The following is a 72,089-nucleotide window of genomic DNA, read 5'->3' as shown; positions in this document are numbered from 1 at the left end:
ATGGAACTTTTTACTCGTGATGTGCACGCCAAATGTTCGACCAAATGACGGCATGTGAGTTAGGAAATTTTCTTTTCTTTGTTGGTGCGTTTGCATTTGGCAGTTCAATAGCGTGTTGCCTAAAGCGACTGGTACTAACGGCCAATTTGGTTGACCCATTCCAACCAAGAATCAATTATATTCAATCCAATGGTTCATATTTGGTTGACGGCACACAAAAATTGTGTACTTTTCCTCAAGGGTTAGTATATATCTTTTTTCTTTTGTTTTTCTCTAAAGAGTAAAGCTCATGCTTTATATTGTTTAACCCCTTACAAATTTAAGGCTATTTAAGTTAGTTGTAAAAAGAAATTCACTAACAAAAGTTAGATTGATTCAATTAAAGTGTTAATGAATTTGTACCCGTATAATTTGATATTACCACTCAGTTTTATTTGAAACCAAACTCTAATTCAAGTATAAGTCAAACGCGAGTGTTAATTGGTGATAGAAAGGTCCTATTTATACAATAATATCAGTATAACAAACATATGATAAAACATGTTAAGACTAATGAGAAAGATACGTGAATAGTTCTTCTCACTGCAAAGAGGTCAATTAGATCGTTTCACCAGATAGTTCAGGTCTCGATAGACACTAAGTTGTGTTTGTTTTCAGCGATGAAAATAGAACAAACATGAATTCGCAATGAAAGTTGAAATTTCAATGCAGAAAAACAGATAAATCGAGACATTTTTTTTTTTTAACTTTCTTTGCACTTGTGCGATCGAAGAAACAGGGTAAACGTAATGAAATATATACAATATATTTTTATAATAAAATAATATAACATAATAGAAATGATAAAATATAAATTATTATTAATTGTGATAAATAATAATAATAATAACAATATAATAATTATTATTATTCAATTTTATCATTTAAAACATTTTTTTAATTTATTAAACTCATCACATCACCCACTAGTTTTAATAAACTTTCATGTCAAACTTCTTTATTTTTCACCAATTTTTTCCTTACTCTATGTTTCCTTCTGTAAAGTATTATTCATGAAGATTGATCTGCAGTTGTGGAGCGTGATTGTTTCTAAAAAAATGATGGATTGCAATCGGAGAAATATGATCCCTTCTATCACATGCAAAAGTGTGAAGAACATAAGTGAAAGACACCTTATACGGATGTTTTTACGTATATGTCCCTAAAAATTTTAGAAATCCCTCATTGATTTTTTTTTTCAGTTTGTTTTCTGGACGAGAGCTTCATTCAGTGACTAAGCTCAATGATTTTATACTGTGCTTTTATGCATAACATTTTTCAATTTTAAATAAAAACTTAAAATTTATATTAACATAATTTCCGCTAATTATTTTTAAAATTATAATACAATTTCTAGGGAGGATAATCTGTAAACATATAATATTATTCATTATAACATTTTTTTTAATATATCATACTCATTGCATTATACATAAATTTTTGCAAACTTTTATCTCAAATCTACTCAAATCAAAACATTTTTTCCTAATCCAAACAACTTTCTTTTCCTTTCAAATTCAATCAAATCCACTCTTCCAAATCCATCTTCTAATCCGAACACACCTTTAGTTTTTGTTTGTTTTTCAAAATGGGTTTGGAAGAGTGAATTTGAGGAGAAATATAATTGAAAGTGTAGTTGTTTTGATGTGAAATGAAGATATCTAAGATGAAAGTTATCGAGTGATATGACGAGTATAATAAATTAAAAAAATTATTTTAATTGATAAAATTACATGATTACCATCTTATCATTGCTCATAAAAATAATTTAAAATAAAATATAACTAGTATAAATTATGTGTAATCGAGTTTTGGATCATGAGGGGAAGGTCTACACACAAAACTCTCTAACTCGTAAGTTAACAATATATGATAAGTAGATATATGAGAGTAATGTAATTATCAAATTATCATACTTATTATGATAACATATATTTATAGGTTTCCTAGACCATAAGTAACTAGTATTTCAAACAAGATATATTAGAATATTATACATTACTTAAAGATAATCGTGTATTATATCTTAAAAATATTATATAATCGATTATTATATCATAATATTCTAAAAATATTAGATAATAAATTATTATTATAATATTTTAAAGATATTATAAAATATAATAATGGGTTATTATATTGTAAGATATTAATCATAAAAATCTGGAAGATATTTCATAATATCTTTAAAGTATAACCTAATATATTTATATGTTGTCATACCATAAGATATTAACTATAAATATCTAATATTTTAAAGATATTTCATAATATTTTGGAAATACATACGACCTTCGCGAATCAGAAAAATAAATAACACTAGCAAACCATTTTAAGTTTGGATCTTGTTCCTTGAGTAATGGAACTATCCTGGTCGAAATAAATTTATCATTTTCTTTTTTCAGAAAAAAAAAATACTAGACCTACCTTTTGAGATAGACATATTGAAACGAAGTAATTTAATATGTAATTTCAAGATATAGTACCATATTTAGTTTATATAATTTTAAGAAGGAAAAAAATGTGTGTTTTAATACTCAAAAGGTTTTAAAACACTGTATATAAATTGGATGGATTAAATTTGTAGGAAAAATTAAATTGTTATGTGACCCCTGCCCAAAAAAGGAAGTTTAGGTGAGAAAAATATGAAAATGTTTAACTGAAAAGGATAATGTTGAAGAACATGAGGAAGAGAGGGGAACAAAAAGACAGTGATTGGTAGGAAACAAAGGAAAGAAAGTGGCCCAATAGGAAAGGTCAATGCAATTCACAGAACACAGTCTCTTAATAAGGGCCACATATCCTCTTGCCAATTCAAAAAGAAAAAAATCTTTTTGATATCAAATAATCACTTTATAATTTCTTATCACAATTTGTTTTTAAAGTTATCATGGTAACTAAAAAACAAAAATATTTAAAAAGAAGAAAATAATAAAATAGGAAAATGTCAATTAATTGTATAAATTTATTACAATACTGTACCTATCATCAATATTCCGAGTTTCTAGTGATTATTAAATAAAAAGAAATAAAAATAATATACAAAATTAAAATAAAATGAAAAGTTAAAGAAAGAACTACCTTTTTAGACCCCATTTTTGATCATAGGATAAAAATCAATGTGTGTTAGAATATTTATAGGGTTCATTATTTTATTTTGATGGATGGGTGAAACTGAGGGAACACTACATGTACTACATTAACATGTCTTATCGTTGAAAACAAAATAAAACGATGAAATAGTTGTCTTTACAAAATCACTGTCAAATTATATTACATGATCTAACTTCTTAGAGGCTTCGCACCACTTAGAAATATGAAATATCCACATTATGGAACAAAAATATTGGATCAAAGGAGACATGTAACATCTACATTTTATCATGTCATTAGAGGACAAAATTTTAAATATTACTTTCAAATAATTCTCTTCGCAAAACGCCATAAAATAAGATAAAATTTTGAATATTAGTCATATATTAAAGCATATAGTCATTGGTTGAAACTAAGATATACATTTCTTGATATTACTTTCGTTAAAAAAATAAGTTAATTATTTAATTTATTGTTTGTATGAATTATTCTAAAAGAAATTGTGCTTATTTTTTAAAATAAGATTTATATCTACTTATTATAAATTGTTTTTATCTTTATTCTTTTAGAAAGTCTTCCCGGCAAATGTCCCAGGTAAGGGTTCTAGGTAAAGCGTGTCCCGTCAAGAATAACGGCGGTACAGAAAAGGGCAGAAAATTAGTACTCGTGGTTGGGCAGCTTTCGCTGGAGGGGGAGTGTACCAATGTGGTTGAAGGGACTCACCTTTGAGGGGGAGATTGTTAGGAATCCAAGTGTGAGTCTAAGTCCTACATTGACCAAAATTGAGAAAGTAGGCCACTATATAAGAATCAAGACCCATAAACCCATTGCTTTAAGGTTTTGGGTTAAGAGTGGTGTCAGTGTCTTATGTGGTTAGGCTCAGATCTCATTGGTGTTGTTCTCCCCAGTGAAATTCCCTCTGTAAAACCTGACATATATATATATATATATATATATATATGGGGTAATTTTAAAGGATGGAGACGAATTATATCTTCTAAATTTTCACTGGGATTTGAAAGTTGTATTAATAAATAATTATATTGAGCATAGCCTTTAAATTAATAACCACTTTTGGTCTTCAAAAGTTTTGCTTTTTCATAAAGTTTTCAGAATGGGTTATTCTATTCATCGACTCAAAAGCTTCATAAAAAGGATTAAATTAACTAAAAAATTATGGGTTAATTTCAACCACCAAAGTTTTTGTCTGATTTCTTTAGATTGTCTTAAATGGACTTAAGTTGGTTTGGTTCATAAACTCAGGAGTCAATTAATTTAAATAATAATAATAATAATAGTTAAATTTAAATAAAATAAAAGTAAGGTTATTTAGCAAAACATAAACTATACTTTATTTATTAAATAATTATATTTAAAATTAAAATTAACTTTATTTACATAACTCAAATTCAGAATATTATTATATTTTTTTAATTTTATTTATACTCATCAAAATATTCTATTAATCTAACTAAAAAATTTATCACCTGTTTTAGGGACAGGATAATAAATTTCTTAGGTGACCCATACACTCTTGTTCTGTGTTACTTTACCATTACATGTGCACACATCATGAATGAATAACTTTAAAATAATTTCAGAAAAAGTAGCACAACACTTTTTTTTTTTTTGAGATCATATTTTAAACCGACAATGTAAACAAGAAAATAACATAAAATTCCATATATTTGTTATTTGATTTGATTGTCGGCAAATGCAATGAGTAACACATGCGTGGTCGACAAGTACCTCTCGGCATCAACCTGAACACTAAAAAATAAAACACTCTTTACTAAGAAATTATGCATTTTGGAAGATTGGAATGGATTTTTCGAACAATTCAGTCAAACTTACATAAAAAATGGTTAGAAATTAATATAAAAATAAGAAAGTTAATCAAGTAAATAAATAAAAAAAAAACTTATAAATTCAACGTCTCAAATTTTTTTAATTAAAGATATTATTAATTTTTTGGATTAAATATGTTTTTGGTTCCTCAAATTTTAGTGAAATTTGGAATTGGTTCCTCTTCAAAAATTTTAATCAATTTAGTCATTCATCATTAGAAATGTATGAATTTAGTCTTTTTAACCAGATTTTGTTAAGTTTATTTAACATTTCAAACGCATTTCATGATAGTATTTGAATTGTTTATATTATTTGACCCATTTTTGTTTAAATGCTAACTCAAATATTATCATAAAACACGTTAGAAACTTCAAATAAACTTAACAAAATTTGATAAAAAGGATTAAATCCGCGTATTTCTGCAAATGAAAGATTAAATTGATCAAAAGTTTCAATGAAAGACTAATTTCAAATTTCACTAAAATTTGAGAGGGAAAAACATATTTAACCCCTAATCTTTCCTATGTAGGTACATGTAATCATTCTCAAAAGATGCATTAAAAAATTATATTATTTTTTAAAAAATTTGAAACTTTTTTCATGTATTATTTATTTTATTTTTACTTTTATTTAATGTTAAACTTAAATTTACATTTAGATTAACCTTTTTTCTGTGGAAGAGTTTGGACTCAGCATTTGACTGATTCTCGTTTTTGTTAATTGATTACAACTATATCACTACACATGGAGTCTTATCTTTTAATGGTGAATGCAAACTGTTTTCAGATAATAAATTTAGGTATTTTGACTAAAACAGTGCATGCACAGTGAATAATAGTACTTGCTTTCTTATGAAATAGTTTTTGGATAAACACTATTGTTTGCATAGGAAATTGAGTTTATTTTCTTCTTATTTAGTATCATGATTTGTATAAAATATCAATTGATTTTAAGGTTACAACTTAACAAATCTCTATCGAAAACTTTAATCACTTTAATGATATATCTTTTATTATTTTTATTTATAAAACTTCAATTTGAGAGCTTCACTCAAATCAATTGTTATTTGTTTAAGTTTACATGTTAAAATATTACTTCAAGTAAAATACACTTGAGACAGAATTTTTTTTTATAAGTTTAATATAAAAAATATTGATATATTTTGTTTTTAATTTAATAAAAAACAAGTCATAATACACAAATTTTAATTTTTTCAATAGTTAAAATATTAAATCCATGTCTAATTTTTAGTAATTATCATGTGTGTTTACCAACATTAATATACAATTATCTTTAAAATAGTCTTTTTTTTTTATAAATTTAAAATATTTAATGATTTTCTCATAGATGATTATATATTAATATTAATGTATTCTTTAATAAACATAGACAATTATTAAACATTAAATATTTATTTAATTATTTTAGTTATTAAAATAAATTCAAATGAAATTAAGATTTTTGTACTAAAAGTGATTTTTATTTTATTTTATTGCTAAACACTATATATATATATATATATATATATATATATATATATATATATTAATAGTTATTGAATGAACTATTTACATTTAATTTCAATATTGAGTTAACTCAATTTTTAAGATAGATATTTGTCGTAACACCCCATTTAATTAATGACGGAATTAAAGGAAGTGTCACACTAGAATAATATCGTAGTGCAGTCACGAAATTTAAAAGTAATTCCATACAATAATTCAAAACGCGTAACGATGTCAAACTGAACCAGATACAAATATTCAACAGTAATAAAATTGGGAATTTAAAGGACAGCTAATGCATGGGTTGTGGCCCTAAAAGAAAATCCATTAAGCGGGATCCAGCCCAGGCGGGCTAAGCATCGGAGTCACCATTCCCCTGTTGACCGCGAGAACCTCTCGCATCTGCTCACATCAATAAATTGATGATCATCGCAAAAGGAGAAGAACCACACACAAGACAATCAAACAAGCAAATAGGGTAAGCTAGAGTAGAAACATTTCATCAAGTAGTCACATGCCATTACACATTCCATCAGTATATGTCATCCAAACATGTTATGACTTCTCAAACAATACACTAGACTCTGACTCGACTCATCCGGATACATATAATCTAGTCGGATTCAGCGGATGCTTGCACTTGTGGTGGATTACCCTACTCACCCCCGAGCTGCTCACCCCCGAGCTAAGTGTTACAAGTGTTACCAATGTTTCAATCCCCCACACACAAGGTTAGCCCTTAATGAGTTTTAGGCCTCCTACTACTCTCACCACAAGAGTCAGTCCACTCTAAGTGAGACTAACTGACTCCTTAGAGTGTCAGGATGCAACCTTACCTTGAATCCTTACTAGACTATATAGATGGGGCACCACATGGACTCCCACTAACAGGACCATGGAATTACGTCCTGACCACTGAAGCACGACCCTGAAATCTCACCTAGAGATTTCAAGGAATTACATACTGACCACATACTAATCATATTCAATCAATCACGTAATATTCATCACACATATCAATTTCATATCAACCTTTGTAACCATCCCTCATTCATATTCCATGTTGAATCAATAACAACTCATCCTTCCCAAATCCACGAATATAGAATTGTACCTCATGCCAATACCATGTCAAGGGTCATCATTTCTTATCCATGAATCCCTCCATATTTCATATCAACTCCATAACCAACTCATCCTATTAAATCCATGAACCAATCCCATACATACACATTATGCATCTCATGTTTTAAACAGACCAATTTACCCAAAAATATAATAATTATACAAGAACAACAGAGAAAACAAAATCTGGTGCATTCCCGCCCATCCCCTCGCTCAGGTAGAAGAGTCTCGCTCAGGCGAGCTCCCTTCGCCTAGGCGAGGGCTCGAAAAGAGGAACAGTGGTGTTGTCGCGCACTCTCGCTTAAGTGAGACCTCCTCGCTTGAGCGAGACGTACTCTCGCTCAAAGCTAGAGTTCATCACCTGAGCGACAGCTCGCGCAGGCAGAAAAGGGTGAGTACTGCTAATGTCGCTTAGGCGAGACAAGTTGCTTGGGCGAGACAAACAGAACCCTCCACTGTTCACGCACGCACAGATCAATCATTTAATCGCACCAAACACATAGTCCATAATCATAGCATCATAACTTCAATCATGCATACAAGATCACGAGATGGCCACAGAACTCATCAAATATAGCTTAAAAACGCAAACCCTAACTTCCCTTACCTGGAAAAGGGTTAGCAAAGGACCTTGACGACACAACAGCGAGCACAACAGCTCTAGGGACAGTTTAGGGAGGGGCTGAATATATCGAGTGAGGTAGAACTAGTTTGAGCAGACTTGACAGCAGCGAAGAGTAAACCCTAACAGAGCTCTGAAAAGAAGAAAGGTAGCGTTTGAGGAACTGTTTGTATGTGTGAGGGTTGAAAGACCCTAACAGCTTTAGGGACCTTAGCACCCTATGGGCCAGCCTTTAGGCCCAACAGATTAAGGCCAACCCTACAAACATTAGGGCAGAAAAACTGAGCCTTACATTTGTTTTAATGATTTTTGTTGGAGTTATTCTAAGCGTTCAGGAAGATTGGATCTACAAATTTTTAGCGTAATCATTGTAAAAAAGTGGACGAGAATGGTTATATCAGCAAACTAAAGTATATAGTAAAAAATAACCTTTTTCCTTTATTACGTTTGATAAGTTAAATTAGAACCAAATGCAACATGATTAGATTGCTTTTTGACATGAATATAAGTGCTAGACCATTAGTTTTTACCATGTCCAATCATAATTCAAGTGAAAATATAATTTTCTATTTGGCCAAGTTTCAAAAGATCACTTGTTTTTGATGATTAATCACATTAAAATAGAATTAAAAGTAAATATTCATGAAAATTAGGCGTCATAAATGTAACTATACAGTCATAATTCGGCCCATAATAAATATAATTTCTTTATTCTAAATCATAGTTTACCTTTGAAGCAACCAATAATTCGATATGAAATAAACCTCATAAAAAAACAACTAAAAATAGATTAAAAACCTAAATAACACAGTTGGCACTAAAAAACAATTAAAAATAAAATAAGATCTTTTGAATAATGTAGGAAACAATCATTCTCATATAGTTTAAATGGTAATATTTAAATTATATATAAATGTCATATGTATCTCGTATACTAATACATTTTTTTTGTTCATATTTGTCAATTGTCAAAAATATTTTGTACAACTGTCATTTCAAAAATCGATAAATATCAAAGGACCGCACCAATAAAATTATGAATAGATTAAAATTTGAAGTTCATATGACGAATATGCTCCACACCGGTGGACAACCGCTCCTCACTAGTTGTTAGTCGTTGTCAAAGTTAATTAATCTCCTATGAATCAACTTACTAACTAGAACATGCTTATGTCTATTTTAAGTAACTTTCAATACAATCACCATGAGAATCGACATATCCAACCCCTTACACTCATCCCTTATATATTCCACCAGTAGCCTCTAACCAATAGGTTCTTTAGTCTCTCATCCTCAACAAGGTCCGACAAATGAATTGTGAGACACCAAAAAAAGTTTTGATAATGCTTGAGAAATCTACTTTTAAAATCTTTTTGTTGAACTAAAACCTTTTTGCTATAAAATAGTAAATAAGTTATGTGTAAAATTATAATCAACTTGAAAGAAACTAACATGTGTTTGCTTTGAGCTATCATTGATGAAATTCACAATACTCTTTCACATATGTGTCTGATGAAAGACTTCATCAATATGGATCGAGCAACCAAGCTCCCTTGTCTACAAAAATATATATAAAGTAAACAATTACAGTTGTGTCATAAATGAATATAAAAATATTTGAAAGAAGTCACACCAAACAAATAACATGTTCATACATGTTGATGGATCCCTAGGTATGCAACCCCCAACCTTTTCTAGATGCACATTTTTTCTTAGCTACATTGCATTTTTTTCGATAAATAGGCATGCTCCATTTTTCCATTAGACTTTCCAAACATCATTTCCAATCTTATTATACTTACAGTTTTTCGAGCTTCTTTAAACATATCTAAGAGCCTATGAGATGTCTTCAAGTTAAAAAAATTCTTAATTATGTCCTCATTATAAACCTTTCATGACATATTTCTTTGTAAAGCATAATGATTAGGTCACTATCACTCTTAATCTACACAAATGTTGTCCAAATAGACTAATTATATTCCAAAAGTACAAATAACTAAAATAAAAATAATGTTGATAGCTCAATTATCATTATCCATATTACCATAATAATAACATAAACATAATTAGACAATAAAAAAATAATTTAAATGTTTGTTTAAAATATTTTTAGTTGTGGAAAGGTAATATCTTCATGCGAAAACATGGATAGAATATTGTGCACCTTATGATTGTGCAATTCAATGACAAAAAAGAGGTCATTAAAACATCAATGGAGCAAAATTAGTAAAAAGCCTATAGATTATACACATAATGACAAAAGAACAACAACATAACAAAGATATATTACCACAATGCTCATAATGTTGTAATCATGCTTAAAGATGTCAAAATGACTTTTAATTAATCCACGAGTCAACTAAGCTCACCGCATATTTGATTCGGGTTGAATTGGAAAGAATTTAGTTCTCTTAAATATGAATCAAGTTGAACCCAACTAACTTAACCCGCGAGTTAAATAACTTCGAACTGTTGGTATCGCGCAGCGGAATGTTTGAGCGTGCAGACAAAACCAAGAGGGGGGTGAATTGGTTTTTAAGAAATAAAATTAATATTTTAAATTTTTCCAAAATTTATCAATTGGATCAATAAATAACTTCTTTAAACACAATAATAGATGAAATAAAGAGATAGAGAAGAAGATTGAACACAAGTATTTATACTGGTTCAGATCAAAAGACCCTACGTCCAGTTGTTAATCTCTCAACAACGAGATTAACTAAATCACTAACAAGTAACAGATTTACAATCAGATATTAAGAGTGTAAGGAAAGAAAACACCTCTCTTGAATCACACAAGAGATGAACACCTTTCTCTGAATCACACAGAGAACCTTGACCTTAGCTTTCCTAGCAACAACAACAACACTCAATCTCCTAGAACACCTCTTAGGAAAAGTTATCGCTCTACCCACACTCGGTTTTTCAAAGCTTCTATTAAGAACACTCAGAGAACTCTCTTGCAATCACAGCACTAGCACTCTAGCTTCTCAAAAAGGTGAGTGAGAAGTAACTCTGAGGTTCCTTAAATAGGGGTTCCAGAAATTAGGTCAAAAAGCTGAACAGTCGCGCCCAACTGACCAGGATAATCGATTATCACCAGTGTGGTTTATGAAAAACAAATTTTTGAGCAGATAATCGATTATCAGAGGTGATAATCGATTATTCCAGTGCTTTCTTGAAAAAATTGGTTCAGCTCAGGATAATCGATTATTCTAAGTGATAATCGATTATCACTTTGATTTTTCGAGAAATACCAAAATTTTCTTGTACAATACTGATTCTAACTAATCTAATTACATTTTACAAAATAGCTTTAAACATAACAATGCATGGTCTTCATATTGACTTCCAAATGGCTTTCAAGCTTCTTTTATCATCATCAAAATCTTGTTTCAGCATTTAGACTTGTATTACTTGTATTGTTTTTGCCAACAATCTCCCCCTTTTTGATGATGATCAAAACAATATGTTTAAAGTATCTGCAATCAAAATATCTTACAAGTAAATTTGTTAGTAGCACTGTTTAGTTTAAACTTTTAAACTTTTTCTCCCCCTATTTTGATCATATGAAAAAAAAAGGTTTCAATAAAGAAGCTCCCCCTCAATTAGGCAATGATAAAGAATAACAAGACAAATATACTTTTATTGAAAAGAGATACTAAAACTAGAAAACACATTACAATTGCACAACAAATAGACGATGATGTAGACTTTTAAAAGTCTTGACTCATGTCATCATCTTCCTCATATTTATCAAATTTATGTTCTAAGTTAGATATCCTAGAATCTAATCCTCTAATTAAGCCGGTGACTTCTTCATGTCTGTGAGTGGAGAGAAGAAAGAATTCTTCAACTCTCTGGTTGAGATTTAAAATGTGATCCTCTAAAGAAGAGGATGAGCCACCAACACCACTGGATGATCCAATATGTGTGTCAATAGGAGGAATAGGAGCAGTGGGAGGATTCTCTTCTTCTTCATTGTCCGAGGAAGGCATATCATCCTTGTGAATGTAGGTATTCCCAAAAGGAATAAATTTCATCTGCTTCAAGGATTTTTCTACAATTTTGTTTGCCATAGTGGTCTTATGAGATTTTTCATCAGAGACATTCACCCTTTTATACTCACAAATACGAGAGATGAGTAAGGAATACAGGAGAGGATATTGAGGCAATCTCTTGGCTTTGAGCATGGTGTCAAGAATGATGCTTGGCCAATAGATAGGAATGTGGTTGAACATGGCATAAATGATCATGAGATCTGCTTCACTGCACTGTGCATGGTTTGTACCACGTGGACATAGAATCCAAACAATGAGATAGTGAAGTAGACGCTCATCGATTTTGAGAGGTCCGGCTAGCAATTGACGACCAATTTCTTGATTTGGGCATCGCATAAAGGATCTATATGCAAAAATTATGTTGAACCCTTCAATGCCAGCCGTGAGGATTGGGGATGTGCCATCATGAATGGGAAATTGTGCAACATTTTCCCAAATATCATCATCTAGAATAATGTCGACACCTTTCACCTTTGTGAACCCAACTCCATCTCTGAATTTGTAATTGAAGTAGAAGGCTCGTACCAAATTAGGGTAGTAGATGCCTTGCATCTCTGTGAAGAATTTCACACCTTGTTCAGCCAGAAAATTTTGAATTGTGAAATGGCAATTTACAAACCATTGAGACTGGATGAATTTTGGAGTGATGAGGGGTTTATCTTTCCATAGTGTGATGAATTCAGACCGCCTTTCTTCATCCGAAATCCATCCTTCAATGGAAGCTGTTCGAGGTGCAGTTGAGGGTTGAGAGGCACGAGATGCAGTCCTTCTGCGTGTGGGAATCTTTCTACGAGAGGATTCAGCCATGGTTGAAGTAAAGGAGAGGGAAGCTTTTGTGAGTTTTTGAGAAAATGAGAAAATGAGAAAACTTTGAGTGTTGATGGAGAGAAAAAAGTGTTTTGGTGACAAAAAATGGCTCATATTTATAGAGAAGAGTCTCCAACGGCCATATACACGCGATTTGATGCAAATCTAGCCGTTACAAGGCTAATTTTTAAAATTATTTGGTCCAACGACGTGTAATAATCGATTATCCTAAGATGATAATCGATTATTGGTTCATGTTCTGGGCAAAATATGAGTCCTGACGAGCTGATAATCGATTATTCTAAGTGATAATCGATTATTCCAGTGAGTTTTTGATTTTTGGCTCAAAATTAAGGATAATCGATTATTGCCCCAAATAATCGATTATTATAGAACATTTTTGAATTTTAAGGCTGAGAAGTTTAAGGATAATCGATTATGTCCCCAAATAATCGATTATTCTAGAATGCTTTGGAAATTTTTAAGAGTGTCTGATAATCGATTATTGACTCTTATAATCGATTATTGACGCTATTTTTCGGATTTTTAAGGATTTTGAGTTTTTGGCAATTTTAAGAGATCTCTAATATGCCTAAGTCTCTTCTTAGTTCATAAAATCTATCTTTAGCTAAAGATTTGGTAAAGATATCAGCTAGTTGATGCTTTGTATCTACGTATTCTATCTCACAATTTCCTTTATTAATGTGATCTCTTAGGAAATGATGCCTTATTTCAATGTGCTTTGTCCTAGAGTGCATTATGGGATTTTTGGTTAAATTAATAGCACTGGTATTATCACATTTCAGAGGTATGTGATTTAGAAAGATATTATAGTCTTCTATTTGTTGTTTCATCCAAAGAATTTGAGCACAACAGTTTCCAACTGCTATGTATTCAGCCTCTGTAATTGACAAAGCCACACAAGCTTGTTTCTTCGAGTGCCAAGAGACTAATGAACTACCTAGGAGGTGACAGGTACCACTGGTACTTTTTCTATCTATTTTACAGCCACCATAATCAGCATCTGAATAGCCTATCAAATTAGGAGATGCTCTTGAAGGATACCAAAGTCCAAAACATGCAGTTCCTTTTAAGTATTTTAAAATTCTTTTTACTGCAGTAAGATGTGATTCTTTTGGATTGGCTTGAAAATGAGCACACACACATACAAATTGCATAATATCAGGCCTACTTGCAGTAAGATACAACAAAGAACCTATCATGCCTCTAAACATAGTTTGATTTACCTCTATTCCTGATTCATCTTTGTCTAAGTAGCAGGAGGTTCCCATAGGAGTACTTGCTTCCTTAGCAGTATCCATTCCAAATTTCTTAAGTATTTCTTTACAGTACTTAGATTGAGAAATGAAAGTTCCATTTTCCTTTTGCTTAATTTGAAGACCCAAAAAGAATGTCAATTCTCCCATCATTGACATTTTAAACTCTCCCTGCATTATGCTTGCAAAGCCTTTACATAGTGAACTATCAGTAGACCCAAATATTATGTCATCTATATAAATCTGAACTAGCAAAATATGCTCATTTACTCTTTTAATAAACAGAGTTAAATCAATTTTACCTCTTTCAAAATCATTTTCTAGCAAAAATGTACTTAATCGTTCATACCAAGATCTAGGTGCTTGTTTTAATCCATACAATGCTTTCTTTAATTTATAAATGTGATTAGGAAACTTATAGTCTTCAAAGCCAGGTGGTTGTTCAACATGCACATTTTCTTTTATAAATCCATTTAAAAAAGCACTTTTGACATCCATCTGATATAGTTTGAATTTCATGAGAGAAGCATAGGCAAGAAGTAAACGTATAGCTTCTAACCTGGCAACTGGAGCATAAGTCTCATCATAGTCTATACCTTCTTCTTGTCTGTATCCTTTTGCTACAAGTCTGGCTTTGTTTTTAGTGATGTTTCCATCCTCATGCAGCTTGTTTCTGAACACCCATTTTGTTCCTATGACTTGGTGTGAATCATCCCTAGGAATGAGTTCCCAAACTTCTTTCCTTTCAAATTGATTCAGCTCTTCTTGCATTGCTATGCACCATTGATCATCTTGAATAGCTTCATCTACACTTTTGGGTTCTATCTGTGAAACAAAGGCAATAGTCATACAGAAATTTGACATATTTCTAGTAACAACTCCCTTTAATATATCTCCAATGACATTTTCTAGAGATAATCCTCTAGGTGATTTCTAGCTTTTGGCAAGATCTTCAGGTTCAGTTAGTGGATTTTCATTTAGATACATCTCATCAAGGGCTTCTTTGAAATATTCTTCATCACCTGCATTTGTTTTATTTGACTCAAGAGGGTTCTCCTTAAGGTCCACAATTTCATCAAAAACAACATGCACAAATTCTTCCATATTCAAGGTTCTTCTATTAAATATCCTATAGGCTTTACTAGTTAATGAATATCCTTAGAAAATAGCTTCATCAGCTTTAGAATCAAAATTACCCAAATTTTCTTTTCCGTTATTTAGAACAAAGCATTTGCATCCAAATATTTTTAAATGTGCTACATTAGGCTTTCTTCCTTTAAACAATTCATAGGGGGTAACTTTTAAAATTGGTCTAATGAGCATTCTATTTAATACATAACAAGCAGTGCTCACAGCATAGGCCCAAAAATATTTAGGCACATCATATTCGTTCAACATTGTGCGAGCTAATTCTTCTAAAGATCTATTTTTCCTTTCTACAACTCCATTTTGTTGAGGAGTTCTAGGTGCAGAAAAATTATGCATAATTTCGTTTTCTTCACAAAAGTTTTCAAATAATTCATTTTGAAATTCTCCACCATGATCACTTCTTAAAACTTTAATTTTCAAATCTTTTTCATTTTAAACTGCTTTTGCAAATTTTTTAAAAGCTTTAAATGTCTCACTTTTTAGTGTGAGAAAGAAAGTCCATGTATATCGTGAGTAATCATCAACAATAACAAGAGCATAATAATTTCCTCTAAAGCTTTTTGTCCTTGAAGGACCAAACAAATCCATATGCAAAAGTTCTAAAGGTTTTGATGTAGAAATTACATTTTTTGAATGAAATGAAGATTTTACTTGTTTTCCTTTTTGACATGCATCACATAGTTTATCTTTTTCAAACTTTATTTTAGGCAATCCAATTACTAATTCTTTAGAAATCAGTTTGTTTAATTGTTGCATGTTAATATGAGCAGCTCGTTTATGCCATAACTAGGGATTTTCTTCTTTAACAACCAAACAAGATATATCACTAGATGATGCATTATCAAGATCAATCAAGTAAATATTATTGTGTCTCATACCTTTTAAGGCTATTTCTTTGGAGTCCTTTTGATGAATAGTGTAGTAATCACTCTCAAATATTACTTTGAGTCCTTTATCACATAATTGGTTATATTGAGAAGATTGTGTTTTAGTCCTTCCACATATAGTACATCCTTGATCTCCAAAGTATTTCCTCCTCCTACATCACTTGTTCCAAGTATTTTTCCTTTGTTGTTATCCCCATAAGTGACAAATCCTTGTTCCTTCTTTTTAAAGTTCTTAAACTTCTTTTTATCTCCAGTCATGTGTCTTGAACAACCACTGTCAAGATACCACATTGATCTTCTGGATTTAGAAGTCATCTGCAAAATAAGGAAACAATTCATTTAGGTCCCCAACCACTTGTTTGGGTCCTTGGGGTTAGAAAAAAAAATCTAGTTATGAACAGGAACCCAATGATATTTCTTATTAGGAACACCAAAATGTTTGATATTGCATTTGTTTGAAGTATGACCCTTTTTCATGCAATAAAAACATGTAGCAGTACATGCATATGTATTCATAGAATGATATGTTCCTTTTTCTACCCAAACTCTATGAGTTCTTTTAGTTTTATTTTTAAAATTATGATTATGAGCATGTTTGGTCTTATTTAGGCTCTTCTTGATTTTAAACTTTTCACAGTTTTTATTTTCTAAAGCATCTTCAAGATGTTTTTCCAAAATACATATATCAAACATGTAACTTTTACATGAAGCACATTCAACAGTTTCTTTATTTTCTAAATTTGAAATTTTATTTTTCAAAATTTCTTTTTCTTTAAGAGATTTTTCAAATTTACTTTGCAAATCTTTAAAATCAGATTTTAACTTTTTATGAGCAGTATCCAATTTACTAGATTTAATAAGTAATTGTTGAAAAGCATCATACAAATCATCATAGTCATTTTCATGGTAAGTAGAATTTACCTCACTGTTAGAATCATCACGATTAGCCATCAAACATAGATTTGCTTCTTCAGTTTTAGAATCACTAGAATTTGATGAGCTTGAGGCATTGTCTTCCCAAGCTATGTATGCTTTCTTTTTGAAAAATTTTCTACCCTTCTTTTCTTCACTTTTCTTTGAATTTGGGCAATCAGCTTTGACGTGTCCAGATTCTCAACATCCGTAGCATTTGAAATTTGAGGATGATCCTTGATTATCCTTCTTGTTGCTCTTGAATTGATTTTTGCCTTTGGCCTTCATGAATTTTGTAAATTTCTTAATCATAAGACTAAGATTTTCATCATCATCCGAATCTTCTTCTTCCTTTTGCTTTTTGCCTTTAATCACTTCGGTTTTAAAGGCTATGTTCTTCTTTCTTCCAATATCTTCTTCATCATTTAATCTGCCTAGTTCAAGCTCATGTTCTCTTAGCTTTCCAAACAGAGCCGCCATCGTCATTGTCGCAAGGTTTTGTGACTCTGTGATGGCTGTCACCTTCGGCTGCCAAGTCCTGTTCAAGGATTTAAGAACTTTTATATTTAATTCATCAGTGTCAAAAGTTTTACCTAGACTTGTGAGATGATTGACGATATGTGTGAATTGTTTCTGCACATCGTATATAGTTTCTCCTTGCTGCATCCGAAACATTTCGTATTCTTGTATCAAGGAGTTCTTGCGTGCTCTTTTCACATCGTTTGTTCCTTCATGGGTTACACGCAATATTTCCCACATTTCTTGTGCACTGGTGCAGACTGAGATCCTGTAAAACTCATCTAGGGTTAAGGCAGATGAAATTATATTTCTAGCTTTTACATCATACTGAGCACGTCTATTTTTGTCTGCTGTCCATTGCGAAAATGGCTTTGGTTCCTGCACATCATTTACAATATTAACAGGAACAAATGGGCCATTTAAAACAACATCCCAAATACCTCTATCAACAGATTCCAGAAAAATTTGCATCCTAACTTTCCAAAAAGGATAATTTTCACCAGTAAATAGAAGAGGTCTGTTGATAGACGCACCCCTCAACAAAGGTTTGATTTTGTCCAACCATTTTCGAAATTTTTTTGAATAACTATCAAAGCAAGCTCTGATACCAATTGTTGGTATCGCGCAGCGGAATGTTTGAGCGTGCGGACAAAACCAAGAGGGGGGTGAATTGGTTTTTAAGAAATAAAATTAATATTTTAAATTTTTCCAAAATTTATCAATTGGATCAATAAATAATTTCTTTAAACACAATAATAGATGAAATAAAGAGATAAAGAAGAAAATTGAACACAAGTATTTATACTGGTTCGGATCAAAAGACCCTACGTCCAGTTGTTAATCTCTCAACAACGAGATTAACTAAATCACTAACAAGTAATAGATTTACAATCAGATATTAAGAGTGTAAGGAAAGAAAACACCTCTCTTGAATCACACAAGAGATGAACACCTTTCTCCGAATCACACAGAGAACCTTGACCTTAGCTTTCCTAGCAACAGCAGCAACACTCAATCTCCTAGAACACCTCTCAGGAAAAGTTATCGCTCTACCCACACTAGGTTTTTCAAAGCTTCTATTGAGAACACTCAGAGAACTTTCTTGCAATCACAGCACTAGCACTCTAGCTTCTCAAAAAGGTGAGTGAGAAGTAACTCTAAGGTTCCTTAAATAGGGGTTCTAGAAATTAGGTCAAAAAGCTGAACAGTCGCGCCCAACTGACCAGGATAATCGATTATCACTAGTGATAATCGATTATTCCAGTGTGGTTTATGAAAAACAAATTTTTGAGCAGATAATCGATTATCATAGGTGATAATCGATTATTCCAGTGCTTTCTTGAAAAAATTAGTTCAGCTAAGGATAATCGATTATTCTAAGTGATAATCGATTATCACTTTGATTTTTCGAGAAATACCAGAATTTTCTTGTACAATACTGATTCTAACTAATCTAATTACATTTTACAAAATAGCTTTAAACATAACAACGCATGGTCTTCATATTGACTTCCAGATGGCTTTCAGGCTTCTTTTATCATCATCAAAATCTTGTTTCAGCATTTAGACTTGTATTACTTGTATTGCTTTTGTCAACACGAACCATGTTAAAGGTGGGTTGACCCACTACCCACCAATAACAACCCTTTATTAGTTTTTTACCATTTTCACAAATTTTTTATAATATTTATTTACTATTAATCGTGTAGGTTGACACTTTGATATTTTGTAAATAATAGAATGATGTTCAATAATCTTTGAATATTTTTTATGTTTAATTTATTTGTTTGTCAAGTTATGTAAGTTGACACTTTAATTCGCAACTATTATCTTTATAGTAATGTTTGGTAAGTAAGATTGTAAATATTGTTCCGAAAAATGCATCATCAATTAAGAATATTATCGTTTTTATCCTTAAGAATCACCCCACTAACAAATAAATAACATAAAAATAAGAAACATAAGAATATAACATGGAAACCCCAAAATCAGAGAAAAACCACGACCTATTGTTTAATGACAAGCAAAGAATAACACTTATGTGATAAATTATACAACATATAGACTACTCTCCCATGCTCTTTGACCCCAAGTACACCCACACTCTCCAAAGCAAAAATTTAACCCAAATCTCACAACACTCAACTACAAGAGTATAAAAAAGTCAAATACAAGGTTAGAGTATTTTTTTATTGGGGTAAAAAATACCACGGACTTAAAGACCATTATATACCTTGGCTTTGATACCAATTATTGGATCAAACGCTTCCTATTAGGCAAAAAAGTACGATTTAATTGTGACTTATTCCACTTGACCTCCACCACAAGATAATTGATGTCACCTACAGCAAATACCTACAATCAAAATTCCTCAAAAGTGTTCCCATCTAAAAGCGCCAAACTTACATGTAAATTTAATCCTTAATCAATTGACTTTGAATTACATATGAAAAAAAAATACATGATAAGTATTTGTGTACCAATGTAAATGTATAGGTAAATTTTTGAACATATACTACAAGAAAAACTGATATTACTGATAGTCAAAATCTGTCGGTAAACCAAATTACTGACAGTTAAATATTTGTCGGTAAATTTTACTGACAAAAATTATGTTATGTAGGTAATTATCGATGAAAAAATATGTTTGTAAATTATGTCAATAATTTCCAACAAAAAATATCGTCAGTAATTACTGACTAAAAAATTTGTCGATAATTACCGACCGAAAAATTCGTCGGTAATTACCAAATTTTTTTTCGATAAATAGTGCACACTGGTCATCTTCTTCCTCCCCTTTCTTTCTTTTTTTTCCTTTTACGGTTTATCTTTCAATTTTTTTTTTCTTCTAGAACCTCCACCATTCCCTCTCGGTAAATCCTTCGCTGCCACTACCATTGCCACCATCATCGCCGTAGTCGTTGGTTCCTCCTCTTCCTTCTCCTTCCCCACTTTTCACACTCTTCTTTCTTTCTTCTTTTCTCTTTCTCCTTAACCACCTGCATTATACTACCATTGCGTAAACCTGGCAAGTATTGGCCTCACAACTACGTATCTCCATTCATAATGGAGAATCAACGATCACATAGTTCTTATAGAAAGATTATTCAGAACATTATTTTTAATTTTTTATTGACTTAATTTTAATTCTAAAACCCTTTTTTTTGTGGGTATTTTAAAATATTTGAAATAAGTGTCCTGCGACGCGAGTGGACAAATAGACACTAAAATAAAAATAATTTTTCATTTTTCTTAAATTGTTTATTATATTTTTTTATCTTTTATATTTTTTTTAGTATTTAAATGCCATTATTTTGAATAATCAATTTCACTTTTCAACATGGGTTTGTAAAAATGTGGATTTAAATTAAAAGAAAGGCAAAGATGAAATAAAAATAATGACGGGTGCAAAATTAATAATACACATGGTGTTAATGTGCGATAGGTGTAATATTGATGAAAAAGATTGGTGACGGAGGGAGAATGATGAAGATTGGAACGTAGTATTGTGCCTCTAGACATGATGGAAAATGTTAAAACATGTGAACTTAAAACGAAGTACGAGAAGTAACAAACAGACCAATAATTCAATACATTATAGTGAGGAACTTGCTTGTAGCGGAACTTGCTCGAGAACCCATGTCACTAACAATCTTACTCTCCCATTCACGTTAAAGTGAAAAAAAATGACAAAATAGTATTATGATTTATGATTAGGAAAAGAGAGTAGTATCCCTAATCATCCTCCTTTTCTCCTATGATATTTCACATAATTTATACACGCCATTGCAATCCAAATGTAATCTTACCCTTAATTACAATGAAAATAAAAAAGGAAAGAATTTATCGTGATGAAAATATATTATGAGAATCAAATCACAACAAAATCATAGCACAAAATCAAAACGTGATTAATAAAATTGATTCTAATTATTATAAGAGATATTATTTCTAATTATTAGAATCATATCACTACCTCTTTATCTGGAGCAAAGGTGGTAGAAAAGCAAAGAGTAAGGATAATAATAACAAAGGTGGTGTGAGTATATAAAAAAATGGGCTAAAAAAATTAAAAATCAATGTGTAAAATGAAAACACAAATGGAAGATGTCAAAAAAGATTGGGCATGATCAACAAAAACTTTTCTTTATTTAATATTTAATATTTTTATTTTTATTTTTTATTTTTTGTTATTTATTTATTTCATTTTATTTTATTTCATAAGAGATTTTTATTAGGTAAGATGAAATTAGGTGTTAACAAAAAGCAAAATATGTCTATGGTCTACTTTTATTATGCTTGTATGATGATAAAATGACAAAAGAAGGAGTTGAACATTTGCAATTTCTAAAAAATGGCAAGTGTGCTATAAGTTACAGAAATAAAGTAATGACTTTGTTGGGTCATTTTGTGAAGAAACCTTATTGAGTACTACCACGCAATACAACCCTCTTATGCCACACAAATCCATGCAAAGGTTGGAGAAGACAACTATGTCGTTCTTGGAGAATGATAGATAATGAAGATAATAAAAATAATATTGAGGAATCATGTGAAAATTGAAGGTGACATGGTGAATTAGATTATTTTTATAATATTTTATTTTATGCTGATGAGTTTTATTCTTCTTCAAATTATAAAAAGAGTGATATGGAATATTATTGAATGCTTTGCTTTAGTTTATTCTCTCCCACTCTCCTTTCTCTTATTGTTACATTATTATTTATCTTATTGAATGCATGGACTTTATATAATAATATTGAATTACTCTAAATTTGAAAAGAAATATTTCTCTTATCTTAATGGCTTTTAAAAGTAATATCTCGGAAAAATAATATTTATTTAAAAGAAACATTTTAACGGGAGTTAAAAATTTAGCTTCTCTAAATTATAAAAATATTACTTATAAAACATAATTTTATTCTATTTCTAACGCAGCCTTTTAAGGTTGAAATCTATGTTAGTGACAGATTTTGCTCACGAATTTTTTCATTGATAAATGAAATCTATTTTAGCGATGAATTTTTTCGTTAGTAATTAAAATATCAAAATCCGTGGTAATTCAAATTTATTGACAAAAATACATTCGTCGATAATTCCAATATTTTTTGTAGTGATAATATAAAATTTACATATACATTTTTATCTATATATAATAATTGGGAAATAAAACAATAATTTATTGTAGTGAAAATTTGAATAACAATATTATTTTCTTCACATTAGCTTATTGGATTTCGTGATATTTTGTGATGTTTTAACATAAGAAACTCCATTGAGGAATGCTAGAACATGATCAAATTTGTTAATTTTACTAACAATGTCAATTTCACGAAGTTCAAAGTGCATACCGAAAACTATCGATCTCGATCAAATACTTGTAATGATGAAGAGAAATATATTAACGACGTTAGATAATTAACACTTTATTTGACAACTAGTGTTTTCTTTCTACGATCTTTGTTTATTACGCTCTGTCATTACTTTTCTATGGATTTCGTCTTTGTATTTTGTGTCCAATTGCTGCATAGAATCAAAATTAGGCAACTTAATGAAAAAATAATATGTTTGTCTAACATCAATAATATCTTGAACTTAAAACCTTAATTTTGAAGCATAATGGTTTATATAGGGATAAAGAAAGACAAAAAAAAATTATGAGAACTTTGAGTTTATGCAAGTGATTCTTTTAAAAAATCTAAAAAAGGACATAAATGTACAACTTATGCAATGATCCATTTATATATCTTAAAGTCCCATTCAATTGGGTCTTATACCTATATGAAAGGAATCGTATAAGAGTTTTAAGAAGGGAAAGACTTACATATGCATGATGGGAAAGGCTTTTAACAAGAAGCTATGAATTAGGGTTTCAACATATCATTGACCAAATTGGATATTTAGAATATTTTATAAACGTGGATTTAGAACTTAAAACATTAAATCAAACACTCACCTAATAGCTTTGCATAGTTGGATTCTTACTCGAGAAGAGTAAGGAAGGAATGAATAAAGAAGAAGATGAAAAAGAAAGGAAAAAGGGTTGTTGGTTGTTATGCTTTCACGCAACGTTTAGCATATCATGTCATGCATGTCCAAACAAAGCATGGGAAACCGAATAATACGCTGCTTATCCTTTACACTACTGCCACACCCCTAAATACAACATGCTAATAAATATTCTAATCCCTTTCCATTTTCTAATTATTTTTTTTTTCATTCAAAGTCAAGTTCATTTCTTGCAATCTTCATGTCAAGTTCTTTTCCCATTATTTTAAAATTCTAAACCCTAAATCCACACACACTTGAATACTTCTATATATACTAACTCCTTTGTTATGAATTTACTATAGAATGAAGTGCTTTTTTTGAGGGTGATAAATGCTTTAATTTTTCATTCAGTGCTTTCTTTAATTAATGTATAAGAAGATTAGGAAGAGAATATAGCATTGCCCTATGCAATCATAGAGAAGATCCAAACTCGTAATATATATAATGGGGTGCCCAACTCATTATTGGTAAGCCATTTATGTCATGCCAACTCATATGTGATTATTCGCAAACTCAACATCATCAAAAGCTAATAGGCACAGAAACCAAAACCTCAGAGATCATGCACACACATCATTATCTCTCCTCGGATGCCAAGACAAATCCAGCTTTCAAAAATGGTACCTAATTCAGCTGGAAGCTAACTTTTAGCTGCATCTATCTCTCTACTCACAATTGTTTTAAGGAAAAAACGTGTTCTTCTTCATCTGTTAGTTTTGGTTAATCGTGATCAAATTTCTTGTACTTTACCCTCGTAGTGTTAAAAAACATGTGATTTTAGTTTCTGCTAACTTTATAAAACATGATCACTTCATAGAAAGACATGTTTTTCAAAGTTTGATGACGAAATTTGTTGACATAAAAGTATAGGGGCATTAACCAAGTTTAGCAGAAAATATAAGAACTAAAAAGACTTCTTTTTTATCAATTTTATTAACCACCAATCATCAACCTACAAATCCGGGCAAATTTTCTCAGAACAATCGTACAATTTAGAAGGTCCAATCCAAGGCCTAATTTGGATTTGAGTGTTACCAGAAAGCAAAGTTATCATCATATTTCAAGCTATTTTGGTCTCTTCAACACATATACATCACTGTTGAAAAACATGCAGATTGTGAACCCTGATTATATTCACCATCTAAAGTTGACAAATTTGGGCTTTGTTAATGCTAGCAAGTAGCTCTCAAACACACACACCATCTCTTTTTCATTTACTGTATTTTACACATTGAACACATTTCTATGTTCTACTTCTACATCAGCAGTTAACATAGATAAAATCCCAACAATACGTATCTCAAAAATCTAGATATGAAGACCCTTTTCTGTTCACTGAAGAAAGAATAGACAACGCAACCATTTCACTTTTTTTTTCCATTGCCACACAATTAAAGATATACAGCAGAACAGAGAGATGGAGCAGAAGAAAAAGTTGGTTCTCTGCTCATCTTCGGTTTCTAACAGCCTATATTTCAGACATCGACTTAGGAACGCATCGAAGCTTTACTTTACTGTTATGGTTGAGGACGGAGAAGCATTAATTACAGAAGATGGAGGAAGGCAGTGTCTTCGGCTACTAGACAATGGAGGTTTGGGTGAAGCCTCGTACCTGCTGGAATGCGTTCTCACTTTCTTCTTCTCTCCGTCTTGAACCCTGTCTAATGTAACTTGGCGAACCTTTGTTTCATTTAGGCTGGGTGGAAGAACACAGTTGCAGAGAAAACCTTCATATTCAGAAGAAAAACCTACCATTAGAAATCAACAAAATGCTTCTTTTTCACAAGATGCAGCATTGGAACACAAGACATTTGCATCCTCACTTTTGACAAAACAAGTACATACATAATTGCAAAAAACTCTCCTGTTTTACATTTGAAGTAAATGATCATCAACCCAAAAAGGAATTCAGTTGTTTTATTCATATCCAACAATAAGTTAAGAGTGTAATTAGAACCCAAAAACAGAAATATAAAACAAACATTAATCTGAAACATGACACTCAAGTTCTAAGTCATAACCATGTATGTCTGGATATTGGTTGGTGATGTTTGATATGTGAAAAGCAAAAAGCAAATCCTCTTGTAAAGAGCTTATATTACTTGAATTTTGAAAGAAGATGAAAAGGGTATGTGTCATCTTAGACTCTAGAGGTGGGGTAGCGCACTGATCCCTCAAAGCAAGATCTTTTTCTGAAGCAAAGAATTCAAGACTAAATAAATCTGTGTCAAAATTGTTAGAACATCTGGGGAACCACATGAACACCTGAGTGAAGAATCAACTTATACAAATATGATGGAGAAAGCAAATATCCCTTACCAAGTCTAGCAAGTCGATTGACCCAGCGAGGGGTGGACTTCCCCGTTAGTTTGACACAAACATCATCGCAGAAATGGTTGCAGTTTTTCTGGATAAGGTGGTAGGTGTTCCCAGAATAGTCTTCAGCCATCCTCTCCATTAACTCACGAACATCCCTCGCCCCCATATCCGTCGATCCAATGAAAATCGATTTCCTGAAGGTGAATCCAGGACACCGTCTAGGCTCCACTTCAAAAATCCCAGTCGTGTCACGTTCATGAGCTCCAAATCCATATTCAACCCCATGAACTACAACAACAACAACAAAAATTGAAGTCACTAAACCACTCTCTAAGTATCCGAAAACCATCACAGCAAGAAAACACACCACCCATGGTATTAGTACATTACAAAACAACAAAAAGAATGAACATTCATCATCAGTGTAGTTTCAGTATTTTCCCCAACTCAAAATTCAGTTGAATCCACCCTTCAATAACAAAATTAACAATTACACTAAAATTGCATTAAAAGCAAAATTCAACCAACCCAACAAGCTATACACCCTTCGGTTAATTTCTCAAAAAGATAGATAAGTTCATATTGTTTAAGATCCTTAATGCAGCAATGAACAATTTTCAAATTAACATTACATAGCCCATATTAAATTCCATCGACAAAATTTAACTTTTATACTCATAAACCAATTCCACGGATCTGAATTAAAAATTGGCAATACCCAGCAACCGAATTTCCTTCCAATCCCTTTGATGGAAAAGGAAGATGAATTGAAAAAAAAAAAAAAAAAAACGGTAACTGGGTCGGTTACCTTGAACGCCAGAATGGTAAACTCCGAGGCCAAGCCAATAAGCGTAACCGTTAATCGGTGTTAGATCGTAGACGTTAAGGTAAACCGGGTTCGAACCGGGTTTTTTCTTGCGCGGCACAGGAACGAGTTTACACAACATTGTGAATACGATGTTGTTGTTGTGGTTGTTGTTTGTGTATGGTTATGGGGTGGGGTGGAATGGAAAATGTGGAGAAAAATCAAGGGCAAAATGGGAAGAGGAAAAAGTAGTGGCCCTTGAAATTTTCTCTGGTTCTGGTGATCCTAAATGGTGTAGGTGCTTCTCGTTATCATGAGTGATTGTTTTCTTTTTCCCTTCGCTTTCGGAACACGGAGAAGGAGATGACGATGATGATGAAGAAGAAGAATGAGAAAAAGAGAATCTTGCAGTGTGTGATTTGGTTCTCTTTCTCAGCTTTTATTCATTTTCTCGTTGCATTATTTAATGTTTCAGAAAAAAAAGCTAATAATCACGAGTGAACCTTCTTCTTACAAGATTTCTTAGTAAAATATAATGAAATTTTATTCTAACACAATTATTTTAAAGTTTCTTCTTTTTTTTATAAGAAATGTATAAATATAAAATTAATTTAAAAATAGTCAGAAAGTAAGAAAGTAATTCGTAAAAACACCTTAATATTGTATTAATTTTAGAAACGACAAAGAAAGTGGTTTTTTTTTTATTTAAGATATTTATTGTCTTTAGATTTTTACGAGTATATGTTTTGCTTTTTCACATGATTCATGAATCCTTCACTTGATTTGTGTAGTAATATCCCACTTTAGTAAGCCAATTATTTTTAGTATTTAATATTGAAGATCAGTATTGAATAGATTTTTCAAACAATCTAGCAATTAATAAACAATTATTGACGAATTTATTTTGCATTTTTTTTATGTGATGCATGAATCTTTCACGTGACTTATCAGTTTGTGTTTGAGTTTAATAACACTGTTATAATATTATTTCGAGTATTTAATGTTCGAGAATTGTATTGATTAAATCTTTGAAAAATTTTGATATTCAAAAAGAGATAAAAAAAAATGTATTGTAATCACTTTACAATATTTTAGTTAATAGATAATAATGTTGCAAGTTTTTCTTTTCTTATGTGAGCATGGGTGAAATTGCTAACCATTATTATCTTGGTGTATATTTAGGAGGAAAAAGTTATGTGATTATTTAACAAATTCAAATATGATTTTTTTTTCTACCGAGAAAACAACTTATAAAATATCTTTTAATAAATTTAATGTCACTATCTGAATAAACTAATTTGTTTATTTATTTTAAATTAGGTAAAAGGATCTTACATATAAAATTATCAACATACAATTTATTCCAACAAAATTAAGTTTCGGCTCGAATTGTTTAGACGGCAAAAAAAAATGTGGTAGAAAAAAAATCACCAAAGATAATGTATATGACAGATAAATAGATTTTTTTTTAATATATCAATCAATAGTATTAGTTTGAGAGGACCATTCCCATATACTTTGAAATTTAATAAATATAAATATATATTATAACTGCCAATTTAATAAAAAGATTAAAATAAAGTTATATTTAATTAATATTTATTAACCTCTTTAAATTATTTCAAACATAATTTTTAATTAATATTTATTAACCTCTTTAAATTATTCTAAATAAATTAATAATTGTTTTAAAAATAATTAATTTGTATTATTTTTATAATTATGATAATTAATAATATTGATTGACCATATAGGTCATACATGGTGTACAGATTTGACTTGTTTTGACCATAAACAACAGACATGATTGAGTGACGACTCTCACACGTTAAAGAAACATTTAGTCTCTCTCTTACAAATAATTATACTCAGTAATTTATATTTTTATGAATATTATTTTTGTTAATTGCTGTATTAACAATTCGTATAAAATTAAGAGAGTACACTCAATTGATTCAATAAGACGTTCCTTATCATTTTTTTAACATGGGTTTAATTCTTATAAATAAGAAAACAATTCTAATAAATATAATTTTAAAAATATTTACAATTACAAGATGCTACTTTATTTTTTCACTTAATATATAAAATATTTATTATAAATTACTATTATATTGTATTTATTTATGGATATTTAAATTATTTAACTATTTTTTTCAGATCTTCTAAATAAAGTGTTTTTTTGTCATTATAAGTTTTTATGGATTTGAGAAAAAAAAAGTTGAAAGTTGATTAGGTATAAATATTTCAATTAAATTATGTTTTATAAATTAAAAAAAAGTATGTTATTTTATAAGTTATTAATTGTTAAAAAAAAAAATCTTTGACTTTTTTTCTAAGATGTGAGAATTCTTTTTAAATATTCTCTTTTGCTTCTAGATATAAAATTTGACTTGAGATGAATTTGAATCAAGCTCAATCATAAAAATTTCAATTAAGGCAATTTTTTTTTATTTCTACTTTATTTTTTACTTTATTTCATTATTGTGGTTTTATGTGAATTTCTGTAAGGATAAATGGAGAAGCCTACCTTCCATGTGAAGTTCAGGGTAAGAGAAGCATTCATGTAAATCTAAAATTGTTTTTGGATATTTGTTTCTCTAAGTTTAACTTTGTAGAATGATGAGTTTTAATTTATATTTCTATGAAACTTAGATGTAATTAAGACTGGGACATAATTTCAAAACTCTTGAAAATTGATAAGTCTTAAAAATTGTCCAAGCATTACAAAAAATGTTGATAAGATTAAATGGTTTATGGAAGAACTTAAGGAAAGAAAATTCACATACTCTATCTGATAACTAAAATATTATATCTGTTCCATTTATTTCAAATGATTAATACACTTTAGTTTTGTTACACTTGTATGTAAATATAAGAAAAATATCATGATAACACAGTAAATAATACTAATATAGGTCGGTGATTAAGCGAGGAATTTGGATTATTTGCTAATTTTTTATACTATATTAAAAGTATATTTAAAATATTAATACAGTGTATTTTTAATACTCAATAAAAGACAATACAAAATAAAAAATTAGTAAAGAATCTGAACTCTTAAGTGATACATATTTAAGTTTGAAGTAAAAATTGACTAATTTTAATAATTAGTTTTTTATCTTCCTAAATTTCCATCTAAACGAGGGATCGGTTGTTGTAATATCCAAAAATTAACCAATAATCCAAAGATCATAAAAACTGAAAACAATATAAAAGCGTCTCATAAGTGTTTACAAATATTTCAAATCATAAAATATAAAAGCTTTCCAAGTTATCCTGTTTCGTGGCTAAGCCTCATCAGAACCACCTACAACAACATCATCTACTCACGTGTACCGCACACACGATTATCGCCAATCACAAGCAGATAGGGTGAGCTTAATAGAATAAACATATAGATATACACACATATATAAAACACAGTTATATTTATATATTATACAATCACACCAGAGAAATTTCCTCATTTGATTCCATATCACATGGACACAACCCTGTTATTCGTGTTCTACATCTTCTAGTGATTACCTCAAGATGACTTATTGTCATACTATCGATCACAACCGATAGAGCACGTGCGGGAAACCATTGCTACGAATCATACATCGTAACGCCAGGTGGAGTTCCCAAATACGAACATAGTTCGTACCGTCTCAAGACTACCAAACTCGTCAACCAAACACTGAGGATGATAATCTATCTGGACCCATTCGTACAGGCCACAACCAGCACACTCACACCGGCAACACTCGCCAACCCGAGCTCAACTCAAAGGTTCCTCATGTTCATCTGCCATCCCGAGCTCAATTCGAGGGATGTCATTCCGAGCTCAACTCGAGGAATGCCACATGTTTAACCCCTATCCCGAGCTCAACTCAAGGAATATGTTCCGAGCTCAACTCAAGGAACACCAACAAGCCGACCTTTAAAGTATCCTAAAAGCCTTGTAGATCACGCATGCAAAACCAGCAACCCAAGGCTGCAGCAGCAAAATCGCCTGGCGAGGGACACGTACCGCCAGGCGCTGCCGCTTCCAAATCACCTGGCGGGTGACGTGTACCGCCATGCGCGTAGCGCCTCTGAAAACACCCACGTTGCAAACCCCGCCTGGCGGGACTAGCCTCACCGCCAGGCGCACTCGTTCCAGCACCCACTATCATTGCCGCTATTGCCTAGTGGTCTAAACCCACCGCCAAGCGCTGTATCAGTACCTACATAGTTATGGTTTTTGTGTACTTCTGCACATATTTGATTCTTCAATCCAAGCATCAAGACTCACGATGCCTTTCACCAATCTAGTTGAATCGCTTTTCTAGTGGCTAACTTACTATCCAATTTCCTACTTCCATCTAAGTCCAACCATCCAAGTGTACAAAAATTGGTTTTCTTAAAGTAAACCTTATTCATCACTACCATAACACAATGCACTCACAGTGCTTATTCCTTAATATCACAATTAACTAAAGGCCAGATTCACTCTCTAGATCATGCACACCCTTCCAAGTTAACTAAATAACAACCAAGATACTCCACCTTAGGCCAAAGACAGAAAACTACCTAATCTTACTACCACTTCTCATTGTTGCATCAACCCAAAGCAATTACACTTATTATTTAACAATAGGACCCTAAGTAATTCCTTCAAAATAGCACCACATCATTTTTCCTTCCTTAATATTAAACCTGTCCTAGGTTCATCTAAGTATCAATTAGTCCAATATACTTTCAGATCATCCTCCACATTCCCCTTACACTATTAACATTTTCCAGTACAATTAACCCCACGAACCCCAATTTTCCCAACCATAAGAGCATCCTTTCATTGTTCCATTCAATCACACGCCTTATAACATGAAATCAATTGCCATTTGACGTTAAAACATCCTTTAACAATTAAACTTAGTTTTTTTTTCGAACAAAACAACTCAGATCACATAAAACATTAAATTCGAGCCAACACTTGCTCGCGTCGCCTGGCGGGTCGCTCACTACCGCCAGGCGCTTCATACAAACCCAAAAAAAAAGAGTGAATCAATATGTGTTGCTTAGCGGTCGGGAATGTGCCGCCAGGCGGTTCCTTCCCCGGGAACTCAGAAGTACCAAAACATGATAAGCCGTTTGGCGGCTATGCATAGCCCGCCAAGCGGTTTCTAGAAATTTTCCAGAAAATCAAAAATTTAAGCAGAAACAGATGAGATTCATATTTTTCACAATGTATAGCATGCGATTCAGGCTTAACATAAATTAGAACATGTAAAACTCCCCTAACCTAGTTTCCTTTTGCTTAAAAAAACTTGAATGGATCTAGATTCTCTCTTGCTTCCAATAGCCTCCCTTTGTCCTCCTCAAATTTGCCTCAATGGGCCTTCACGTGGTTGCTAGGGTTTCTACCCCTTCTCCTTTTTGCCAAAAACAAGTTTAGCAAAACGAAAACTTAATTTGGTTCACCAAGATTTGAACCCATAACCATGCCAATGCCAAATCAATATATAACCATTCAACCAATTCATGTTTCATGATGATTAATATAATTCTATAATTATCTCATCATTCCACATGCTCAATCATATTATTAAAACAATAATAATTAAATAACACACAATTGGCATCCATAGGACTTAAACCCAAATTCTTTCACACAATTAAGTACCCACAACCATTTGAACTGGTACTTTTCCACATCACATCCATCAACATTCAATGTCATAAAGGCTTCCACTATCTGTATTTATTAATTAATTAATTATTTAATTAATTAAATTTCACGGATCTTATAGTTGTCATAGACCCATACCTAGATTATAATGTTCATATCATGCCCTTTTTTTTGAAAACAGAAATTTTTTTGTCCTCAAGTCAAATAAATCACCACATGCATCCAAAAAATATAAATTAGTCACATCGAAAGTGTTATTAACACCATACCTAATTAAAAAATCAATTTCGTAAGCATTATTATTGATCTTGACTAGTACATGAAAAAGATTGTATCCTATTAGCATAACTTTTGACTTCCTTAAATATGCCTATACTTAGCTACCTAGTTCAAATGTTATCTTATTCTTTTTTTCAACAAAAGATTATCCTCTTGTAAACATCACTATGAATTTTTGATATTCCAACTAGGTTGACACCTAAATATCACTTTTTTTCGTTCCTCTATTTGCATATTTTGCATACCCTTTCATTTTTGTCTCAATTGAGTCTTGATTTTCTCATGCAGCTTAACATACTCTACTTTAAAATTTATACACTTATGTTTAAATTGAGAAATGTTAGGTAAATGTAACAAATTCAAAGGAGTCAAAAGATTAAAATCATAAGTTCAAGCAGGGAAAATGTGTATTACTATGTGTAGTCTTATACAAGAAAAATCAATATAAGCACTATTCCCAAACTCTAAGACTGTGTTTTTATGAGTGTATTCATTGTTCAAGAGGAATGAGAAACAATATTAGAGGTTGATTGCCTTGTTATTTTTGGGGTGATAGAAATGGATAGAAAGTGAGGATTAGCTGAATTCCTAGTAAATGTCATCCCTCTAGTCTGGGTGAGATTGGAGGGTGACGGATGCTAAATGACTAATTCATTCTCTTCATATTTATTTTTTCCCACATTACCCTCGTAATATTCACTTATTTTTCCACCTTACATATTAAATTTATTTTCATACAAAATATATTGTATTATTCATTTTTTTGAAATATTTTTTTATAACTTAAATCATTTAATAAAATTTATTAAAAGTAATTCTAAATAATTTATATATAATTTTATATAACATATAAAAATATGGGCATTTTGGTAATCTAACTTTTTTATCTATTAAAGTGTTTTTTAATATGTCACATCGATCAATTCAATCACAAACTTTCACAAACTTTACTTCCTAATCCAATCTAAAGGCGTGTTTGCTTCCAAGGATAGATTTAAGGGAGGGTGAGTAACCAGATTTGAGGAGATAGAGAGAGGAAGGTGAGGTTGTTTGTTTTAAGGGATGGAAAGGTAAAAGTGAAGAAATTTGAATGTAAATTTTGTGAATGGTTTGATGAATGTGATAGATATAAAATAATGTTTTAGTCGATAAAATTGTTAAATTACAGTTTTACTCCTATGGTTAAAATTAGTATAAAATAAAATATAATAATAATTACTAGTTAGTATTATTATTATTAGTTTTACTTTTAGTAATAATATTATTAATAATAATATTATTTTTAATATTTATATTATATCAGTAATGTTAATAATAATTAATATTATTATTATTATTATTAATTATCCACAAGGTTTAATAACAATAATTATTATTATTACTGGCGAAAACAAAAGCGTTGTCACGTTTGTGTGTCTTCACATATTTTAACTTTCATGGATTTGAGTTAAAATTAATAAGAAATATATAATTGTTAGATGTAAAATTAAAAAAATAAAATATGTACAAAAAAGAAGTTTTTAAAATAACTGTTAAAGACAAAGAAGGTTTTAGGATAACAGTTAAAAGTAAACTATTTATAAAATAAATAATTTTTAAAATAATAATTAAGGGTAAAACTGGAATAACAAAATATAGACACAAAAGAGTGTATCTCTTTATATATTGTTATAGATGTTATAGATTAAGGGTACAATTTTAATAACGAAATATGGATACAAAAAAGGATATTCTCTTCATATATTGTTATAGATTAATTTTTTAAAATAATTTTAATTATTATATGTTATACATAACAAAAAGAGAAAAGAAATATATATTTAGTTTTTTAATAGTTTAGAGTATAACAGGTATTTTAAATATTTTTTTATTAACAAAAAACTACTGTTAATAAAAAATCATTTTGCAATCATATGTAAATGTTATGGACAAAAACGTCAAAGCTCATGTGATGACATGTCTTTCCTTCCTCATCTCTTCAAAATGAGAGAATGGGAATCTTGAGGTCTCCTTCAAATTCATCTTCCCAAATAAGCTCAGATCCCTTGAAGCAAACATTATTGTCACTCTCAAATTCATACTTGCTTATCCATCTACTCACCCTCCCTTAAATCTATCCTTGGAAGCAAACACACCCTAAATTCACCTCTGAATCCTTTAAAAGAAATAACACCAACTTTACCCTCTAATCCTTCCGATCTCTTCCTCTTCCTCTCTCTTAAATCATTCCTCCCAAAAGAACACAACCTAAAAGTTTTATTAATAATAATTCTAAAAAGAGTATAAATGGTTTTATTCATCACCCCCAATTTGGCCCACATTTTAGGGATCATAAATAATTTAAAACAATAATTTAGATCAATTTGATCCCACAAAATCCACCATAATTGATTGAGAAATTTGGAATTTTGGTCACTTACAATACTTGTAGACTATCTATACAATCTTACCAACTCCTTAAAGAATACTAAGTACCATGGTATCCATTATCTACTTTTGTTGTAAGGTATAAATTGAGTCATCTTAAAAAATCTATTCTTTTGACTTTGGATTACAGTTTTTCATTGTTGCCTAGAATAAAAAATGGTGTAATAGAATGAGAAAATCTTAAAGTAAAGTCCATATAAATGTCAAACCTAAGATGTTTTGGAATAAGTAATATGATATACAAATCATGTCAAATAACTTTAAATTTAACTTTCTTGCAAATAATTAACTTATCGCGTAATGTACGAACATGTTTCATACAAGACTAGTAAAAATTTTAATACAAGAATTCATGTCTTTTGCACCTTAAAGTGATCCTCTAATCACCCCCTTCACGTGCCTTTAGAACAAGAATTTTCGTAAATAAATGCTTAGAAACACAAAATCTTTAATTATTGACCAAATTCTACCAAACACGAGTAAGCTTATAACACATTGCATATGAATTAGCCTGTAAAAAGCTAAAGTTAATGCATAAAACTCGTATCTAACAATGCTTCTTTTTCTTTTTTGCTTTATTCATCCTTTGGCACCAAAGGAATCGATGCTCTCCCTCTCTTTTCCATCTTTTTGTTCTTTTTTCTTTCTTGAAGAGAAACAACAGGTTACTTTTACGGAAGATTGGTTGAAAAATATTATCATTTTAAGTGCAATTTTTACGAACTTTAAGATCAGAAATATTCGACGAAAATCGTTTTTATTCTTATATTTATCCTTATTTTGTTCTGATGAATAATAATCATACTGATACTTGTTTTAGGTTTATTATATTATTAAATAATATATCCTAATAGATATTTATTATGTCATAGTAGTTAATATCGCATAATCATTTTCATTATCATTTGCAGAGCTTTTGGTGAAGTAATCTATTATCATTGACTACTCATATGTGGGCAGAGAATTTGACATTTACCTCTACATGAAAATAATTAAATAATTAAATATAATTAAATTTAGAGATAACAAATAATTAATTACTATATTAATTAAGTTAAATATCCTTTTATAAATTATAAATTATTGGTATAAAAAATAGTTTATATTACTAACAAATGATTATAATTAATTTGTGGGTTAGAGTATAAAATAGTTTATGACATTGGCTACTAATGTTTTAATTATTTAATATTAATATGAAGTAACAATAAATTTGATAGTTAATGTATGAGACTAATTTAAACTCTAATTCATATACTAATTATATTTTTTTATTAATAATACAGACTATTTTAAATATTAGTAATTTTTAATTTATAAAATTGTGTCTTATGTAATCAATATAACTATATTAATTATATTTTATCTTTAAATTTGATTACTATTTAATTATTAATTTTTATTGTAGTCTTTGATTCAATATATATAGATGACATAGTTTAAGAATTGGACTATAATATACCTAGTATTTGTTACATCTAAGAAAATCATGTCATTAATTATTCTATTACTTGCTGAAAATCCATTAAAAACTTTAGTCTTATATATTCATAAATATCTACAAGTATATATTTTTTTTTATTAAATTTCTTAATTTTAAATAAATTTATTTTCTAAAATATAAATTTAAGCAAAATTTTTATCTTCAAAATATTTCAAATGAAATTACATCATAAAATACTAATATAAATGAAACTAGTCTCTCTGAATAAATTCTAAGTTTAAATTAAATTAGTCGCTCTGAAAACAAAAATTTAATTTCGTGAATCTAAATAATAAGAACACATAGACATATAGATCAAACTCTAAAAAATTCAATTATTGATGTATTCTTTACAAGAAAACTTTATTTTGACCATTAATTCAAAAAGAAAAATCTAAATAAAAATTACTAACAATGGACAAGGAGATGATTAAAATACGTATATTGATGTTTTTTTTTTTTTTAAAATTTCACTATGGTTCAGGTGCTTTCACGATGCATGGTAGACCAGCATAGATGCAATGATTCATGCATACATACACCTTAGAGGTTCCCTGTAATATTATTAACCATGGACTAAAGTATTTGAGCTTTGAAGACCTCAAAAGTAATGAATGTAGTTATTGGTGTGGCTCATCGGAAGGAAACAAGTGATCTAACTTAGTTAGAGATGCTAAAATGCGTTTAAGTTCGTAAGTCAACATGAATCATCACATAGTCAAGTCAGGTTGAATTAAAAGAGTTAAGTTTTTCTTTTTAAAAGTGGGTTGAACTGAGTCCGTCCCACTTAACTCAGGGATTAAACGAGTTTGAGTCAGATTTAACCACCTAACTCACCAACATTTTTTTACAATTTTTTAAAAATTTTTTTGTTATAATTATCTACTACTTCTAATTATATATGTTTACAATTTTATATTTTTAAATGATCGAATGTTGCTCAATAATTTTTAATTTGAATGTTTAATTAATTTGTTTGTTAAGTTATATACGTTGATACTTTAATTTAATCTTTAACAATTACCTTTATAATAATATTCAAGAATTATGTGAACACTTTCATTCCATTATTATAAAAAATAAATTAAGTCAATTCACTCTTATTATAATGCAATAAATATATAAAATAAATTGCAAAAAAAAAAAACATTCGTAAGTGAATTGACTCTTTTTCTAACTCACCAAAAAAATAAGCTAAGTTGAATTGATCCTTTTTTAATTCAAATCATGGTAAGTTAATCCGTGTAAGTTGTAAGTTGGATTCACTCACTTTGACACCTTAGTTCCAGTGTAAAGTTGCTCGTGTTCGTGTTCTTGAAATAGAGATTTGCGTTGTGTTGGTAAGGTAAGAACATGTGAATCAATATATATTATAATTAGTATCTACATTAATATTGGTTAGGTTTAGATATGACACTTATTTGAGTTTTGTTATAAAGATATCGATGGAAAAATTATCCATTCATGTTGGCAACAATCAATTTTTATTACAAAATTGGATTGATATTTTCAGTGAAATCTCTCCTTCTAAATACTTGCTTTTATCCACAACAATCAGACCCCAAATTTTGCCTACAAATTTTAAGTAAGCAATATTATAACTACAAAATTTACTATTTTGTTTTTATGAAAAAGTGATTTTCTTACATTTATTAACATTAATGATATTTGGCGCTTTTGAAGTTTTTTTCACGAAATAAAATTTAATTAATATTTATTTTTTCAATAGATTAATTTATAAAACTCTTGTTTATCATTAATTTATTCGAATTGATTTACTGTGAACGCATTAGTATGCTTTGAATTGATTAAAAGGGACTTTTTTCCCTTCATTTCTTCACAAATTTTGGCCCATTCATTTTTATTTCAAAAAAGTTTTCAAAAATTTTATTTTTGAAAGCTCAAGAACTAAGGTCCGTTAAAATATTTGAGGGCAGTTGCTTCCTGCACCACTCACGGGTCTTTCTTCCTACACTTCCAAGCATTTCTTCTTCACCTCCAACATTTTTTAAAATTTCCAAAAAATCCTTCGACCATTTAAGAAAACACACGGATATCACATTCCCAAAACTATTTCCGGAAGTCAAAATATATCACCGAAAGTCGACTTCCGGAAGCCAAAATGTATCACCGGAAGTCGACTTCCATAAGTCAAAATATATCACCGAAAGTCGACTTCCGAAAGTCAAAATATATCACCGGAAATCGACTTTCGAAAGTCAAAATATATCACCGAAAGTCGACTTCCAGAAGTCAAAAATTATCACCGGAAGTTGACTTCCGGAAATCAAAAATCATTACCGAAAGTTGACTTCCGAAAGTCAAAAAATATTACCGGAAGTCATTTTCCAAAAGTCAAAAAATTAATTCTATTTTTAATATTTTTAATTCTTTTTAAAATTTATGTTTTCTAACTTTTATTTTATTTTATTTTTTAAAATACATATTAAAAATATTAAAAATTATAAAATATATAAATTTAACAGAATAATTAATTTAAAAAATACAAAATAAGTAAAAACAATGCTAAATATATATATATATATATATACACCGAAAAGTCGACTTCCGATGTACACCGATGTATATATAAATGAAAGTTGAAATTCGTTTATATATATATATATATATATATATATATATATATATATATATATATATATATATATATATATATATATATATATATATTCTGTTTTCGGTTAAAGTTTTACTATTTTAATTTAAATTATTATTTTTATTTTATTTTTAATTTATTTATTTTATTAAAATTATTATAATTTTTTTATTTGTATATTTAATGTGTATAGTATTTTATATTTTATTTTAAATTTTAAATTTTATTAAAATTTAAATATTTAATTTTAATCAAATTTTTAAATTTCTTTCAATTATATATTTTTTATATTTTTAAATTTAAATTTATTTTTATATAATTTATTCAAAATTTAATAAAAATTAAAAAAAAAATATTTTAAATCAGATATAATATATATATATATATATATATATATATATATATATATGTAAATAATGAAATTTTAAATTTAAAAAAAATTAATATATATATGTATATATTTTTTTCTTTTTTTTAATTTAAAGTTTTATTATTTTAAAATAAATTTAAATATTAAATAAAATTAAATGAAGCCGAATAAATTTTTAATTTTTCAGTTTTTTTTATTTAAAGTTTAATATTATTTTAATTTTACTTATTTTTATATTTATATTTTTTTTCAGTATATTAAATAAAAATAAAATTATATATATAGATATTAATATTTAAAAAAACAAATATATTAAGAAATATGAAAACATAAAAAATAAATAAAATAAAAAATAATAAACTAAAAAAACAATTAAAAGTTATAAAACATAAATTTTAAAAATAATTAAAAATATTTAAAATAAAATTAATTTTTTGACTTCCGGAAGTCGACTTCCGGTAATGTTTTTTGACTTCCGAGAGTTGACTTCTGGTGATAATTTTTGACTTCCGAAAGTCGACTTCTGGTGATAATTTTTGACTTCCGAAAGTCGACTTCTGATGATACATTTTGACTTCCGGTGATACATTTTGACTTCCGAAAATTGACTTACAGTGATACATTTTGACTTTCGAAAGTCGACTTCCGGTGATAAATTTTGACTTCCAGAAGTCGACTTCCGGTGATACATTTTGACTTCCGAAAGTTGACTTACTTACGGTGATACATCTTGACTTCCGCAAGTCGACTTCTAGTGATACATTTTGACTTCTGGTGATACATTTTGACTTTCGAAAGTCGACTTTCGGTGAATTTTTTGACTTCCGGAAGTCATATATTGCCGGAGACATAATTTTGGAGGTGTGGTGTCCGTGGATTTCCTTAAATGGTCAAAGGATATTTTGGGAATTTAGAGAAAATTTGGAGGTCTAGAAAAAATTCTGGAGGTGCAGGAAGAAAGCACTTTGGAGAGCAACAGTCCCAGCCCAACCCTCGATTATAGTCTCGTGGGTGTTTGTTTCTGCACCCATTATCTTCCACATGCACCTCCATAGCTGGTGTCTAAAATACCAAAATATCCCTCATCATTCTGCAACATACATATCTTCGAGCACTTGCAACTGACACAAATGGCTTCTTACGGTTCTTTCTTTGGAGAATTTCGTAGTTATTTTTTTTATAAAAAAAAATTAATTATGTAATACGAAATACAATATTAATTGTGTAATGAGATATAAGTTTTTTTAGTTGCAGATTGCATAATCAGAGAGGTTTTAATTGTATGTAGAAAAAAACTATAGGGTGTAAAGCAAAATGGCCTGACATCGGTTTATAGTCCAATAAATTTAACGGGCCGTATAGTAATATCAGCATAGTTACTAACGGCCCAAAAGGCTGGTAACGAAGTAGTTGAATGGCAAAAAAAAGAAAACGGTGAAACGATGTCGTATAGCAATCAGAATAGGATTTAAACCCTTCTAGTTAAACTTTAAAACCCTTTAGCATTTTCCATCTTCAGCGATTTCGAAATCCGAATCAATGGCTTCTTCTCTCGTTCGAACGCTTCAAAGAGTTTGTACATTGAAACGGAACCCGAGACCGTTAACCGCACTCGCCGCCACCGCGCGTTTTGAAGCCAGAACCTACGGCGCGGAACCAGAACCACTGACCAAATCGCCCTTCGACTCCAACATCATTCGAATACTCCGAAACGAAATCGAGTACCAACAGGAATACGCGCCACCACACCAGGTTAACAAATTTCCAAGTAACCATAAACTAATTTTATTCCATTCTATCCGTTTAATGAATCGATGTTTTTTCGTTACAATTAATGTTTTTAATTCTTGTAATGTTTGCAGCCTGATACTAAATTCAATTCGTTTACGGTTGACGAGAGACGTGGCGAGCAAGTGGTTACCATTAAAGGGAAGTTTGGGGAATGTGAGGATATTAGAATTGAGGCGACGATGTTTGATGGGTGCGAACATGTTCCTGCGTATGGGGACGATAGTTCTGGAGTGAATGTGCGTCTTCACCTTAGTTTAATTGTGGATATATCGAAGGGGGAAGGTGAAAATGAGTTAGAATTCGTGTGTTCAGCATGGCCTGACTCTTTGAATGTTGAGAAAGTTTTCTTGTTAAGGCGCGGTCGAATGGCGGCTAGACCTTACATTGGACCTGATTTCAGGTTTGGAAAATGGCATTTACCATTTTGTTTTCGTTCATTGGTTCATTGGTCACAGGGTTCATGTTTACCAAGGTTTTAAATTGCGGTCGCGGTTGTGGTTTCGCCGTGATCAGTGCGATATTGTAGGAAGTTGCTGACGAATTTGGCTGATGCAGTTGATGACTCCAATAGATGTGGAGTTGCAGCTGGAATTGCGGTTGCTGAATGACTTTTAAAACCTTGTTGTTTACATTTAGATGGTCCTAAGTTGTCTGTCGTGATTATGATTTTGTCGCGATGCTTGATATTGTTGAAAATTGTGGACAAATAAGGCAACAGATGAGGTGTTGTAATATGATTGCTGAGACCCCAAAAGCCTTGACATTGCGGCTGTGTACCTTTTTTAAATCCTTGGTTGGTGATGCCAGTTTGAATTGTTGAGGAAAATTTTGTGTGAAAGAGCTATATGTTTTGAAGTTATTTGTTAACTTGATGTTGGTTTGCTTGTGTTTCTTATGTGTTCAATTTTTCTTGTTTCAGGGACCTGAGTGCTAAGGTTCAAGAGAAGTTTTACGCGTACTTGGACGAAAGGGGAGTGAATGATGAGCTTGCGGTTTTCTTGCATGAATATATGATGAACAAGGATAGGATTGAGCTTCTGCGGTGGATGGATAGTCTCAAATCTTTTGTGGATAGATAGATAGGTAAGATTGGCATTTTTCAGCTAGTAATTGTTGTGATTATTAAGTTTTGACATTGGCATTTGGTATCAATTTATTTATTTGATTCAAATGCATTAAGAATGTTTCACATTGGGAGGCAAGGGTAGGGCATAATGGTGGTTCTGTTTCCTTTTGTGGTTATATGATGAATCAACGATGACCAAATAAAGATCGAGAGTTGAACTTCAAGGGTGGATGAATTGTTCAAGTCTTTTGAAAAGTAGATTGGTAAATCTAGGGAACTAATAGTTTATGTAACACTTCTAGTCTTCATACTGTGGAAATTAACTCTGTAAAATTTCGTTTGATTTGTAGTGTTTGCATCATTTTCCTTATTTTCTAAATCATGCAAGACAACCTTATGCAATATTGACCAGCAATATGAGTCTTATATGTTCATTGTGTTTTTTTATTCATTTTTTTGGAGATTTTAGTGGAAGAAATTTAGAAAATTATCAGAGCATTTAGTAACAGATTAAATCGTTAAATTGTATTTTAAGATGAGCGGTGGTTGTACCGGTGATGCTTAATACACTGTTAATTGATGTCACAGGTAGAGCTTTCATTGGATATGATTTTATGAGTATGATAAGATCTAAACTTAATGTTTGCTATCCTCAGAAGTGTTAACCAAGTGGTTTTGTCTATTTCGTATTGCGCTTCGCATTTATGTTCGGAATTCATAATCTGTTTTCCATTTTTGCTGTGCTTTGTTTGATGATAGACTGATGGTCACAAGATGACATATCTTTTAGGTTTTACACATTTGTGTATTTGTGCACATGTGGGGCCTAATGCTTTTCTTAGTTTGCTAATTTGTGGAATGAAGGATGATTTATTGGTGGAATTGTATTTGCTTCATGTCTTAGGCTATGATTTTCATATCTAAAACGGTGAGAACGTCTATTGTTAGATGTGAATCGTGGTCTGAAGCTGAATCATTTCGTATGTTGGAGTGTGGTTTAACCCAAGTTTTCATGAATGAGATTTGTCTACATTTTATATAGCGCTTTCCATATACGACGCTATTAGAAAAAGAAAGCAGATAGCGCTTGTTTTAAAGCAAGTTTTACGTCGGTATATGTATTATTTTTTGACAATAGTTTAAGCATAGCACTTATCAGAGAAAACATATTAGTGCTTAAACTTGGATAATGCTTTTCTAAAGCGCTTCTTAAGACTATTTTCTTTTAAAGCTTTTCTTTCTTTTCTTTTTTTTTATCTCGGAAGCACTGTCTTGAATGTGTTATCTGAATGCATCTGTTGTATTGCTTTTCCTTCTCTTACTGCTCGGGATGAGCACATTCAAGGAAAGCTACGTTAAAGAAAAGGGAAAGAAATTCTCGTTTTATTTTCGGCCCACTTATTTAATTAACTTCTTTGGCTATAAAAGCCATTTCTTAAGTTTGTTTTCATACAAACTTTGTAGAAAACCAGAAGGAATTTTGAGAGAGAACCCCGTGTGTGATAGAGTAAATCTTCTGAGGGAAAATTAAGAGTTTAACCAAAATCAAGTCAGGTTCTCTCTCTCTCTCTCGCTAACTTCCATGTTTTGGTTTTTACAAAGATATATAAAAATAACTTGAGAAATTGGCTTTTTAATGATGCTAATCAAATGAGTGGGCCTAAAATAAAGGAAACTTTATTAATTTCATTATTTTCTCTTCTCCACGAAAGGACATCACATCTCACACGATGAGTTGTGCTTTGTATGATGAACTCACGAAAGCATAGCCCAAGATATATTCTATCAAGATTATCTTTCTCAGAGTGTGTAAAATTTACAGTGTGCTTTGTATGAAAGATGCTTTACTGTATTTATTTACTATGGAAAATGCAGAGCATTTTCACCATACACGCCTTTTGCCTTGTTGTTTGGACCCATTCTAAGCAAATATGAAACAATAAATGGTTAAATGACCAATTTAATCCTTAAATGTGCAAGACATTGTCAATTTAGCCCTTGAAAGAATGAAATCCTTATTTTAGTCCTTGAATATATAAAAAGTCTTTGAAGTATTTTATCATTAAGCTATTATATCAGGTATCAATTTGAATTTTACATATTCAGCGGCTAAATTAGATTTCACTTTTTCTTTCAAAAACTACATATATACTGTCTTACACATTCAATGATTTACCCAACAAATGATGAAACACCAATGTTGGGAGAAATTTGACAGACCATTTGAACAATCCACCTTCACCGTAACCTGTAATAAAATTCATCAGTTTCTTTCCTTCTCTTTTAAACCAGACACATACTTCTCATTCATTTATTCTTTCTTTTTTTCCTCTTTCATTTAACCAAACAACTTGAACTTTTTCCTTATTTTTCGTCATTTTTCTTCCCATTTTCTTTTTTTTTTCAACCAAAGAAAGTTTTAGATGGGTGTTTGATTACGCAAAGGAGTTTGAAGCACATTGATGAGAAAAAACGTGCAAATCCATTTAGATTGCTATTTTTTAGCTTTTATTTTCTGGGAATCTTTTTATGTGTTTATACCCTCATTACGGTTTTGTGCGATCAGAACATGAATACTGAACTTCAAAAATTCTGTTATAAGTGAAAACCAAAATGTGTTACATAAAGAAAAAATTACATGGAAGGTGAAGAAGTGACTTCATTCCGCATTGTTTACTAAGCAGTGAAACTAAAACTCTCTTAACTAGGGTTTATTATTATTATTATTATTATTATTATTATTATTATTATTATTATTATTATGCTATTTGTAGAACTTTAGTTTTTTTTTTCTTTTTCTGAAATTGAAAATTACTATTTTGAAAAACTGAAGAAATTTTAAAAGTTAGAAGAATAAAACATTTTCCTTTTGTAGCAAATCAAAGTTGAAATTCCTTTATTTGACACAACATATTTATTGAAATTTGATTTTGCATCAGTTAATTTCAATCATTAGCTCATCAACATGATTACACGCATGCTCGATTTTGAAGTACTTATCAACAAGAAATTATAAATAAATGCCCACTTCCAAATAATCGTAGCCCCTTATCTATAATGTATTTAGCTTTTAAATATATTACTGATTCAAACTTTTGTAAACTTTATTAAGTTTGGTTTTATTTTTTTTTTGGAAATGTTCAAAATTATCTTAAATTTTTTAAATTGCGATTAATTTGTTTTTTTTACTGTCACTTCGTAGTTTTTAATTTTTTTTCTATTTTTTTTAATTTTTAAATTAAAAAAATTCTACTTGTCAAGTTAGCATTGTGGCAGTATCACTGCCATGTGTCAAAACAGTATCATCGTCATATGTCAAGTTAGTATCATTGTCATGTATTTGTGTCTCGTGTCTTATATTCAATTTAGTCTTAGTTTCGTTAATTTTGTTTAATTTAGTTTGAATTTTTATTAATATTTATATAAATGTTATACTAAAATTTTTATTAAAATTTAAATTTATATTGAATATTTCTTTCTATATCTACCTGACCCAATAGATGCGGGGCCCAATAAGGCCTAATGAGTCTTATGATTCTCAAATCCACTTATTAGAGAATATATCCATGTATTAACAACAATCACGATAATCTTGACACATTATTATTATTATTATTATTATTATTATTATTATTATTATTATTATACTTATTTGAGGTAGCGGTTATGTTGTTAATATTATCGTATGGGTCCAAGGTCCAGAGAGGCTTTATAAATACACATAGTATCTCCATGAAACACTCACTCTGAAATCTATCATTCACAATCATTTTCTCTAAACAGATTAATCAAAATCCTCAATGAACCCCATTGTCACCTCCAATATTTCCCTAATCAATTTGGTGGGACAACAAAAAGGTTCTCACTTTTAGTTAGAGAAAATTCTTCTTGTCTTCTCAGACTTCAGTTTGAATGTCTGAAAACCTAGTGCATCGTATATATAGTAAGATAGACAGACCCCTTAGAAAAACTACCTTTCTTCAAAGCTCAACATGTCCACTTCTCATATTCCTGTAGACAAAGAATCTTTACTCTCTTATTGGCTTGAGCATCGGAGAGACTTTTACAGGTGGATCTTCCCCTTTGTCCCAACACTCGGGAATATTCAACCCAACCAGGATCAATCGGCCATCGAGATCTTGCAACTTTACAAAGGTCCACACTCCAAGTTCTAATAAGAGCACTTTAATTATTTTTAAACCAACCATAATTATATTATTGGAAAGAAATTGTTATATTTATGTTTGATGTTGGCGGCATGTAAAAAATATGTTTAGAGTTGGTTTAAAAATAATAAAGAATTTTCCTTCCAATTTCAAAAATAATGATAATTTTCCTTCCAAGTTGAAAAATAATGAAGAAATTTCCTTCTAGTTTTAAACTAACTCTAACCCTATTTGGCTACTTGTAGCAAAAATCAAACATAAATCTAATAATTTCCTTTCAAAATTATAGTTAGGTTTGGTATAAAAATAATGAAAGAAATATTTAATATCCATGTGAATTTTAATAAAATAATGTATAACATTTATATAAAAATTAAATTTGGTCAATTTGGAGAGGCGCAAAAGTTTGAACTGAATTAAACAAAATTAGAATTAAATTGAATAAAATTAACGAAAACTGAGACTAAATTGAATATAAGACATAAGACACGAACATATGTCAATGATAATGATTTGACATATGATATCGAATAATTTCTTTTTTAAATTAAAGAAAATTATTATTTTTAAATCACGAAGCGACATGTGATCATTATTTTCCGTTAATGATTTAAATTATCTTTAAAAAAGATTAGATTAACCATATTTTATAAAAATTAGTACTTTTTTTAACATTTAAAAAAATAGAACTAAATTGAATAAAATTTAAAAATGGTGAAATGTACAAAGACACCTATAAGTGAATTGCAAGAACACTGAAGAAAAAAAACTAACAAACACAACGTGTCGATTGAAGAGTAGCATAGTGATCGGTGACTAATGGTTTTCTCAATTATGGAAGTTGTTTATGAGTTGGACTCTTGCGTTGAAAACCTAAATGTCAACCTTATGAACCATACAATCATTCCAAGTCTAAATGGGAGACCATGGAGAATGCCTTTTCAGAAGTCAACATGAGAGTCAGAAGTGCGTCTTTATTGAAATAATATGCACTTTAAAGTTATTGTCTTTGAATATAAAAGAGAGTAATTCAATAAACTGTAAATAGAAAAATTAATTATTATTGATTGAATACTTAAGAGATAGTCATCTTATTTGATAAGAGAAAAAAAAAAGGGTTGAATCCAACAAGTAAATAAGATCAACAGAAAGATTTAAAATCTTCAAGCTATTATCTAAGGTTTTCTGGGACAACGATAAGTTATAAGAAAAGTTTAACATACTATTGAAAGGGTTGATATCTTACTAACACGAGATCAATTGTGAGCTAATACATAGATGTGAAATTTTGACAAAATGTATTCTAATGTATCTCTGCTATGTTATAGGTGGAATCAATTTTTAGAGTGTATATGATGAACACAAATGCGTAACAGAAAATATTTAGGACAATGATTATCATAGTGAAATAATTAAACCAAATGCTTTTAGGACGATTTTCATTTGTTAGAGAGAAAGTTTTTGATTTTTAAACTTGGATCGAGTTTATTGTTATAAAAGATATGTCAGAAGATTCACTCATTAAAAGTTTAGCTATTAAAATTTTTTAAAATTCATATGGAGTTAAGTCTTTTATGTATTAGCTTATAATTTATATTTTTATGATTTTTATGATACGTAAATTTAATAATGATGTCATTTTCTATTATATATATTTTAGTATATAAAAATGTATGAATTATTTTTGGATCACATATTTATTATGTTTTGATTTTATTTTATTTATTATTTATTATTTATGAAATCCAAACATATGATAAGTATCGAATATTATTTTTGCAATTCATATTTATATTTCCTAATTAGTATTTATGCATGTGGTAATTGATATACTTTATTTATTTATTAATGTCATTCAAGTATAAAAATATTATATTTATAAAATTTATAATATAAAATTATTATTCTCTATTTTGTTATTATTATAATTAATTAATAAATTGAATTATTTGATAGTTTTAATTATATTACACATGGTTATTAATTTTATGGATAATACATTATTTTGGTTTGTGATGAACTGTTCGTGATATGTTGGATTATTTAACCTGTGATAGATTTATGGATTTAAATATTCAATTACTTGCTTCTAGTATCTACTGTAAAAATATAAAATTTATAATCCATTAATCATATATGAGACTATATAAAAAACACATTTGTGAAATTTTAATATATATTCTAAAATAACCTACCACAAAAAGAAAAATATCGTCTCACATACATACTTCCAGACGATGGATCTTTAGTAAATTATACTTTGTATCTTAACTTTATTTTATTTCCTATCAGATAAAACTTCATCAACGCTAAATATAATCTAACTAAAAATAATTTTATAGTAATAATTGAATATTGTTTATAATTTCTTGTAGTATACGGGAACGGTGCACACGATAACCCAGCTGTAGGGCATAAGATAACCAGGTGTTCCCATTCAATTGGTCAGACATTTAATTAAAAATAAAAAAAAAAGAAGAAGTTGTGACTAACAGATAATATGGCGTAAATCATGCAAAGCTTTTTACAATAAGTGTCTATGTGCTTTCTTAAATTAATTATTGAAATTCAAAGTTCAAATACACCAATCAAATGTGAAAGTACGACAAAATTTTAAATACAGTGTACCAGCTGTTACAAAATTGTTAGGTTTTAATCACTGCTTTCACGTTCAAACTGTGGATACTTCCACATTGTTCCTGATATGAATATATAATTAAAATATGTAAGAGTTTTGTCCATCATACAAAGCCGAATAAAGGGTAACATATAAAAGGGTTTAAAGTGTATAATGATTTTATACTATAGGATTCCCATTTATTTATTTACTCAAGGTCTTCAAATAAAGTATATAATATTTTCAAGAAATATCTTACATTTAGATGTTTAATCATTTATACGAGAAATTCTGCTTAAGATCTTATAGTATTAATTACATAAACTATGATATAAATGTAAATCTCAGTTTCCAAATTGGTGCTGTAATATTAACATTCAATTAAAATATACTTTTTTTAAATGATATTAAAATCTTTTTTAATCAAGTTCATTAAGTCTCGTGTTATCCGTTGTTGAAGTTTTTTAGTTTCATGTTTAGTTGTTTGATATATTAAAATATATGGTTAAATATGTTTTTTCTCTTCAATTTTCGGTAAAAATTGGAATCAGTCTCTTTTTAAAATTTTGGTCTAATTTAGTCTCTTAATTTTAGAACTATGTAGACTTAGTCCTTGAACCAAATTTTTAAGTTTATTTAACGTTTTAAACACATTTCATGATAACATTTAAATTGTTTACATCATTTGACATATTTTGTATTGAATATTAGCTACAAAACTATTATGAAACGTTAAATAAAATTAATAAAATTTGGTTAAAAAGACTAATCCACACAATTTTAAAATTAGAAGATTAAATTTAATCAAAGTTTCGAAAATGACCAATTTTAATTTTCATTGAAAGTTATAAGATAAAAATATATTTAACCCTAATATATATATATATATATATATATAATATATATATATATATATATATATATATATATATTATCGAGAAATATTGTTTGTTAATTTTCGTTAGAGAAAGATAATTAAGCTCATACTCTCTTTTATCTTTCCTCTTACATCTATTAAATAAATTTTATTTCCTTAAATTAGTCGTAGAGAGAACCTAAAACATTTCTATTCCTCTCCTTCTATTTTTTTAATACATTTATACAAGATGCTCAATCTTTAAAATGAAAAGTATATTAAAAATATAACTTTAATCAGAATATTGGTATTTTTCAAAAGATTTGTTAAGGAGAGATTACATAAATTTAAATTAATAAAAAATTGACTAACTTAATGTTTAATATTATTATTTTTTTAACTTGAATCGACATTTGAAGTATTTGGAAGTAAATGCAATGTTGAATTTATAAGATTAAGTTAGAAGTTATAGAATGGTGAGAAAAGTGGATGGAATGAGACGGCATGTGTTGATGACAAAGAGCCACGTTCGGTATTATTATTTAAAACGAAAAGGTTTGTCGTTTGTGAGATTGGGGTGGGCATAGATGTCACAATTGTTTAAAATATAAAACACACGAATCTTTCCTAGATTTGAGACCACTCTTGATGAAAGAGACCTAGTACATGAAAGCCATGAAGGACAAAAATGCCTTCGTATGCTAAAACCAATATAATACACAAACTCTTATTCTTCTCTTCTATAAATATTTTATCCATTTCCCAAACCACCACTTCTTTCTTTCATTCACCCACTCAAAAATAATTATTGGACTACTAAATTTTGACAACTTTCTCTTATAATCTTATGTGTTATTTTTTAAATATTTTTTTAATTTTCCTTTTTTTCATTCTTAATATTCGAAAACCAATTAAAAAATGACATCTCATATTATAAAAGAAAGTTGTCAAAATTTAATAGTCAAAATAATATTATCATTCGATTCATGCATTTCTTTATCTACCCACTTTCTTATTGGTTCTTGCATTGCCTTTCTAATTCTTTATATGTAGGAATCTTGTATTCTTCTATCCCGTGATCAGGAATAACCAACACTGTTAAAACATTTTCTTTATACTCAATTCTTTACTTATTCATATTCGGCTCATCATTAAAAACAACACATTTTCAGTCATATTTGACAGCTATAGTAGTTTTAAGATTAATTTTACAAACGTTGTCAACTTTTTTGCAATTTTTAATGTCGGCTCTTGTAAGTATCATTCAGTGTATAAACTAATGAATGTCACCGTCCTCTTTTTTCTAATTCTTTTTACACTGATTTTGTTTGTTTTTATTGATACCTGAAACATGTAATCGGATCATATATAATAATCACATTTATTAATTCATTCGTAGATCTTATTCACCTACCATGAAATATAAACTAATTATATAAGATTATTTTATATTAATATACAATTATTTAATTCAAATTAATCGTATTAACTTAGATAAAGATAAATATAAAAAATAAATAAAATTAGTAATAACTAAGTCTATTAACCTTATTTATTTTTAATACTTATTTCAATGGACTAAGTTGACAACAACTTAAACTAACACAAATATCTTCATTAATCAAAAAAAATTAAACATAGTTAATGTCAACTTATAATTAAGTAGGACAAATAAATTTATTTATTGAAAAGTTAATACCAGATTAACACAGGCTAAATTGACTCCACTAATACAAAAATCATTTTCAAAATTGCTTTACAAACGAAGCTTTTATAGTAACATGGTAGTATTTTTGGAATTTTAGAATGATTTAGGCTTCAGATCTAAGATAACCAAAGTCATAGTCTTGACGTTGGAGTATTCGAAGCCATATAAAATAATGTTAATTTTTCACATTATATGGGTTGTATTTTATTAACAAAATCAACTCTTCTATAGCTTTTAACATTTTTAATCTTCAATTTTGTCATACTTTTGTTGAGAAATACATTTTGGGTTAGACTAATCTAATTATATCACTAATTTCCATTTTTTGTGTCTAATTTTATGACAAGAAGCTTTGTTCCAAAACCCAAACAAGTTAACAATCCTAAGTAGCACTAGTGCAGTAAGGGCTTTTGGCCTCGGTTGTTTTTGATATTCTGCCCCGGTTCCATAACCGAGGCATATTGGAGTGAGGCAAAAAAGGGTGGTTTTTTGCCTCGGGTGTCAACCGAAGCCATAGGGGGTACTTTTCTGCTTCGGTTCTCTGAGGACCCGAAGCCATAGGGGTACTTCGCTCACACCACAATTAGCACTGCTGCGCTCGTCCTCGCCACCGAGATCGTCGGCAAACGCTGTCACAGCCAGACCTTCACCAGCACTGAACGAGCAACCCACCGCGACGCTCAGACCCATGCTACCACTGCACGGTCTGAATGCGACAACGACAAACCACCATGAACCAGTAGAGCCAAGAGATCTAGAGATCCAGCACCTCCACCGCCGTTCGAAGCAGAACTTCAAGCCACTATTGCGGGCAACCCTACCACTGTGCCGCCATCACCACCGCAGACAAAGGAAGAGAGTGACCACCAAATCACGCCTTTGTCGTGAGCCGCGAGCATGCCTCCTTCGCTAATGACGAACCAAACACCACCGCACGAGAAAATGAAGACGAGAATGCCTCCACCGCGCACAAAGTGTTCGCTCAGGGACGAAGGTGAACAGTGCGAAGTCGCGAATTTGGGAACCTAAATAGGGCATATGGCCTCGGTTCAATTAATAACCGAGGCCTAAAGTCCCTTTATGGCCTCAGTCAATAAAGACCTGAAGCCAAATGTGACGGCGCTGGTGACATTTTTGAAATTAGGGTTACTAGCTAACTTATAGGCCTCGGTTATTTTTTAACCGAGGCTAAAAACCTCTTCATATTGCCTCGGTCCAGAAACACCCGAAGCCAAAAGTGTTGACGCTGATGGCATTTTTGAAATTTTGGTTACTGGGCTGCCTTATAGGCTTCGGTTCTTTTGCAATCGAGGCCTAAAACCTCTTACTACACCGGTTTTGCACACACCCGAGGTAATATAGTTGGACGAAATTGCAAAAATGCCACCGTCTCCTTATAGGCTTCGGTTCCGCTATAACCGAGGCCTATAAGGCGAAGTAAAATGTCAAATCTGCACTAGTGTAGCAAGAATAAGATAGAAAATATGCAATGATGGAGGAGACAGAGGTTGCCAAGCGACACACAAAGGTCGTCGGGCGCCACAAGCACTTTTAATTATACAAAAAGCCAATGACGGATGGCCAACACTAGCACCAGGTAGCGTCGAGCAACCGACATTAGCATAGGGCGCCAACCTCAATTGAAGGGCACATTGGGCGCCATATGAATAGACCCATTTTTTCTCTTCTTTAGATGCTCATGCCCGACGATGGACAGTTCACGCCGGGCACCACTTTTTCTAACGTGGCAAGATAGCCTTATATCTTCTTGTTTTCTTGAGGGAAAGTTATCTTGGAACGTTTGGAATGCGAAAAAATTCTTTGGAGAGCTTGGAGGTCTACTAGAGCTTGTGGGATCAATCTCTTCTTCCTCCTTGTATCTTCATCTTCTTCCACTTTCATTTTGTAAGTATGTGTTTTCCATGATAATGAAGAGCTAAACTCATTTTGTTAGGAATAGATGTATGCACTGAACTCTCTTGTATTGTTGAATGTTTTGAATATATATATATATATATATATATATATATATATATATATATATATATATATATATATATATATATATGCTTCTTCCATTAAATGCTAGTATCTTTATTTCTCTACTTAATGCTTGCTTTGATTTGGTCATTCATTGCATGATACTTGGTTCATTAGGTATTGGAAAATATCTTTTAAAACTTAGACTTGAAACAAGATACCTAATGAAACTTGTATCTAGAAATGAAGCTTGACCCATTAGTTGTCTTAAACCCTAGTTCATAAAGCGGGTTCACTTATTTGGGATTCAAGGGATTGACTCTTAATAAGAAAACCTATGATCATTCAACTAAGGGATTAGAGTTTGAGTAAATTTGTGGGTTGACATTAGTATACTAATGGAGAAGAGTTTGAGTGTTTTAAATGCATGAGAGTGAAGTCAGTAAAATCTAACCCCAACAATATCAATCCATTTCATTTCTAGTCTTTTTCATTCTCTTAGTGTTTCAAATTTCAAACGTTCACCTTTTATCGTTAATGTTAATTTTATTTTCTAGCACAAAAGCTCAAGTTATGGAATTATTCCTTAGTCTTAATTAGTTATTAATTGCACGACTATTTGGTATTACACGAGTCTTTTAGGAAACGATATTCCGGTCTGACCAGTTATTACTTGTGTGATTTGGTATGCTTGCTAGGTGATAACAATATACTCAAATGTTAGGGTTGTGGCTTCGATTGTCTTAGAATTGAAGCCTAAAGTCCTCCCAAAATTTTAAAAATTCCATTATATTTTTGAATTTTTTTATCTTTATGTTAGAGAATAAGTTGTGGTTTTATAAAGAATCAAAGTTTATTCCTTTGCTAGAATTATTTTTTTAGAAATTTTACATCTCTACCAAAGGCATTTGCTTCATTGAACCGCTGTGAACTCCTTTGTTTTCCTCTGCTAATGTGAACGCCACTGTCATTCCTAGCCCTTTCTCCTTTGCCACTACGAATGCAAAAGCCACTCCATTCTCTTTCCCTCACGTTCTCTTCCCTTCCTTTGCCATTGCTCTATATCTTCCCTCGTTCTCTCATCCTTGAATATTTATTTTCTTTTTTTTCCTATCGTTTAAGGCTTGTTTCCTAACGCACACATTTTGTGTCTAGGTTCTTCACACGAGATGCATTGCTCCACTTCGTCATTGCCTAACTTGGTCAACACCAATGTCTTATCCTACCATTGCTCTACAATTGCGTAATGCGAATTTGCCACCACTACACTCCCTTCCCTTCCCTTGCCGCACGTATATTGTTCTCATCTCTTCGCTGTGCATTTAAAGAATCACAATATTTCAAATTATTAAATAATTTGCCTCCATTTATATATTTAAATAATTTCAAATTATTTTGTTTTATTTCACATATAAGCTTTGGTTCCAAAAAGAGAAGTCTATCTATGAAGAATATGCTTCAGTTCAAAATTGAAATCTACAGTCACTTTTTTTTTACTTGATTTGGATATGTTTCGGTTAGAGAAACAAAGTAAAAATTCGAAAATAACTCATGTCAAATCTCTTCCTGCACTATTGCTCTATTCTTGTAATGAATATTGACTTAATCAACATATACCTTTTATATAATATAAAATATATTTAAAAATTATTTTGTATTTTTGTATTTTTAAAACTTAACTTGTTAGGTTGATTAGGTCACCAAGATGAACCAACCATCTTGATACCATTTATTTATTTTTAAAAGATTTATAAATAGAAATAAGTAAATATAATATGAATCCAAACCACGTAAAAAATTGATATCAATTTTAACATTTTTTTCAGTTTTATATAGTATTCAACCTTTTTGATATTCATTAAATATAAAACTTAAACTCACGGAATATGTTAAGCTTATTTGTACACGTGCTCACGGAGCATGTAGTATCACACTTGAATTTGTGATCCTCAACCTCTGGAGCAATATCCCATATTATTTTTCCATTATTTTACAGACTAAATTTCAAATTGTGATACATGAAAATGGGAATAGTCGTGCCACATATATATATTCGATTCAATCTTCAGACTGATCCACAAGAGTTACAAGACCTTGGAGAAAAAAAAAAGGAAACCTTCATTACATTTACTTTTAGCTAGTGACAGAATAGGGGAAAAAGTGATGTGGGGAAGAAAAGGACTCATCAACAAACTTTAAAATTTCAACTCAATAAAAACACCTAACTGGAGTTGAATGATTCTGAAGTCATTTACAAGAAAAGAACTTTGATCCTCCCAAAAACAAATTTACACAAATGTTATTTCACACTGGGGGAAAAATAAAATTGCAAAAATCTTAACTATACTAATCTACTACTACTCATCCTCATCGATGCAAAGACTATATATAGATATAAGCCAAGCCAATGATGTTCAGAGTCGTGGTTTGGATCTTGAAATTGTGGACAAATTGAACCACCGATCTAGTCAAGTTGTGGTTGCTGAGAGTTCAAAAATCTTGAAGTTGCAGCTAAAATTGGTGTGGTGGTAAACTTTGGTTTAGAGCTTGAGGGATAAATCAAGGTGCTTCATTTCTTCTTGATTATTACTCTTGAAACGAGTTTCAGCACTGGCCACACATCCACCGATTTCCTTATTGGCTGAAGAATTGATGAGGGTGTTAGCCATTTCAAACCTACCAACACTTGTCTGTGATGCTGAAAATGCTGATTTTGTTCTGTGAAAATCAGGCACCGGTAGTTTTGCTATTCCAGGTTGTTGGTCAATGATGGGTCTGGACCAACCATGGTGGTGTGAGTAAGAGTTTCCAAATCCACTCACATGATGATGGTGATGATGATGAGAGGGCTTTTGGATCATGGAGTGTGCTTGAATTCCAAGAGGTCCTCCTCTAGTGTTGGAAGCACCATAAAGGGGTAGGGAGGCCATGCTTGCATAGTGGTTGTTATTATGCAGTAAGGGAAGGCCAAAGGCCATTATCTGTGATCCAAACCTGTGCCCTCTCTTTGCTATTGACCTCTCTCTCTTGTGTGCATTTTGGTGCCCACCAAGTGCTTGTGAACTGTAAAACTTTCTGTGGCAGTAGTTGCAGGAGAAGACTCTTGGCTCGGCAGCATCAGAAGCAAGAGGGGCTTCTGCAGAGGAATTGGCATCAATGGATGATGACCCCACATCCAAACAGGTTATGAGGTTCAGTTCTAGTCCTTCTGCACTGCAAGAATCATCACCTGAAACATTTAGATCCAATATAGTACCATGCTTTGACTCCTTGTTTTCTTCCTCTTCTTCCTCAACAGATACCTGTTTCTTCTCTTGTGGATGCTGCAGTGGAGTGCTTGGACTAGGAGGTGCCTCTGCACCACAAGAGGAGAAGAAGCTTGGTCTGTCACAAAAGTGTGCCTCTTTCTTGCTTCTTCCTTCCATTGCAGTTTCCAGAGTACTTTCCCACTCCCTTTGTTTGGTTGGTTAAGGAATTTTAATTTCTTGATTCTTCACACTATATGTGGATAAAAGTAGTATATATTGGAGAGAGACACTTGCTTTTTGCTTTTATTTTTTTATGTCTACACTGTCATGCACACTGCCCAATCCTATTTGGATTATAAATGTTCATACTATATATAATATAATAACACCAATATTAATTCCATCAATTATGATTTTCCTTTTTTATTTTCAATACTTGAACAAAACCAAGCACGCATCACTTAAATAAAGTAATCCCCCAAAACAGACAAATTCTTCGTTTTGATTATTGTCCAACATATGGATTTCAAATAAACATTACAACATATACAATGATGTTTCTACATCTATTTAGTATTTTTCATATCTCTTTCATCCTATTTCTCTCTGTATTTCTTATTATATCATGTTACTTGATACATCTTTCATTTTTGTTTTGTTTTGTTTTGTTCTTCTTTTTGTCTTCTTTTCATCTCTCTTTTCTTCACCTCTTGCACTCAACAAGGGGGTCCACAAACATCATTTAATTTTTCTCACCATTATAAAATGAAGTGTTTGTGTTGTTAAAAGATAAAACGAGAAAAACTAACGTTACAATTTAAACATGTTTGCTATTATTAATTAAAAATTATTTTAAGACTAACTGAAAAGAGAAAGGAAAAAATAACATTACTCTGTAGTGGTTGTAGCATCGTTTTTCAGGAGGAAAATTGATAGGGTTTCTTCTTTTTCTGACTTTGTTTGAAAGTCCTGTGTACAACCCATGTGGTTGGATGTTTAGACTCACATCCAATTGTTCTGTACTTTAATACAGTAGGCCATGGCGTTGTGTGAAGAAATTATATCTGCTTTGAAGTGAACCTCTCTCAGTGGTACATGCTCATCACAAATTATTTTTTCTTTTTATTATTTCAAAAAAATACTAAGAAATGAGTTTAAATTTAACTCATGGTCAAAAAGATACTGAACCCTAAATTTAACTCATCATTAATTTGTAAGATAATTCTTTCTTTCATAAATTAATTTTATATTTAGTCGACATGAAATTTACATTATATTTTTTATTGTAGAAAAAGTTAGTCCGATGGACGTACATATATTAATGATCTAATGATAGTTGACATAATATGTTTAACAAATTTTATTAAAATAAATTTTAATATTATATTAAAAATTGTAAAATATACATTATAATCTTATTATAAATTCATCTTATTTTTAGTTGAATATCGAGACTATCCTCAATGTTGTTGAAAAGTATGTTGAGAAAATAATGTTGTGGTAACATGGTTTGTTGGTATATTTGAAAGCAGTGATGAGTTAGCGGTTGGAATTTGGGTTAGGGCAGAATAAGAAGATGAAGAAAATGAAGGAGCGATAGGATCACGCGCAGCTCTAAAGTACCTTAATCATATGATATCAAACTCATTTATATCCTCATTCACATAGGAGACAAAACCAAACATTGTCTTCATATTCCAAAGTCACCAAACAAAACTTTCGTAAGTACTTGAAAGTCCATCAACAAAGACACTGTGTCCCCCAGTTGTTGCAGGATTGTCCCTTTGTATATGTTTTTCCCTCCTTTTGCTTCTTATATTATCCCTTTTTCTATTTCTTGCCTCATCAATGAATTAGGTTATCCCCTTTCTATTTCTAGTTACAACTGATATATATACATTGCAATAAACAGTTTATAATAATTCATGCATTCATGTTATATATAGTTTTTTCATTAATTCTTATTTAAAAATATTGTTATATATATTGTAAAGTAGACCATATGGTACATTAATAACTGTCTTAAAATTATATTAACAATAAATGTTATCAAATATTTTAGACTCATAGTACATATAAACTAATTAACCTTAGACATTGTAACTTTTGTTTCAAACAAAAAGTTAGATCCGTTGAAATATTCGGATTTTTTATGAAAATAATTTTTTTAACGTACTTTATTTATTTCTCAATCGATGAAATACAACTTCGTGACACTAATTAACGTAAAAACGTAAAAAAATTAAGTTGTGAAATTACATATTTCTTTCTAGCTTTTTTACGTAAATGGTGCAATTCGAATCTTTTATTACAAAAATGGAGAAATCTACATAAATATTGCAGATCTGAGAAAGTCATGGTAAATTAGCACAAGTTCGTAACAAAGTAGTATACGCAGAACACAACTTTTATTAATTGAAGTGAAATCGTGACACGTAAAGGCAACTTTGGTGTTGACAAACTTAAAAAAAGTATCATTTTTACTTTAATTATTTTTTTTCTTTTTGCAAATTAAAATCGTTACTAATGACACGACTTTAGCAGATAATAAGTTTATTAATCTTCCTTAATTTTGAACTTTCTATTTCTACCTGATATAAACCCTGAACTGAATTCGAATTGTGAAGAATAATTTTTAACATAACCTAGTATTTTTGTTTTTCTGCCATGGTCCCCATGAAATAAAATAATTTGAAGGTGTGCAAGAGAAATGGTATGTGATGAGTCGTATAGAGGCAGAAGAGACAAAATGGCCGACAATTAAAAGAGGAAGTTGATGTGGAGTTGCTCTAATGCCCTTGATAGTGGTATTTAGGATGAAGTTAATTATTAGAATTAATATTAATATTATAATTATGGCGGATCTAATCTCTAAGTTAAAGTATTGGATTAGGTACATAAATTTGGCTTTAGCAGAGGCATATATAAGAGTAATTATTGTTACCATATTCGCAAGTAATTTTTGGCAACTTTGGTTAAGAAAAGTGGTAACCCCACCTTAAAGGGGCAATGAGTGAGTTTGGGAAATTAAAAGAGAGTAATCCCATTGGGTAAACAACTCAATGACTTCATGTTAATATATTGTTAGTTGTCTAATCAATGCATACAACCAAATCTCTTTATGAGATCTCTCTGTCTCTTTAAACAGGTCCACATTTGAAAGCTCTTCACAAAACAAAATCACAAACTTTCAATCCATCCATAAAAATAAATAAATATCTTTAGGATCCACGTGAAAGTACCACAATCAACACATTTTCTCTTCTTCTTTATGCTTTCGATTGGATTCGATGGATTTTTAGGTAAAAAAGACATTTGACTATGTGATTTGATTTTTTTTATCTTATCGTTCTTTCCATTCATTTTTAAATTCAGATTTGATTTTCACTGTCTTTTCTTACTATGCTTTGTTATATTTAAGGACATACTTGAAATTCAGAATGATGCTAAAAGCTACATAAAGATGTATTGTATTTTTTTTTTCTAAAGGAAGTATACATTTCTATAATTTAGTTGGACTTGTAGTATAAATACAGTACATAAAGATGTATTGTATTTTTGGTTGCAAATTATTTTTAAAAATTGTGTTTTGTTTTTAAATTAAAGTATATACTTATTTTGTTTCTCTACTTATGAAGTCTAATAATGGTATGTAGAGTGGTTTTTTCACAGTAAATTATATTATAGCCTCTAGATATCATTTTTAGAAAATGAAGAGATGAAATAAAATATATCTTAATTTAAAACTAAAACACAATTTTCAAAAATAATTTGGAATAAAAAATATATTTAACTCTTTATTTTATGTTTTTTAGATTTTGTGTACGAATTGGTACACTCTTGAGTGCTTCATCAATTTATATACTCCTTATCACAGATAAAAAAAACTTGAAATTTAGAATAATTTCAATAAATATTATGATTTAAAGTATTGATAATCCCAAAAAAATAATTTATAATTGAGTTTGAAACAGAAAATAAATATAGGACACCCAGAATAAGTTGTAAATTAACTAATTTGTTTTCTTGCATTTTATTTCGTATTTTTTTTTTTTCAAAGCAAGTGATATTATTTAGTAAAGTTATTTGCTAAAGTATAGATGATACTTTTAACTGAAATTATATTTATTGGGATCATTTGAAAAAGAAAACATTATTTGTAGGTATTACTTTTTCTTGCGTATTACTCATATTTTTATGATTGATTTTAAAAATTAAGTTTTTAAAACAATACTTCAATAAAAAAAATTATAATTCTATTTTTATAGTTTACATTAAATTTAAGGAGTTCATATAGGCACTCATGTTTCTACTAGAATATATTGTTTTGTAGCCAAATGGAATAAAAGATATTGAAATAAGAGGTATAATAAGTAGGTACAATATATTAGGTGTGTATGTAGTTAGTAAAATGAAATAAAGAATGATGTTTAAAAGGATGTTTTTTCTTTCTCTGGACACAAAGATGATGCTGATAATGACAAAGGGAAACATGGTTGGCTGGGCCTTGATTGTCACGTAAACGAGTCATCAATAACCCTAACATGCCTTTCACTTTGTCACTCTGAGATGCTTTTTTCCTTTCAAAAACCACTTTCTAAACCTTACTTTCTTTAATTTTGTGCATCATCTCTTACTCAGTCCCTTCACACTCATCCAAAAAGTCATTTTCCCAAACCCCAGTTTGCTTTTCTGTGCATGCAAGTTGTGTGCTACTTATCATCACATCAATGAATCAATGGATACCAATTGCTGGAGCAGTAATTTCAAGTTCAAGTTCAAGATACATACGTTTCTTTAAACAAACTTCTCCACAAATCCTTCTTAAAAGATAAAATCAATTTCTGCATAAGGAGGTTCAAAATTGCAACCCTAATTAAGGTTAGCTTGAAATATTCAATAGACAATGTTTGTTACTTTGACTCTTGTGACTACTAGAAAACATATATATGGTTGTTTGAGTTGAATTTGAATGATTGGGTGTTATCTTTGGAAGTAAACATTTGTTGATTGATCTTGGTCTAGAATGGACTTGCAAGCATCCTTTAATCCCAAATATTTTGCTGCAAAATAATGTTTTCATAAAAAAGTTGTCTGCTATGTTTGAGTATACAACAGTGAAATGCTATTGTTGATGGAAGCTGGAAAGGACAAATTTAAGGTGGTGGTTGACTATGTGGATGATGAATTTGGCTCATGTGAGTATGTGACATCCACTTGCCTTTATTTATGGGATATTATTGGTTTCTCTTTTTTCTTTTCTTTTTCCTCTCAATTTTTTTTTTTATGTTGACTAGAAAAATGAAAGAGAGTGTCAGCAAAAGAAAAAAAAAAGGTAAAAGTATGTAAAAAAATTGTTATTTTAATGGGAAAAATTTATACCAAATGCAAGTATTACAATAAGAACACTTAAATATAATTAAATATAATAGTAGAACGCTCACATTAATTTTCTTTATCAACAGATAAGAATTATAAGGATTTGAGATACTTCAATTCATTACAAGACAAATTTGAATTACTTACGAATAATTACCCATAAAAAAATTAATCTGTAAATTTTTGTTACTTATGAGATTACTCATTAATTTAATTAATAGTAATAAAATATAAAAAATAATCAAAACTAGTTACATAATAAACTTATCTAGGGGAAGAAAAGCATGGGAAAAGAAAATTCATGGATAAAACTAATTAATCCATGATAAAATAAAAATAAATTAAATTAAATTAAAAAAAATGTTAATATTCTTTTCCCTAAAATCCATCACATGCTCATGCTCTAAAATTTTTCTAAACATTTTCTCTGAACACTTCCCTCCAATCTTTCAAAATCTCCCAAATCCTCCTATGATTCTAAAGTGAAATATAATGGTGAGCTAAATTTGTGAAAAATGAGAACATTTTACCTAACTTTGTTTACAATATATTTGGATGGGTCACTTATTTAACTTTTTGAATATAAGATTGTGTTTCAATTTCGTTTGTAATTTGGATAGTGTTCTATTCATTTTGGCATGTTATCTTTTATTTTTTTTCAGTGTTCTAGATTGATTGCATTTTGGCATTATCTTCCTTTTTTTACCTTTGATTATGTTTGATTTGGATAGTATTTAAAATTAATTTTGAATTGTTTAAAGATTCAATAATATTGTGTTCAATATGCTATTTGAATATTAAAATGATTGCAGCTTTTAAGCATTGTACATTCAATGATAATACTCAATATATAGGTTTCTGAAACTGATCAGTAATTTTACCTTAGTTGTAAAAAATGATTCATAGACTGTTTGTAGTGGAAATTATCCAATGATAATGATTTGTCAACATTACCCATAAAAGTTAAGTCATGGGAAATTATTCACGGAAGATGGTCGTATGTGTTATCCACTAATTTTAAGTGGTAGGAAATTATCCACAGATGGGTCCGTATGTATTTCTCACAGATTAACATTTTTCGTGGACCAAAAATCTATCAAAATTTATCGACGCCACTATTACATATATTACATATGTATAGATTTTGAGTCGTGGGTAATCCTTGGGTAATATCGGATTACCCACAAATATTTGTCATTATCCTCAATATCAAACCCATTTCCAACAACAATAAGATGATTAACTATATGAGTGAAGCTTTTATATGCATTGTAGATGCTTTCTTTTTGAAGCATCCTACATATCTAATATTTGTGTATGAGAGTATTCATTCTTGCTGCTCTCTTAACATTTTTTGTGGCTTCATGTGTTGCAAATTTCACATCTTCTTTACAGTTTGACATACATACACTTTGTAGAACTCATCAAGAGTAAATGTCCAAGATATGATGTTCTTGACTATTACATCATACTATGCTATTCTATTTTCGTCCATAGTCCATGTAGAGAAGCCTTTTGGAATTTGTTTATTTTCTATAAGGTTTAATCACACGCAAAGTTCTCGTTTTGGTTAAGAAATATCAATTGGATCCTCAGCTTCAAAGTTGTCCCAATTGAGTTATTTATTTTGAAATTCTATATTAAATAAAGAGTAAATCGTTAACACTGTTAAAATTTTTAATGACAATGTATAGTAGACAATGTGTGGTGGACTTATTTACTGGCGTTGAATATAGTAATTGTTAAACGAAAAAAAAGAAGACGAAAGTGGTTGGGTTTCTTATTCTAGGATAAGTTAAGAATCCCTAATTTTTGACATTAGGGATTTGTGACTTCATCTTGCATGAACTGACCAGTGGAGGGCGAAGGCAAGGAAAAGATGGGTAGAAGATTAGGGCATTTCGTGCCGCGTTCATTGGTACGACATTTGGTGGGACATTTGTGGGCGTTCGTTGTTTATCGAAGCAGAATTTGTAGGAAGTGCACTTTTGCGAATGTCAGTTAGCTTTGGTTGTTGGGTTTTGCTATTATATTTGATTTTATTCCTTTAATTCTGTGATTGTTTTGTTTTCCGTATGATTTGGTTGGTGGGTAATGTTGTTTAAGTATATTTGATTTTATATTATTTTGTTGGTTGTGAGTAATTTTTGTTTGCTTTTCCATATTCGGTGTGGTGGTGGGTTCTCCTTTATCGTTTTTGTCTCCCATGTGAGTGTCTAAATATTTTAATAACTTGTGATTCCTCATTTCAATGTGTGTGTGGTATGGACCGTAATTTCTTAATTGATTTGTGGGTATATCTGTATATATAGGGTGATATGTGTGATGCCCGTTTTGAAGTTGTGATCCACCACAATGGAAGTTTTGTATGTCGTGATAATGAGAAACTAGAATTTCATGGGGAAACTACAGAGTGGTTCTGTGACCCAAACATGTGAAGTTATTTTGAGATTGTAGGTGGATTGAAAGATTTAGGACACGTCAATATTAAGGAGTTATGGTACTTTTTAGGAGCTGGCACAGTGCTAGAAGAGAGGTGTTATGCATATGGTTAACTTAGCCATGCTAAATGGTGTAGAGCACTTGTATGTGGTACATAAGATGACTGAACCAAAGATAATAGAGGCCATTTAAGGGGTTCAACCCGATTTAGAAGAGATAGAAGAGGGTACTGAGTTTGGGTGTGTTGGTGAAGGGGAGCAGTTACAAGTTGAAGCTAAACCTGGGTTAGAAGATATACAAGAGTATGTTTAGTTTGAATGTGGTGGTGAAGTTGATAAAGAGGTGGGAGCTGGTAATGGTTTGGGTGAACATCATATGAAGGATGGTGTGGGTGGAGGTGAATATGTTGTTGAAGAAGAGATGGAGGATGGTGGTGAAGGTGGAAAAGAGAATGAAGATGCTTGTGAAGAATAGGAGGAAAATGATATATATGTTGATGATGTACTTTTTGAGGAGGATACTGAATCTGAAACTTATAGTGATAATGGACTAATTGATATTAGCATTGAATGTTAAGTTCATAATGATATCGAAGATGAATGGGTTCGTGATATTGATTGTGAAGTTGATAATGTTTCACAACAGGTTGGTGGGAGTTCAAAGGAAAAACATAAACGAAAACCACAACGGTCCTCTAGGAAAAATGTGAAACATTAGAGTGATTCAGATAATGTTGAAGACAGTCTTGTTTCTGATAATGAGTGGCATTCTGATGAGTTGTTTAGTGCATCATATAGTGAGGAGTATACCTTTAATAAAGAAAGTTATGGTAGGTTTTCTATGTTTTGTATGCCAAAAAAATGTATGATTTCTAATGGGAAGTAGGAACTATTTTACTAAGAAGAAGGAGTTCACAGATGTCATGCACACTTATTCACTTCAAAATGGGAAGAATTTGAAATTTGTTAAGAATGATAAGAAGATAGTTTCAATGAAATGTGTGGGTGTAGGTGGAAAATGCACATGGTATGTTTATTATGCATACATGTCTGCCATAAAGACATGGCAACTAAGAAAAATAATTGATGTTCATACCTGTAATAGAGATTTCAACCTAAAATTAATGAATTTAGAATGGTTAAGTAAGCACATGGAGAAAACTGTTAGAGAAAATCCACATATGAAAGTTACTAATATGCGTGAGAAAGTGAGCATAAAATGGAATATAGGAATATCTAGGAATATGGCTTATAGAACTGAAGCAATGGTAGCAAAAAATGTGAAGGGTTCATATAAAGAACAATTCAAGAGAATTTATGACTATGCACACGAGCTCTTGAGAACCAATTCAGGGTCAACAGTAAAGATCAAAGTTGAGGAAGTAAATGGTGAATTAATTTTCAGGAGGTTCTATGCATGTTTGAAGGCATGCAAGGATAGTTTCACATGTTGTATGGCCTTTAATTGGGTTAGATGGGTGCTTCCTGAAAGGTAAATATGGAAGGGAGTTATTAAAAGCAATTGGAAGAGACGGCAATGAACAAATATTACATATAGCATATGCTGTTGTAGAGGTTGAGAATAAGGACTCTAGGACATGGTTTTTGGAGCTACTCATTGAAGACATAGGTGGGGAAACAGTGGTTGCAACATGCACCTTTATTTCAAACCTATTTCAGACCAACAAAAGGTGAATTCCACGTGTAACTTTCGTTTTATTTATCTCGTATTTTAGTAAAATTTTTCATGATCTGATTTTCAATGCTTTTAATTTTCACATGTAAAGGTCTGTTACCTACAATACAAGAACTTTTACCCGGAGTGGACCAATGCTTTTGTGTGAGGCACTTATACTCCAACTTTAGAAAGAAATTCCCAGGGAAAAAACTGCATCAACTCATATGGAAGGCTGCAAGAGCCACATATCCACAAGCTTGGGAAGCCCACATGAGGAACATCAAGGACGTCAATGTCAATGCTTTCGAACATTTGATTGCAATTCCACCAAGGCACGTCATCCTCCATATGCTTTGTATTTTTTGTATCCTGAATTGATAACTTCATATAAAGTTCACTATATCAGGGTTTGGTCAAAGTCAAGGTTCACTTCAAGAGCTCATTGTGATACATTAGTGAACAATATGTGTGAGGGATTCAATGGTGCAATAGGTAATACCAGAAGTAAGTCTATCATTAACATGTTGGAGGATATTAGGGTTTACATAATGAAAAGATGGGCATGCAATAGAACAAAGCTCAAATCACGTCAAGGCTCAATCTGCCCGAAAGTTCAAAATTGGCTTGATAAAGAATCACGGTTAACAATGATACCAAGGTCCGTTTTAATATCAGGTACACGTTATGCTTTAAGTTATTTAGTTTGGTGCTTTAATGACTTCAAATTGTCCCAACTTGGTCCTTACCTATACGTAACATTTTCTTATTCCAAATCAGGTGGTCAGCGGAAAGTTATTCGAAGTTAGGCTTGTTTCTCAACTTAAGGAGTAGTTTGTTGTGAACATTGACAAAAGGGACTGCACATGCAGAAAGTGGGCCATTAGTGGCATGCCCTGTTGTCATGCCTTTACTGTAATGAAATTTCTTAATTTAAGTGTAGAGGACTTCATGTCTGACTAGTTTAGAAAGTCCATATATGAAGAAACTTACAATCCTATCGTCTACCCAATCAACAGTCAACAAGCATGGGAAAGAACTTCATATCCATATGTATTTCCCCCATAAAAAAGAGTGATCCTAGGAAGACCTAAAAGGAATAGGAGACTAGAAGCTTGGGAGATTAAGAAGGATGACACTCAGTTAAGAAAAGGAGGTTACAAGAAAAGATATACTGTTTGCAGGGCTGTTGGGCAAAAAAGCTCTACCCAACCGTAACCATGTTACCCGAATGAAAAAGTTTATGTACGAGTCGGGTTATTTGAATTCGGATTACATGGACCCAAATATTCGGGTTAAAACGGGCTTAGATGGTTAGGTACATAATTTAAAATTAAAAGCCGTGGATATCCAACCCGACCCGTTACACTTCGAAAACTCTAATTTTTTTTTTATATTCAACTGCTCTACCTTTTTCATCTTCAGAGAATGCTGCCACATATAACTATCACCTACTACTTCCGATCAATGAAGACACCATTGTCTTCCTCATAAGCTTCACAATCACAAATTGCCTACTCCAACCTTTCCTAATTTTCTTGTCCCCTTTCACCTGCAACAACCTTCAACAACTCATTACCCCTTCGTGCAAATCTCCATTCCTCCTGTCGTCGGTATGGTTGTGTCGGCGCTGGTTTGTTATATACTCTGTTGTGTCGTAGTACCACATTTGGTTTGGTTGGAGAAGAAGGAGATCTTTGGTTTAGTTTTTTCGATTTGGAGAAGAAGGAGATCTAGGTTTGGTTTTTCGATGGAGATTTAGAACTTTAAAATTTTAAATTCGGGTAACCCATATCCAGTCATATTTAACTGTATCCACGTTAACCAAACCCGACTAACCCGACCTATTAAATGGTCGGATATGGATTTAAAAAAAATCGATTTGTGTGGATTAAGGATATTGGGCCCGAATCCGGTCCAATCTGACCGATGCTCAGGCCTACATACACCAAAGTAGGAGCATCCACCTAGCCACGACCATCACCTCATCCAGTACCATCAAGACAACCTATACCATCAAAATCAACACCCACACCACAAATGAGGGAAACTATATGATTCTATTTTAAAGACTAAAGAGGCTTAGTATTTAACTCCTCAATATCAAACCCATTTTCAGCAACAATAAGATGATTAACTATATGAGTTATATAAGTGAAGTTTTTATATGCATTGTAGATGCTTTCTTCCTAAAGCATCCTACACATCTAATATTTATGTATGAGAGCATCCATTCTTCCTCTCTTAACATTTTTTGTGGCTTCATGTGTTACAAATTCCACATCTTCTTTACAGTTTGACATACATACACCCTGCAGAACTCATCAAGAGTAAGTGTCCATGATATGATGTTCTTGATTATTATATCATACTATGATATCCTATTTTCGTCCATAGTCCATGTAGAGAAGCCTTTTGGAATTTGTTTGTTTTCTATAATCTGCACTAGAATGTAAAGGCCTTTAGTAATAAAATGACATACTATCTTGTCAATTGATTCAAGAAATTTTTCATACAAATTAAAGAGGTGGTTTTCTAAAAACAATAAAAATAATGGTTGTTTGTTGATTGAAACCCCGTCAAGAAAGGTTTAATACTACTCATTTTTAGGATCTTTGAACTTTTGAATAAATATTAAAACTAATTCTGAGACCAATTGTTAGAAAAATATTTGTTTAATAACCAAGAAAATTCGTAATTTTATACTTTTAAAACTCTTTTTCATTTCAATTAAAAAATGAATTATCTATTCACTTGCATTCAGAATGAGATTCTAGAGATGCAAAGAAATAGATATAAAGAGAATACGGAAAGAGAAGCTCAACCAAAAAATTTTATACGGATTCAAATTATAAGTTGATGTTATTTTAAATCAATATTATAAATATATTATATTAAATAGTGTAATCGATATTAATTTAAATAAATAATAAAATAATTTAAATGAATATCAACATAATTAAATTAACTTAAATATCAATATTAAAATAAATAAAATTAATCAACAAAATTGATATTAATTTTATTTATTTTTTATATTTATTTTAGTTAGCATTAATTTCTCTTATACTAACATAAATATTTTTATTTATATAAAAATAATTAAAATTAGTTAAAGTTATTTATAATTATTTGTCAACTCTATTAGATATTCAACGTTAAACGGGTTCTCTTAATATTAATTATATTAAATCGACATTAATATAAAGTTAATTAAAAAATTTAAATATAATAAAAATCCATTTATTATTTATTAAACAATTTCTATTAACAGCTAAATTATTTGAAAATTATTTTTTATTTTGTAATTTAGTGGACACTAATATTTAAAAACTAAATTAACATTTTATAGTGATTTTGGCTTATAGTTTTTTATTATGTCGTATTTAATTTATTTGAATTTTTATAAAAAAATATTTAATATAAATTTAAACTATTAAAATAAAAAAAAATTAATATGAGCTTTTCGTGGAAAACAAGAATGACAAAATATGCTTGAAGAAGTTGTTGTCAACGGGATAGGTAGGATACGGGTAATAGTTCTTTCATACCTTATTCGCTATATAAATATATGTCCTGTGTATCCGTACCTATATCAGTGCAGGTATCCGTTAAGTGAGTATCCACATATTTTTTTAATATTCACATATATTCACGAGTATTTACAAATGAAAATTTTAATATTTAACAATATATTTTAGTATAAATTCAAATGAAAATACAATGCATAACATGTATAAATTTTAAATAAAGTGTAAATAACTCATTTAAATAGTATTGAATGACAGTTTACAAAAAATGAAGATTTTTTAAAACCAATGAATAAAATATAATTCATTCAATTTCAAAGTGTTAATGTTTTAATCATATTTTTTTAATTTAAATTAAAATATAACATGTATGAATATCCACGGATACATATACTATGATACTCGTATGTCCCATTAATATACAGATATAAAAAATACTCATACCCAGTGACAGAGCATCATGGTAGCTGGGAGGGGCCATGGCCCCCCAAATGTTTTTTTATTTTTTTTTTAAATTATATACATATATTTGAAATTTTTAAAATTATAGATTGTATATTTTAAAAATTGATAGAAATTAAATTATATCTTTTTATTTCTTTTATAAAATACAAGATTTAATGTTAATAAGTAATAAAAACATAAAATCAAATATAATAAAAAATAAAAATATTTAGGTTTAATTACTCTTTTGATCTATGTTTTCGTCTAAAAATATCAAATTGGAACTATATTGAGACTCATCTATGTAAACAGTAACTAAAAGAATAACTAAACTATGTTATGAATTAATGGTCGTTCATTGATTTATACAATTACTCATATGATTGATAATCATATTATTCATTACTCTTTATGTAATATTTTGTATTTACTATTTGATTTTATATCCTTTCTGGGTTATCATGTTGTATCTATAAATAGGACTCGTCCTATCAGTAATAAGACACACATACAAACAGAAGTTGTTCCCTACTCTCTCATTCTCTATTCTTCCTCTCCTTTGTCTCTCTCTTATTACATTTATTTTATAATATGTTATTAGCACGAGGGTTATCCAACTGAGTGTGAAAGCATATTTTTTCTCCCTAAGAACAACGCTCTACATTCCTCAACCGAGGTTCTTTCTAATCTTTTTCTCATTCACAAACTTTATCTTATATTTTTTTTTTGTGTAATGATAATTGTTTGATTTATTTTTTCTCTGTCATATTATTATTATTATTATTATTATTATTATTTGATTTCAATAATTTCATACATGAAATTTGATTATATTAATATTTTATGTGCTAGTTCTAAAACATGTCAAATCTTGTAAAGCTTGAATTTGCGGCCCTTGATATTTCGGGGGAGAATTATTTATCATGGATTTTAGATGCTGAAATTCATCTAGATGTAATGAGTCTGAGTGATGCTATTAAAGAAGGAAATAAAGCATCTGAACAAGATAAAGCTAAAGCTATGATTTTCCTTCGTCGCCATCTTCATGAAGGGTTGAAAATTGAATACCTTACTGTAAAAGACCCTTTTGTATTATGGGAAAATTTAAAAGAACGATATGACCACCAAAAAACTGTGATTTTGCCAAAAGCTCGTTATGATTGGATGCATTTACGGTTGCAAGATTTTAAAACTGTAAGTGAATATTCTGCAATGTTTAGAATTACTTCTCAATTGACTCTATGTGGAGAAAGAATTACTGATGAGGATATGTTGGAAAAAACATTCTCAACTTTTCATGCAACTAATTTGCTTTTGCAACAACAATATCGTGA

General features: G+C 30.3%; 3 protein-coding genes across 6 annotated transcripts; 1 reads left to right on the top strand and 2 right to left on the bottom strand.

Moving 5' to 3' along the window:
- Nucleotides 1-25,028: 25,028 nt before the first annotated feature.
- On the bottom strand, nt 25,029-27,448 carry LOC114195514 (deSI-like protein At4g17486). Its single transcript, XM_028086013.1, has 3 exons — nt 27,023-27,448; nt 26,215-26,502; nt 25,029-25,622 (listed from the first exon to the last, which is right to left on the bottom strand). The coding sequence occupies exons 1-3, from the start codon at nt 27,159-27,161 to the stop codon at nt 25,402-25,404; spliced, it is 648 nt and encodes a 215-aa protein (XP_027941814.1). The 5' UTR covers nt 27,162-27,448; the 3' UTR covers nt 25,029-25,401.
- A 13,893-nt stretch (nt 27,449-41,341) lies between these two features.
- Nucleotides 41,342-43,864, top strand: LOC114193415 (uncharacterized protein At2g39795, mitochondrial). 4 transcript variants are annotated; one of them, XM_028083201.1, is made up of 4 exons: nt 41,342-41,606; nt 41,717-42,045; nt 42,565-42,728; nt 43,616-43,864. In XM_028083201.1, exons 1-3 carry the CDS (start codon nt 41,394-41,396, stop codon nt 42,722-42,724), a joined length of 702 nt encoding a protein of 233 aa, XP_027939002.1. In that variant the 5' UTR covers nt 41,342-41,393; the 3' UTR covers nt 42,725-42,728; nt 43,616-43,864. The 4 variants fall into 4 exon arrangements, with proteins under 4 accessions (XP_027939002.1, XP_027939003.1, XP_027939001.1 ...); XM_028083202.1 differs by lacking the exon at nt 43,616-43,864 and adding an exon at nt 43,300-43,498; XM_028083200.1 differs by lacking the exon at nt 43,616-43,864 and adding an exon at nt 42,917-43,113.
- Nucleotides 43,865-56,057: 12,193 nt separating this feature from the next.
- LOC114195575 (zinc finger protein 1) lies at nt 56,058-57,585 on the bottom strand. The gene has a single exon (XM_028086091.1). The coding sequence runs from the start codon at nt 57,461-57,463 to the stop codon at nt 56,579-56,581; it is 885 nt and encodes a 294-aa protein (XP_027941892.1). The 5' UTR covers nt 57,464-57,585; the 3' UTR covers nt 56,058-56,578.
- Nucleotides 57,586-72,089: the final 14,504 nt, after the last annotated feature.

This window comes from Vigna unguiculata, chromosome 8, assembly GCF_004118075.2.
Source record: "Vigna unguiculata cultivar IT97K-499-35 chromosome 8, ASM411807v1, whole genome shotgun sequence".
NCBI lineage: Eukaryota > Viridiplantae > Streptophyta > Magnoliopsida > Fabales > Fabaceae > Vigna > Vigna unguiculata.
Note: the sequence above shows the minus strand (reverse complement) of the source record. Positions and strands in the feature narration are given on the sequence as shown.

Excerpts from the sequence above, each read along its gene's own strand:
- LOC114195514 (XM_028086013.1), bottom strand. The coding sequence starts at position 27,161 with ATGTTGTGTAAACTCGTTCCTGTGCCGCGCAAGAAAAAACCCGGTTCG. Across the intron at positions 26,503-27,022 it reads TTACCATTCTGGCGTTCAAG|TTCATGGGGTTGAATATGGA; the intron begins GTAACCGACCCA and ends TTGTTGTTGTAG. Across the intron at positions 25,623-26,214 it reads CAATCGACTTGCTAGACTTG|GTTTTCTCTGCAACTGTGTT; the intron begins GTAAGGGATATT and ends CTGAATATGAAG.
- LOC114193415 (XM_028083201.1), top strand. The coding sequence starts at position 41,394 with ATGGCTTCTTCTCTCGTTCGAACGCTTCAAAGAGTTTGTACATTGAAA. Across the intron at positions 41,607-41,716 it reads AATACGCGCCACCACACCAG|CCTGATACTAAATTCAATTC; the intron begins GTTAACAAATTT and ends TAATGTTTGCAG. Across the intron at positions 42,046-42,564 it reads TACATTGGACCTGATTTCAG|GGACCTGAGTGCTAAGGTTC; the intron begins GTTTGGAAAATG and ends TTCTTGTTTCAG.
- LOC114195575 (XM_028086091.1), bottom strand. The coding sequence starts at position 57,463 with ATGGAAGGAAGAAGCAAGAAAGAGGCACACTTTTGTGACAGACCAAGC.